The sequence below is a fragment of the Nipponia nippon genome, unplaced genomic scaffold (genome assembly GCF_047370975.1).
Source record: "Nipponia nippon isolate SJK-2023a ecotype South Korea unplaced genomic scaffold, ASM4737097v1 scaffold_1, whole genome shotgun sequence".
NCBI lineage: Eukaryota > Metazoa > Chordata > Aves > Pelecaniformes > Threskiornithidae > Nipponia > Nipponia nippon.
This window is the reverse complement of record NW_028262290.1, coordinates 47247353-47319441: the sequence shown is the minus strand read 5'-3', so window position 1 is coordinate 47319441 and position 72089 is coordinate 47247353. Positions and strand designations below refer to the sequence as shown.

General features: G+C 36.2%; 2 long non-coding RNA genes and 1 other non-coding gene across 3 annotated transcripts; 1 reads left to right on the top strand and 2 right to left on the bottom strand.

Moving 5' to 3' along the window:
- Positions 1-23315: 23315 nt before the first annotated feature.
- TRNAG-CCC (transfer RNA glycine (anticodon CCC)) lies at positions 23316-23386 on the bottom strand. Its single transcript has one exon. It is a non-coding gene; the product is annotated as a tRNA-Gly (tRNA).
- Positions 23387-28550: 5164 nt separating this feature from the next.
- Positions 28551-60187, bottom strand: LOC148057364 (uncharacterized). Its single transcript, XR_015699563.1, has 8 exons — positions 60084-60187; positions 46082-46209; positions 44068-44308; positions 42257-42457; positions 39088-39308; positions 36944-37086; positions 29403-29571; positions 28551-29091 (listed from the first exon to the last, which is right to left on the bottom strand). It is a non-coding gene; the product is annotated as an uncharacterized LOC148057364 (long non-coding RNA).
- Positions 60117-60777, top strand: LOC148057363 (uncharacterized). The gene is made up of 2 exons (XR_015699574.1): positions 60117-60255; positions 60511-60777. It is a non-coding gene; the product is annotated as an uncharacterized LOC148057363 (long non-coding RNA).
- The last annotated feature ends 11312 nt before the right edge of the window (positions 60778-72089 follow it).

The following is a 72089-nucleotide window of genomic DNA, read 5'->3' as shown; positions in this document are numbered from 1 at the left end:
TGAACTCGATGTGAGGAGGCAGAGAAAGAGAGACCTTTCTGATGTAATATAAACATTTAGGACATATTCTATTTTTCATTTTCAAATTATTTTTTTTTAATTTCAAGTGGATCAGTGTGGTTTGGGATTTTATAGATTTGAATAAATGCTTTTATCTGTATTTTCCATAAAAATAATGATAATGACATAAAAATGACTAGGTAATAACAAGGTAAATATTCAAAGGGTGACAGTGTGTGCCTCCTTTGCAGCTGTAGGCCTAGAGAGAGAGTTGTCATCACCAAGACCAGCAATGTGTTCCAGTAAAAACTAAAACAGGCTCTCAAGCATGCAGCATAGTATTTGTACTTATATTTAACCACCAAAATCTTGGCGTAATCTCATAACTCCAACATTAATTTAATAACATAATACTGTTAAAAGCTCTGTACTTCATGCAATATCCAGAACTCAATGTGTAAAGGAGATGGGAGAAGAGAGGAGACAGGATGAAACAGGACACATCATTAGCAAAAACAAATCTTGATATCCTAGAGAAGGAGATAAGAAAGGTACCTCACCAAATTATCCTTACAGTTATTTTTGAAGTTAAGGTGATGATGAGCAAGTCAACATACTGGCAAGTATTTTTGACCTCAGAATTAATTTAACACAACAAAGGAGCCAAATAGGGTACTTTGAAAGGACTAGTATCACTGTAAAAAGTAATAAAGTAGCAATCTCTATTTTTTAAAAAAAACATGTTCTTATTGTTGCTATTTCCCTCTCTTTCATACCCTAATCAGTACAGATTTTGTGAAAACAAACAAAAACATTAATTAACACATTGGAAATAGAAAGTAAAAGTGAATACTAAAGAGAATGTAATTGAGTAGCTTACTTTATCTAAACTATTCTAAGCTAACTGAGAAAAGTATATGATGGGCATAAAAGTAAAGAATGCAAGAGCAAAAGTGAATATTTTAATTATTTTTAACACAGCTACAATTGCAAAAATCTTCATTTCGGAATGTCTCCCCAAAGGAGAAGCATTTTAATGTCATCATTTTCATGTAAAACCAAAGAAAATTATACATGAAGAATTAGGCAATTATCCATTTTCTTAGGAAAGAAAGTTTAAATATTAAAATAATACAGAAAAGAACTTAGAGAATTGTACTTGCATCTGATTTCTCTGAAGATTTTGTGGTTATTACCACAGTGTATTTTATACTTCTATTTCAGATAGCTCTGATTCCTCAGTTACATCTACATAAACTCGGGGTCCCATCTGCCTGGTATCAACCACAGCATTTAAGATCCAGATGAGGGTCCTGTTATGGAGTAGCTCCTGACAGTTCGGAAACAGCTTTATCCAAAAGACCTAAGTTTGACTGCTGCACTATCAAGAAGATTGCATACACTGAGTTCTATTCTTGTATTTAAGTCATTAAAAAGGAATGGAAACTTATCGATGCCAATCTTAGTCAAAATTATCTAAGATTTATTTGTTACTGAGCACTTGGTGAAAAGGAGAAAAAGATTTTCAGGTTAGCAGAAGTGATGTCTTGTCTTTTCTTTCCCAGAGGTATCCATAAATGAAAGCAAAAGAAAACGGGGAAGAGAAAGTATACAGTAGTCCTAAGCATTAATGAAAAATCAAAAGTGCAAAGTGAATTAACAATTTTATAATTTTCCTAGAATTTCTTCTTTATTCACAGAAATAAAGAAGTCTACTACAGAAAAATAGTCATTTATTTCATTGGAAACCCTTGCATATAGACAAGAAGATACTACTTATTTCAAAGTTTTGATAAAACTGGTATCCTTTTTAGACCTAAAAAGAGCCAGAACTAACCAAATAATTGTTTCACTTTTCACATAAAGAAATCCAGCTCTGATAATACTCACTTCCGAATGTTTCAGGTTTTTCTTTCTAATCTGTAGTAACTCTCCATATGTTTTTTTATTCCTGCTTTAACCTTTTCTCATATTCTGCTAGCTCATCTTGGAGATGATTAAATACCATCTGAACATTTTGCTGCTTAAACATCACACCATTTAAATTTTTCCTTTGAAAGAAAAAAAATATTCAGTGAAGTAATCAAGATATTTTGCTATACTGTTTTTTAGTCTTTACTTACAGGTTTAATGTTTAATTTTATAACAGATAAAATAGACAGAGTCTTCTCACAAATAATGATACCCTTTAAACAAACAGAGAGCTATATGACGGAGCTTATCATGAATGTTTAGACCACTTAAAGACATTCTGCTTATCAATCCATATCCAATGAGTCTATTGAGATACATAACTTTCACAATTTTAAAAAACAGCTTGCATTTTTAAAACAACTTTCTAGAGAACGGACTGGTTCACTCCCACATACAAAGTATCTGCTCGAATAATGAGATTCTGAGACACAGAATGAGCCCATGACCAGTGCCATATTTGGTAATTAGTCCAATAAATTGGGTATTTATTGGGACTGGAAGTGGAAGCTTCACACCATTTATGTAATATTTCATTTCTGTCTCTGTCCATACCTAGTATGGTTTCTTTAACCTGTACATCTGAAATATGTAAAGTTAAGCAATTTTCAGAGGTTTTCGCTTTGTGCTAACATTCTGTTCTCTCAGAGTCTGTATTTCTGTTACTTTTAGACAGAAGCATATTAAAAAAACAAACAAACAAAAAAAAAACCTGGTTGTCTGCAAGATAACCTAAACTAGAGCCTTGTAGGTAATGTAACAATTGTCTGCATAATGAAGACTGTATCACAATGTGCACACAGAAAAAAGGAAACTCAAGAGACAAGTTTAAGCTTACTTTTTCTAATTTTAAGGCTTTGTTGTGTAAACTCAATGTTATTGTAACAATAAAATAGGTTGTTTTTTTTTTTTATCTGAAACAAATCAAACAGTCTGAGAAAGGGAAAAATCTGTCAGGTAAAGATTACGCTGACCACTCAGGAGCCATTTACACTGTCAAGCTAGGAACAGCTGGGACCAATAATAAGCTGTTATCCTTCTTATTGGTTAGCTGATACTTGACAGAACAGATGTATTTAGGAGTTTTGGAATTTAGTTCTAAATTCTGGAGGTCACAAGATCCTCCTCACAGTCTCTTCTGAGACTCTCTGCAGAACAACAATCCCCTTTGCAGAAAATTAGAGCATCTAAGGCTTCCTCTAAATCAATGTCTACAAAAACCCCTCTAAAGAGGGGCTAAGGGATCCATCAAAAATTACCTAGAGTTTCTTTTCACTGAAACACCCTTCCAGCCTTCCTAACCTCCAGTACACCCCCTTAACTTGCTTCCTGCCCTTATTTCCTTCTCACTGGAGGTAGGCACACCATATGGGATCCGATGCATGTAAATGGTAGGGGCTCCAATACAACTAAGGATGTTCCTCACACAAACTTTAAGTTCACAGGATTTGTTCATCATCCTTCTAATTTAATTAGCACCAAACTCCACTGAGATTAAAAAAATTGAGTGAATGTATTTCATATTCATTCTTAACTTCAGATATGAAGAAATGTCTTTATCTCTTCCAAGACTGCATGAACAATTTTGCAATAGTCGTTAGTATAAGACGGTTTCTGGATGGGATACCTGTGGCATGTAATTTTCCCTTGGTTAGCAGGTTAGGCTAAATTTTGCAGTAGACTTCAGTTTTGTAGTCAATTTTATTGTGGAAAAAGTATTTCAAATTGCTGTTATTTTGATAACATTGTGTCAATGTTTCTATTTCATTCTAGTAGCTATTATTTAGTCTTTTTATTGCATTAATTGTAAGCAATAATAAGTTAAGAAGGTGTTATTCAGAGAATGATGCTAGGAAGTACCTATAAAAGGACAATAGTGAAGACTGAAAGCAGAAGTAGGGACTCTTTTGCCTCAAGTTTCTCCACCAGATCAGGCTAGAATTAGCCTGATGACATGCCAAAAAAAAAAAAAAAATGGAAATAATAGCCAAGAGTAAAAGTAAAAACATATAATCCTTTATTCCCAGTTTTTCTAGGAAGTCAGGCAGGTATCAGCACTCTTACGAAAAGAAGATCAGTTCAAATGGGTAAGTACATTTAATATTGAACTATATGCATAACACAAAATATAACAGGAAATGGCTAGAGCACACTTTCTTAAGATAGGCTGACGAAATGCCATGTGATATGTCAGATTATTGGAAACATTAATAGAACAAGGTAGATTAGCCTGAAAGAATTTTTTTTTTCTGAATATTGTCACCATTAATCTTCACTAATGAGAAGCAGCAAGCAATTAAAAACCACCAACCCCAAACTCTTCTTCTCCTTTGCCCTTCAACCAGAGAGAGTCTGAATGCTCTGACAACCAGAAGGCATAAGCATGCTGTCAGTTTTCAGCAAGTCACATGATGGAGAAATTCCCCTGTGCTGTACCTTCTGTGTTCAGAGAATGACAAAAAGGAAGGAGAATATACTCGCCATTGGGATGCATACTTTGGAAGTCAGAAGGGTTTTTCTGGAAGGTTTTTTGACTTTACAGTTCTTTATACTAGATGGGATCTCTAAGTGCATGTTCTCAAGAAAAATGAAAAGTTTTCATTACTATCTATTTTAGGTCTAGAAGTTGGAGAATTTGCAAGAAAATTCCTCTCTGAAAGAGAGATGGACTTCTTAGCTATACAGAAGCAATGAACTGCTGGAATGAACTTTCAGTGGCATTTTGTGCTGATATTATCCCTTTCTTCTCTGAGTCTGAATATAACATGTCACCGATATGAAACTACTGACTAGTGGCTAAAGAGCTGTGGAAAACAAGAAGAGATTTTCAGTCATGGAAAGATGCCTTCTGTTCTTGAAGTTCAGTAAGTTCCACTGCACATTGGGTCCCTCTGAATCATTCTGTTTGAATTAAGAGTTGGAAAAAAACATGTCCAGTCGCACAAACTCAGCTAAAAAATTTACATAGAAAAATATTTTTTTTTCCCCGTCAAGAATTTCATGGAATAATCTCTCAAAGATCTTTCAACACCGACAGTACATAAGTGAATGAGATCACAGAAAGGGAGCTGTAGTATAATGATGCAAGGATCCCTTTTTGACTATTTAGTCATCCTGTACAATTCAACAATCCAAGCTGCTTTCTCTTTGACGTTGCACAGCAGGTTCACCTTTATCCTTGAAGAGTAAGCCTGCTGTGCAGTCAGCATATATGGCCCTCCAAGGCTTGCATGGCCTAGAAGGCAGCCTGAATTAACAGTTGGATAGAGCCCTTTGAAACTATTTTCAGGACCCATCAGTCACAGTAAGTGTCGGTCCACATTTCTTAAACTGGAGAAAACACAGAGTGTGTGGAATCCTCCATTAATTAAGGATGCAACTGACCATGAATATTATCAGATTTCCGAAAGTAATTCTGATCCCCGAAATTCAATTTGGTAGGCAGACAATTTATCATTAATAACTTCTGCAGATGCATTAAAACTACAAGAAGTGATCAGACAAAAATACTCTCAAATTATTGATGAAAAGTGCATTACATTTCCTAGAAATAATACTGTAAAATAAAAAACCTAATCTTAGTAATAGTAATAAAGTGGAATTACTAAATTACTTTAGCAAAAGTAATAAACTATCTCTTAAAATTCATGTAATAGGTAGGTCTTACCACAAATCAGTGAAAGATTTTTCTGCATTTTCCATCTGTATTTGCTACATGTTCCATAATTAATTTAGTTCTTTAAGTTAATTTTTTAAATTTTCTGTAGTGTGAGAGTTTTTCCTGGGAATTAAAACATACATAGCATGTAAACTAGGCAGTGCTAAATTTCCAAATGCGGCATTTTAAGCACATGATTATGGGTAACAATTCATGACATTGTGTACCCGAAGAAACAGAACTTCTTTCAGAGGGGGCAGTTGAAGCACTTAGTGCAACTGGCATAACTGCATCTCTGTAAAAGCACAGCTTTGCACACCCAGTTACAGTTGTCCAACTTGTTGAATAATTCTTCTATTATATATCCATAAATTTTATTATGGCACCTGTATTTCTGCAGTTGCTCATGTTGTATATGGATATATACATGTTTGTAGGCCACAGTCTTCATAAAATATGTGTTGCCTTTTATTTTTGCTCTCATAAATAAAAGTTTTGCAAATCAGCACTGGCTTGCACAGCAAAAACTTTATTAATGACAGTGAAAAGTAACAATTTTCACATCTGACCCAAGTCTGGGCCTATTTGTTTCAGTGTATGCAGAGACAATGTCTTAACTGGAAGCTTTTATTGCTGGACCATCAAAGTACTTACAAAATGTAATGCTGTTTTAGGCAGATACCTAAAACGCTTCACTTTCAGGAAAAAACAGTATTTTTCCTGTACTCCAGAGAGTGGAGGATTAAAGCACAGAGAACAAGACTCCTGAACTCCTGCCTACTTTCCTCAGCTACAAGTACACAACTCAAAGAGATGCTGACATTAAGTTACTGAAGACCTTTAAATTAAAAACAGTGTTTTCACTAAACTTCCTATTCTACAGAAGAGAGACTAAATTGCAGTATCTTTTTCATTCCAAAAGTGACTGACGGTCACAGGACCCAAAAAATGTAAAGATTCATGACACAAGCAAACTCTGCTTTCAAGAGCAACAGTATCTGGTAAACAAAGCTGCAGCTTCCCCACAATGAATAAGGTAAACATAAAGCACTGTAGCAGTTCAATAGTAATAAACAGGTGGGAGTCTTCTATTTGGGTGATACTTCTAAAGTGGTCTTGCTGCATTAGATTTTGTAACCCATACTAATGGGCTGTAAGCAGCTATGTAAATGGGTTAAATTAGAAGGGAGGAAAATACCTTTTGATTATTCTTATATATACACAAATACATATATACACATATACACATATAATTTAAGTGCACACATGTATAAATACCAAATTTCAAGACTTCACCATTCAGTAGGCAAAGAATGCATCATAGTATTTAAATAAAGATCAGTATTTTTAAAATTTCTTCTTTAGATATTGCCCCATTTTTCTGAAGCAGTAGCCTGATGCATAATCTAATAATCTTTTTCCTTATGAAAGAAGTGCTTCTTAGAGGTATACCTAAAAGGTAGCTGTAAAAAAATGAGGAATCAAAGCTTTTGTAACAGATGTTAGCACAGATATGAAGGTACGCAAGGTACCACAAGAAAATGACATTTTTAAGGCCTCTGAACTTTGTAAAAGTGTGATATGTCTCTCTATAGATTAGATGGAAATTTCAGGTTTCTTGAAGGAACATAGAGCAATTAGAAATAAATTAAGATATGGTAATTAATGCAAATCCCTATGCAACTGAACCGCCCATAGAGATTCTCAAGCCTCTGAGGAAAAATCACATTAGTTTTGGGCTCAGTACCAGGAGAACTTGGAGCAGTGTGATAGCCTGTGATATACAGGATGTCTGTATGATCTGTCCTGGCCTAAAACTTTACAAATAATGAAATCTGAGATGATTAAGATATCAGGACCAAATATAAATATGTACACAAAGAAGCCATGACATTTTTTGGCCAAAGAGTATGAGCTTATTCATTTTCATGTATGAGCTGTGTTAGAACAAAACTGCCAATGAAGAAGAGTTTTGTCTCTTTGACTTCCTGCATGTTTTTCAGGACTTTTTAACCAAGAAGGCAGATAAAACCTGAAAATGTTGGCTTCCAAGCATATGGAATACTAGCCACTCAGTCAGTGCAATCTGGTACCTATTATAGAAGACAGAGAATTTGCAATCAGGTTTTAGGACAAACAAGCAAAAATGATAAGATACTCTACATTCTGCGATCCAAGTATCGATAGACTGAATATCTGCTCCTTATGGCTTGCTGCAGTGGTTAACAGTCCGGTATCCTGCCTAAGCTGAATGAGTCCCTTGGCACTTGGTCATTCAGCTGTTCAATACATGAACAGTATTCTTCTTCATTCTTCTTAGCTGCTGAACAAGACTACTAGTTCATATACTTTTATCTAAGCATCTAGCTTTTAGACATTTAAATGTCAGCAGACCAAACTAAGTCACTTCAGATTCAATGGTGAGATGCAGAAGCCTCCAGGGTGTGATTCATCTTGTCCTAAAATAGGTAAACTATGAAGAATTGGGTGAATTGCTTGATCAATTGGAAGTTGGAGACTATATTACTCCTGTACTAAGAATACTATGGAATCATAGCCATTTCTTCCGTAGTATCATTTAAGCTACACACTGGACAAGCTTTAAACAAGCCAATGTCTTAAATCATGGGAGAGCACTAAAATCTCTGAATATAGTTTTCAATAACTTTTCCTTAAAAACAATATAATATGATTAACAGAATCACATAGTGTGACCCTGCACAGCTCAAAATATGAGTGACTGTTAAAAATAAGACAGACCCTTTTATAAAGCCCCCCTTTTACAAAACTTCAATTGCTATGACCATGGAACTGTATCAGGCTCTATGAACAGAACATTTAAGGTATACAAGTATTGTTACCAGTTCAGAGCTCTACAGATCTCATAAAATAGGCTCTGTACATTATTTTGTTCCACTTGCCCAGAACACTCCTCTAATATTCCTCCAGAACACCAGTTCAAATATTGCTCAAGTAACTAATGGATGCAGTTATTTACAGTTACTAGGAAAGTCAGCATTAAAAATAATAATAAAAAAGTATAGGAAATAAATGCACTGAAACACATTGTAGAATTACTGATTATCTGTATGCTGACTCATCAGTCATTTCCACACGTTCTAAGATCTATTGGTAAACCTGCAGTTTGGTAGCGCACAATCTTTAACAGAAAGGGATGCATAAGCTCCATCTTCCCTGCCAAATTTAGATACCTGTGTGAATCAATGAATTTCCCAATGCTTAATTTAAGATTCTGTCATATATAGGAAGTCTCAGAGTTTTTCAATAGAAATTACCGGATTCATGAAAGCTACTCCGAACAACATGAAAGCTTTTCTTTTTTTTTCTTTTTTTAATCCATATGACTCATCTTTCTGTAATATCTAACTTAAGTTTATACAATATGAAAGAATAATAAAAATGAACAGAATCTTATAAAGAAAATGCTTGTTTCTTCTAATGCTTATAACCATGTTTATATAAAGCATTGTGTTCAGTAATGAAATTCAATAATTCCCTTTGGTGGATTATACAGTTTAGTAACTGATACAGCAGATATAAGCCATCATTTACAAAAAGATGCCATCTGCTGAGCAAACATGAGATCAGCAGGCACTTCCTATTATACTAGAACCTTTTTCATCTTTTATTGATTTTCTCCATTGCATTTCTAAAGCCCCTCAAGCAATCTGAGCCAGTGTAGCAAATGAAGAAAGCAAAGGACTTCTCAATGACCCCAATATCAATTCTGCTTTGTACTTTACGCTGTCTCAAGGCTATGGACCTCATAGGTTAGTTCAAGCAAGAGACAGAAAATAGTACATACACTGTATGTATGTATATAGTTTCAAGGCAACTCTGTAGAAATGACAGCCTAACCTTTGAGATTAAACATACTTCAAAAGAGCCATACAAGCATGAAATTATTCACTTGTATATCATTTAATTGTTGCTGCATGATACTTCTTTTTTGTTACAGTTCTTGTTCAGTTTGCTTCTGCTTTTTATTTAGATCTTGTACTCTCTGATCCAAATAGGAGAGCTTCTAGAGACTTTATGCATTAACAGACGTGTTAGTATTCAAAAATTATTGTCCTACATTCTATAGAAATCAGAAAATATATTAGTCATTAAATACTTTAACAGTTACAGTTCTTTTAAGCTTATTTTTGTTTTCTCTTCCATACCCATTTTTCCCTCATGTAGGTTTATATGCTCTATGCTTTGACTGAAAAAAATGCACATTTAAAATAGAAAATATCTCTGCTACTTCATATAGTGTTTATCATCTTACAGCAAAATATCACTGCTTACTCTGCTCTCCATACTTCTCTGCTTTCTTTCTGCCAAGAAAGTTACAAATAAAGTTCTGAAATCAAAATATATATTTGCAATAGCTTCCATAAAATTTGTATAAAGGGCAAAATACATGTTTATTACTTATTATCACTAACTCATGAAAGATACAGCTAAGGACAGCTAACAAGAGGAGGAAGAAGAAAGAAAATAAAATATTGGGATATCTCATTTTTTCTATTTTTCATTAATCCATTCTATTATTAATTAGCACCTCAAGAAAAACAGGAATTCTTGTCTATTGTATTAATTTCATTTGCATCATTAGTGTGAGCACCAAATATTAAATGACAGAAATTATTATTAATACATGTAATAAGGAAAATCTTACATTACTAAATATGCTTATATAAATTGTATAATAGCTATATTATTCAAAGATTTAAATTCCATTTAGACTATATAACAAAGAGTATGAAAATAGGTATTAATAGTTTCATTCGGAAACAATAATTTAAACCTTTAATCAATGAGAAAGTTCTTCCTTGAAATTACCAATATCTTTCACATATCATTCACATACAAATCTGCTTGTGCAAACTCTGTTTCCAAGCTTTTAAAACAGAAGCAAATCCACAGCTATAGACCATGATGTATAACTCACACCACACCTCTCTAGGTTTCCAGGAAACTAATGATGTGATCTTTGTCACATTGTTTCTACTTAGTTTTAGTTGGGGAAGGGCTAACAACATTAGTCACTGCCATTAATGCCTTGTTTTGAAAATACTATTAGCTATTAGAGGAATTTTTTTAAAAAAATTTTTCAATTTGACTTATTAAGCCTGCATAAAAAATAAACTATCACATAATTCATTATCTGAACTCAACCTATTCAATATCCTCCATCTCTCCTCCAAAAATGATGAAGTATTGCTACATGCAGACTATGTCAAGAACCCTTCGAACAGAGTAACACTAAAAAACTGGAGAAGACAATCTCCTGTGACAAGCTATTTACTAGTAGCTGGATAGCTGAACTATAAACCTACAGACTGATTCTGCAACAAAAAACTTCTCGCTGACGCAGCAGAAATTCTTGTATCTGGGCTTCGAGCAAAAATAAAAAATCCTGTATCTAAACTGAACAGGCTCAAAAGATGTTGCTCTTACTTGATTGTAAGAATGTTCCGTATCAAGCATATGGCTTATCGAAAACTCCTGTCCTTAGTTCTGGACATAAACCATCAATAGCTAGTTTTGTTTCCTATTGATTTGGAAACAAAAATGAAGGCATTTTGCTTTTTTTTTTTTTTTTTCTGGCAGTAAGGACAGTGAAAATGCCCTCCTCTTTCAGACACTTAAGAAATAATTACTTCTTTCACACTGATTGCTGTATTTTCAATTCAGGTCCCTGAGACCTTACTTACTTACTTCCTTTGCCAAAGAATGGGAAGCTTCAAATACCTTCCCTAGATTGTGAAACTGCTCATTACAGTGAACAACGTATGCCCACCTACTCATATAGTGTGGGGCTGCTCACATTTGGAAGGACTTGTTTGCAAGGATTTGCACATATTTCATGGTGGCATATAGAACAAAGGCTTTGAGTAGCAGGCAAAGCTTCATTTAAGCATAAGGATAGAAGGATAGCCCTCAATTTCAGTGTTGCTGATTTGTACAATTACCAGTGTGAAAGCTAAGCTCTGTTTCACTCATGATAGAAGACTGAAAACAATTGAAATTTTTCCCATGTTTCCAGTTGTTTTCAGAGCCATTTTCCAAAAGAAGAAAAGGAATAGCACCTGCTCAGAAAAAAACATACAGAAAGGATAAAGTAAAGGTACGGAAATGCTCTTAATTTAAAAAAAAAAAATGTGAATAAATTACATTCCAAACAATTGTGCAAAAGAAAGACTGAATAGTTTTGTTTGAGGGCTTTGATTCAATATACTGTACAGACATTACATCTTGTACTAAACTAGGGTTCAGATTTTTAATATTTCCATACCATTTCAGAACAATAAGGTCTGTTTCCACAGATGTTTGTTGAGGTGGCAGGGGGACATACAACTATCAGCATCGCTTAAGGAAATGATCATCTACCTAGCTAAGGTCTCATGTTTGTAGGACTATTAGTGAACTGATCTACTTACTATCAGGTATTTTTGAAAAGCATTCGTCATTGTAATACCTTGTTTCAAACAGTATTTTATTCAGATAACATTGTCCACTTTGCACTCTGCTCTCTATTACCACTGTTATAGCACTCCATATAAGCAAAGTTTTCAAAGATCTAAAAGATCACCAGATCTAAAAGAGAAAAGTCTGATAATGAAAGAAATGTTTCTCAGTCGTACAAGTTTAGTTAGCATTCCTGTTACTCTTTTGAGCAGGTCTGGACAAAAGGTTATTTCTCTGAAAATTTTCCCAAGCTTTTAACCTCAGGGAAGGTTAACACCACTAGTATGCCCTGCAAATATGGGGAACAGGCTACTAGGTCATCACTGGAGGAAAATGGCTCCTTGGCCAACCAAAACATGTCATACTGTAACAGTAGGAATGCTCGATCAGAAGCAAAAGAAATGCTTGGAAGAGAAGAGTGTACTTAATTAAGTCAATTCAAGTAGGTTGAGGACCTGTTTTTCATACAGAAATCTTCTGTTTCTTTTTCTTATTATACAAAACAGACCTGTCATGAGAAGAAGGAAAAACATTTTTATCAGTATCACCCATAAAGTAGTGAAGTGAAGAAGGTCTCCAGAATGCCATGGCTGGGGGCTTATACACTAGTTGCTCTCTTCAGCTTGTAAGCAAGCAAAGAAGTACGAAGGAAATAAGCAAGTACTAAACAGTCTTCCCTTTTGTAAGAGAACAGACCACAGAAGTTAAAAGAGATAAAAAGATTTTTCTAATACAGAAAGCAAGAAACGTTAAAAATAAGGATGGAATTACGTTTTGTTTTGTTATGTTGTATCACAGCACAACTGCACAGCTACAAAATCCAACTCTTCTGAGCTATGGACTTCTGTTTCCTCTTATTTTTTTCTAATAATGACAAAAAAATGTGCTAGTGAGTGGTCCAGAATCTACTGCTTTACCTTATAGTTGCCTTTAAATGTATCTTTATTTCTTTTATATTTTGTTGCTAGAACAGCTACTTGTTTCTCAATCTCTTCTATCCTCTTTATATCTTCCTCTCTTTTCTTGAGTTTCTCTTTTTGGTTTTCCTCTAGCTCATCATATACTGCTTTAATCCTGGCCTGTTTATTAAAATATATATAGAATTAGCTTCCAGTATTTGAAAAGCAGAAGTAGAACATGAAAAATCCAAATCTGAAAGAACATTTATACTCTTAAGTAAACACCATGAATAGACCAAATGTTAACAAATACATCATAAGGTGATTTAAAAAGTCTTCAAAATGAAGGAAAAATTGGCCATTAAGTCAGCATATGTCAGAAGTCTTTGAATAGGAAAAGCTGAATAGCCAGCAGAATTGGCAAACACAAATACAGCAGAGGAATCTATTAGGAAATGTAAAAAAGACATCGAAGCAGACAATAAATTTACAGTACTATTTAAGCAAATAGTAGAAAAGAATTCCATAAAAGAGGAATGAAAATTCTGTATATTAATTTCAAGAGTGAAAATCTTTTCTGATGGGAAACAATCACCATAGGCATGTTCCTAGATTTAAAAAAAAGGTGTGAAAAAAGAGAAGGAAGACATTGCAGAGTGAAAAGGAACAAAATCTTTGCAAAATAAATGAGCATCCCTCAAGGCTGGGAAATACAAGATCCAGCATGCATGCACTCCAAACTTCTCCCCTCTGCCCAAAGAAATAAAAAAAGAGAAAGACAGAGAAATATTATGTACCAGCAGCTGTGTTCTTCAGAATGGGAAGGTCTTACATAAACTTACAATTTCTAATATCCCAATAATTATTTATCTGTGTAGCAAAGAGTGAATACACAACATCTGATATTGAGAGATATATACACACACATACACATAAGTCTACACATATTTAAATTGGAACACAGATGGCAACATTTTGAATTCCTTTAGGCTGTAGAAGTAGAGTGATGCAAGTCAAGAAAATTATGGGAAAGAGGGCAAGAAATGACCATGCATGTGACTTACTCTTTTCAAAGTGTTATGCTAGGTGGTAAATAACTCCTTTTTCTAGTTTTAAATCATAGTCTACATAGTTATCCTTACCAGGAGTGTTTCAAGTAGTAAATGCAGCATAATTTCTGAATTCCTATAGAATGGCACAATATTAGGTGAAGTTATGGATAATCACAGAATCTCAGAATAGTTGGCGTTGGACCTCTGGAGATCATCTAGTCCACCCCCCCTGCTAAAGCACGTTCACCTAGAGCAGGTTGCACAGGATCACATCCAGATGGGTTTTGAATATCTCCAGAGAAGGAGACTCTACAACCTCTCTGGGCAGCCTGTTCCAGAGCTCTATCACCCTCAAAGTAAAGAATTTTTCCTCATATTCAGATGGAGCTTCCATCTGACGTTCGTGCCTGTTGCCCCTTATCCTGTCGCTGGGCACCACTGAAAAGAGCCTGGCCCCATCCTCTTGACACCTGCCCTTAAGATATTTGTAAGTGTTGATAAGATCCCCTCTCACTCTCATCTTCTCCAGGCTAAACAGACCCAGCTCTCTCAGCCTTTCCTCATAAGAGAGATGGTCCATTTCCCTAATCATCTTTGTAGCCCTCCACTGGGCTCTTTCCAGTAGTTCCTTGTCTTTCTTGAACTGGGGAGCCCAGAACTGGACATAGGACTCCAGACATGGCCTCACCAGGGCAGAGTAGAGGGGCAGGATAATCTCCCTTGACCTGCTGGCCACACTCTTCCTAATGCACCCCAGGATACCATTGGCCGTCTTGGCTGCAAGGGCACATTGCTGGCTCCTAGTTAACTTGTTGTCCACCAGGGCTCCCAGGTCCTTCTCCACAGAGCTGTTTTCCAGCAGTTCAACCCCTAACCTGTACTGGTGCATGGGGTTATTCCTCCCTAGGTGCAGGACCCTACACTTGCCCTTTGTTGAACTTCATTAGGTTCCTCTCTGTCCAACTCTCTAGCCTGTCCTGGTCTCACTGAATGGCAGCACAGCCTTCTGGTGTATCAGCCACTCCTCCCAGTTCTGTATCCTCAGCAAACTTGCTGAGGGTACACTCCATCTGCTTTGACAGCCATTGGTTAATTACAGCTTTTGCGCTTTCAACCTCCTTTGACATCATCATTAAGTTTTGTCCTATTAGTAAGAAAAAAACTCTTGGAAGCAAGGATATGAAGGTTGTCTAACCCAGAGAAATGAGGCTTTGGAAGAAAAATAGAAAAAATAAGTTTAGTTGAAACAGAACTTTAAAACCACATTAACAGAAGTACAAGATGCATCTCAGTAACCTCTTTATCCTGAAAAAAACATGAACTACAATGAAAAAAGCAGTTCTGAGCACAACATTTACTTCCCATTAGGAAAGCATTCTTTTGTTTCTGTCTGTAAAAGGAAAGAAGTGGGCTGAAGTTGCCACTGAGGATCTTTAACAAGAATCAAGAGAAAGAAAGGAGATTTCAAGTTTCAATGAATAACCAAAAAGGATCAATGCTGAACACCAAAAAGGGAGGGAGATGTTTGGAAGTACCAAATCAAGCCTGTCATGCTGTGACAGTCAGGCCCAGAAACGTTCCCTTCAGCTGTCTCTGAAGCAAAGACTGAGAATCAGAGGGAAGTTGTGCATCAACCACAATTGCATGTGATGGAGATGTTATGCACCTCCTGGCTTAGAAGAGGAACATTCAACACTTTCTGCTAATGTCTGGGACAAACAGGAACTGCAAGATCTCTCTTAAGGCTTGCCTTTCTAGAAATGGGAGACATAGATACTAGATTCTGCTAGCGATCTCTTGCACAGTTCACAGTCACAGAATGGAAGAGAACAAGCTTCGTAACAAAAGCAAAATGGAGATCGTGAACGTCCAGAAGCAAATAAAAAAGATTCAGACTTCTTTCTCTCTCTCTCTCAAAAAAAAAAAAAAGGAACAAAAATCTCAGGAGGACTTCTGGTCATCACGGTAAATCCAACATTCATTTCTAAAGAAAAATAACCTCTAATATCTCTCCTATCTGACACCATTGCCAAAGATGCCAAAGGGAGTTTCTGCTGAAGGACTTGCAGTAAAAGACTGCATTGCCTCCATCCATTTCTGGCTATGTTCTTTCTATCCCACATGATACTGGATCAGAATCCAACATCGGAACACTCACAGCATGTGAGAATTCATCTCGGGATGAACAGGAAGGAGCAATGGAGCCAAACAGTCCTGTATCTCATAATGGTGAGAGTGGGAGTGTTAGCAGAAATATGTTTCCCAGAGGTATTACATGTCTCCATAGGAAAGAAGAGATGAATCTCAATGGCACTCACTTCCCAACCATGAAAGGGCTCTCAGGATGGGTTATACACTGGTGTGCTAATGATGCATTGCAGGAGATCTCTTCCAGTTATTAGAGGGTTCTTGGATGAGAAGTCATTAATTGTACTGTTTATCTGGTATGAAGTTTTACCTAAGAAAAAGGTAACACTTCTTGCAAGGGACCTGGTTCAGCCAGTAGTGGCTCAAGGTTGGCACTGCCATTATCACTGTATCCCTTCTCCTCACAGGATGTGCCCAGCAATAACAACTGGAAATCTATTACTTGCCTTTGTCTTGCAGGCAGGCACCACTAACAGCAAGGCCAGTACCAACAACCAGTTAAGCAGTTGCTGATTTTGCCAGGTCTTCTGTATGATAAAGGTCTCTGTGTTACTGGACTGAAACTCTGAAGGAAACATTGACTGATTTTCTGGCATCATAGCGAATGAAGGAGTGATCTCTGGGAAGCTGCTGCTCAGACAGAAGCCAGAGCTTGGTTCTGACAACCCCACTTTAAGGCCTCCTATCTCTTGCTGGTGACACTGAATGTAGAGATTAAGAACTTCTCCAGAAAACAGTCCTGGAGCTCCCACTCAGTGTCTTGCTTGAGGCCTTAAGACCTGGTAGTTGTTACAACAGTTTGAATATCACCATTATCCATGCTCTTGCAGAAGACAGCTGATGGAATCCATGTACCAAAGGATGGATATAGATGGAAAACCCCTTTTGGTGATGCCTAACTTGTGATTTCAGTCAATATCAGAAGAAACATCAACACTTCAGAATATATCAACATAAATCAACATATATTCAGAAAATATCAACGTTATCAGAAGAAACTGAAGAAATATCAACACATGCCTGAGGATGGTTGAAAAGCATCACTGAAGTCCAGAAGAAAAGAGCTACATTTGACAATCAAAAAAGGGACACCAAAGTGGGTTGTGTGATTTTAGCAGTTCACACCAGGAGAAAATAAATGGTGTTAGGGCCACCCTATTTTACATATGCATGCATCAGTATAAGGTATGGTAAGGCTCTGATTGCACTTTCTACAGAAACTGAAGTAAGAAAGATATACAAATTCAAATGACAATGTCACTGCATATACAGATTATTACTAAAGGTTTTTTATCTTCTAAAGCAAACTGGAAATTATTGTGAATAACTGGGATACAACTGAAGTGTTTCATGTTTTCATGTGTATTTGAATTTTCCTAGTCGTTCACCCGCAGGCATCATTACTTAGCAAAACCCATTAGCCTTCTATGTGAGTTGGTCACAAGGTACTCAAAGTTAATTCATGGTAGAAAGTCAAAAGAAGGTAGAAGAATAATTTATATTTGAAGTAAAATGGTTGCTGTCATGTTTACCTGCGTCACTTTCCAAATCCCTTTTTGATCTTGAATTTCTTTTTTAAGATTCCACCCTGAATTCTTAGGGAAAAAAAAAAAGCCATATACAGCGTATAAGAAAACAAGTTAATGGACAACAGCAATTAAAATTTAACTCTAACATCACAGTATGGATGAGCATAGCTTTTAAATTTTTTCTCAAGTATCATAAAACTATATTAAAAAAGGAAATTACAACAGAGTCTCAGGAACAAGAGGTAAATAAATATAGACCATACTATAAGAAAAGCAACCCTATTTTCTAGATTTAATGTAATTTATTTTTGGTAGCTTAAAATAATTAAATACACAAAGAAGCTGAGATGGCTTACCTAAATGGATATTGAACATCAAATGTTCAAAATTTTAAAATCTCAGTGCCTTCTGTATTTTATATGATGAGACTTCTTTTGTAATTTCTAGTAAAAATCTGAACATGTTTTAGCCCTTTCTTATATGACTATCCTACTAATATCACTTCTAGGATAACAGTTATATAGCACATTATTATAGTTTGCACCTTGAAAATCTCTACTTTAATGTATGTCAGATTAGCAGAGCATCATAACTATACCTGATTACAGTCTAAGTCAAACCCTAATTAGGGCTTTCTGTTTCCTTTTTAAGTGAATTTAGGCAGTGGAAAACTGATTATTTAAGCAAAACTAGGCACAACATGGCCAATAGTAAAGTAAGAAATGGACCAAATCAATTCTATTATTGAAACATATTTATTCAAGATGTTTTATTCACATCCATATCTGCACTTTGGAAGTGCATATGCTATCAGCACTTGCACAGAGAGGTCCTTACATAAGGAAGTCATAAACATCTCCCAGATGCCACATACATGAGAAAATACAAAAACAGGTGCCAAACATCCCCATGTATTCTCAATCTCAAAGATCAGTAGGAAATTCAAGGAAATAGAAGTGACGGAGATCAGTGTTCATGTGGAAAACACATCCGGTAATCCGGTAAAAAAAGTAAAAGCTTTTTTCCCGATGAAAGTTTACACATTTGCTCCAAGGACAACTCCAAGCAACAACTCATGCCCATGGCCCTGCCCTCCTCCTCACACCTCCTTGCCCACATCTGCATATAGTCTATTTGAATCCAAATCTCTGAGTCTATTAGACAAACTGAGGCATCTAGACTACTCTCCAAAATGCAGCAACATTCTGAATCATAGAATCACAGAATACCAGGTTGGAAGGGACCTCAAGGATCATCTGGTCCAACCTTTCTAGGCAAGAATTTGCACAGTCTAGACGAGATGGCCCAGCACCATGTCCAGCTGAGTCTTAAACGTGTTCAGCATAGCAGAGTCAACCACTTCCCTGGGGAGATTATTCCAATGATTGACTGTTCTCATTGTGAAAAATTTTCCTCTCATGTCCAATCGGAATCTCCCTGGGAGTAACTTGTACCCATTAACCCTTGTCCTCACATGTGACTCCTTCTAAAAAGGGAGTCTCCGTCTTCTTTGTAGCTCCCCTTTAAGTACTGGTACATGGTGACGAGATCACCTCTAAGCCTCCTTTTCTCAAGGCTGAACAAGCCCAGTTCTCTCAGCCTATCCTCGTACGGCAGGCTTCCCAGACCCTTCATCATCTTGATGGCCCTTCTCTGGACCCCCTCCAGCCTGTCCATACCTTTTTTGTATAACAGGGACCAGAACTGTACACAGTATTCCAGGGGTGGCCTGACAAGCACTGAGTAGAGTGGGATAATGACTTCTTTATCTCTGCTGGTCATGCCCTTTTTGATGCAACTCAGCCTCCTATTGGCCTTCTTGGCCACAGCAGCACACTGTTCACTCATATTGAGCTTCCCGTCCACCAGGACCCTGAGGTCCCTTTCCACAGAGCTTGTCTCTAGCCAGGTGGATCCCAGTCTGTGCTGCACTCCTGGATTATGTTTTCCCAGGTGCAAGACCTTACACTTGTCCTTGTTAAACTTCATAAGGTTCTTGTTAGCCCGCTCTTCCAGCCTATCCAGATATTCCTGCAGGGTGGCTCTCCCTTCCAGAGTGTCTACTTCCTCACTCAGTTGGGTGTCATCTGCAAACTTCATCAGGCTACACTTGATCCCATTATCCAGATCACTTATGAAGATATTGAATAGTGTTGGGCCCAATATCAATCCCTGGGGGACCCCACTTGTGATGGGTTGCCAGTTTGAAAAAGAGCCATTTACCACCATCCTTTGAGTGCAGCCCATCAGCCAATTCCTCACCCACAGACCACTTGTCTAGACCACAACGCATCAGTTTCTCCAGGAGGAGTGCATGGGGAACCGTATCGAAAGCCTTGGAGAAGTCCAGGTAGACAATGTCCACCACTTGCCCCATGTCAACCGAGCAGGTCACTTTATCATAGAAGGCCACCAGATTTGTCAGGCATGATCTGCCCTTGGTGAAGCCGTGTTGGCTTTTCCCAATCACGTGCTTCATTTGACTCGTGGTGGCCCCCAGGAGGATCCGTTCCGTAACTTTGCCGGGGATTGAAGTAAGACCCATGGGCCTATAATCACCTGGATCCTCCCTTGAGCCCTTCTTATAGATAGGGGTAACATTCGATTTCCTCAAGTCCTCTGGGACATCCCCTGATCTCCACGACTTCTCAAACATGAATGACTAATGATAATACTTGGTGATTGCATGAATATATTTTTCACTCTATTCAGTAGGCCAAGGATACAATTTAACTAGTGGTTACAGACAGACACTTTTTTCAGACACACCTGGGGGTAATTGCTATTACAGAATATCAGCAGAGACCTGGCAGTCAACTATAAATTGCACCTTCATTTATATGATCATATTCAAAATTCACTATTCAACTGTTGCTTAGATAGAGAGTTATCTTAGCTTCTGTGCACTGCATTCACACTGACTTGTAAATAGCTCTTGTAACTGGTCACCTTCCCTGTGTATGCCTTCATGTGTATATTTATGCTTTAAATTATTACAAACAGAATGCTTTTGCTAATTTATGGTAACTAAGACTAAATATAGCAATGTTAACTTAAAGCTGTTGACAGAATGGTCATTCTGCCAGTAGTAGGAATGGAGGTATTCATTAACGAGGTCATTGAAGCAACTTGAGTGGTGCTGGAAAGCAATCTTATGACTGAAGGCAGGACCACTAGTAATAGCTTCATGTAGAAGTTAAGTTGCACCAACAAGTAAACCAGAATACCTACAGAATTAAATGCCATCTCTAACCACAAATGTATAGCTTTGAGATACATTTCTGACTGACTACGTGCCCAGGATGTTAACACTATGACTTGAGAAGAGAGCTTAAGGAACAACAAAATCCAAAAAGTAACACCATAGCCAAACTGGAAAATGAATTTTTTATAAAAACCAGAGGACTTTATTAAAAACTTTATGAGGAACAGCCAAAAGAGCAAAATACTTGCAAGTCAGATGGAGATTACTTACAGATATCATATTGGAGGCTCAAAGCACATGCAAGCCAACTTTTGACAGACACTTTGGAAATATCAAAAAGAAAATCAACACCACTAAACAGAAGGGAAGCTATTAGCAGCAAGACATAAGAGTTGAAATTATGTCTAAAAAAAGGAAAACAGAAAAGATCTTGAACTTTGCCTATTTAAATCTAAAAATACCATCAGGCAAGCTAAATAGGAGGTTTTGGAAAAACTTGCAAGGAACATAAAACAAGTCCATTTTCAAACACATCTGATAGGAAGCCTGCTAGAGACAACGTAAGGCCAACAGATGACCAGAAGGACTTAAAGACAGACTTACTGTGAAGCACTCGGAAAACAGAATATGATAGGAGAAAAAAAAAAGCTCAAATTCCCAAACAAATAAAACCTTCAAAGCCCTAAGAAGCAAACTTGTAATATTAATTATTGTGAAAAAAAGAATTAGCTGGCACACAGAAAATTTGATGCACAGGAGAGGACTCAGCATGACTGGGAAGCAGTGCCTCAAAATTCATCAGTTTTCTGAAGGATTTAAGAAGTATGTGGAGAAGAGATATCTGGGTGATACAGTCTACTTGGACTCTTAAATGGTATTTGATAAAGCATTATATGATTGACTCCTTAATTAATTTCCCATGAGTTAAGGATAAAAGTCCCCACATGAATATATAATGCATTTAAAGACAGAAGACCTACAGTAGAAATAAATTACAAGTTTTCACAGTGGCAGTTGCAGTTACAGTTACTGCAAGTATCGATCCTGTTGTTTCCAATTTATTCAGAAACAATATGGAAAATGGGGGGTTTTGTGGGATGACTTAGTAAAACCAGCTGGATTTCTTATTTACTGAGGATAAAATTCAACTAAGGTTAATATATGTTTGTACATTAGGACAAAGTCTTCACTTTATATAATTCTGGACTCTCAGCTGGCTAGTAATCCAACAGGAAAAAGATCGTGAAGAATATAATGCTTCACTGCATTTAAAAGAATAAATGTAATGTTGAGAACTATTACAAAAGGAATAGCGAATAAAACAGAAGTCGTCGTTATACCACTATGTATGCCCAAGATGCATCTGCGTATTGAATACTCTATGGTCTTTTCCTGTAATAACAGAACTGGAAAACAGAACTGGAAAACAGAACTGGATGACAGACATGGGAGAGCTTCCCTTCATTAAAGAAGTTAATGCATTAGGAGTCTTCAGCTTGAAAAAGGGGAAGAATATGACAAAAGCCTATGAAGTCATGTGTGACATGTAGGAAGCGAATATGGAATGACTGACCAATACATCTTTGAAAGTAAGAATAAGGGCATTATATGAAGACAGTATTTAATTTACCTTACAAAACCCAAAGATTTCTAACTGCACAAGGACTAAACTTCATGGATTTTTCTCACACACACACACACACACACACACACTCTGCACATTCCAGTTTCAGTGCATGTGAATTGCTGGTTCCTAAATATACAGTCTTACAGTCAGCAGTATCTTCTATATAGTCCTTGAAAAACCTGTGAGACAGTGCAAGTCCACAGCAACTTAATCTCCCTTCCCAAAATTCAAGTGACAGAGAAGCACAAAGCAAGAGAACAGAAAACATTGCTTATATGCATCTTGATGAACTGTACCTAACATATACCATGTATTACAATTGTCCTTTCTCTATTAAGAGATTGTCCATAGCTAGACTCAACTTACTGTGATTCCCAAGCAGTTGACCAATCTGATGGAGGGAGGACCTCAGTCCCAATAGAACTGAAACTGCAATAGGATCTTTCCAAAATGCAAAACATGACCTGAAGGCTTCAGCAGTGCCACACACCAGTAAGATGCTGTGTTTAGAGCCATGACCGACTGATTTACATAAGTTCACATACAAGCATTTTTCAAAGATATTGAAGGAGGTATAATAGCCCTACCAAAAATGCTGACCTCTACCTGAAACACATAGAACTACTTTCACCACCTGACACTGTCAGTGATGTAGCCACAGATTTTTGGTCTAACTCAGGGTAATCTGACTATTCAAAATATATGAACCTTGGAGCTGCTGTACAGCCTGGAAAGTAATTTACTTCTGCACCAGCCGGGAATCGAACCCGGGTCGCAAGAATGGGAATCTTGCATGATACCACTACACCACTGGTGCTTCCCTGTTGTTGTTCCCTAGCAATAGTCACCCTGGGCTGCCCCGGTGTACAAAGTGCAGCCGAGTCAGTTATTGATTTAGACAGTCTTTAAATATGAAGGATTCCTTGCCCCTTTTTCACCTGATGAGGCAAAAGAATCTTGCATAGATCTAAAAGGTCTTGTTCCCTGTGAATTAAAACACTGGAGATGATGAAGATCTACTACAAGTATGTCAGGAAAAATATAGCCGAGAGTACACATGGGAATGGCCCAAATCTTCCCTAGATGATAATGATCAAAGATGATAACAAGAAGGAGCAACAGAGATTTTTTGGCTGAAGGGAGGCAATATGAAAGCAGACATACTCTGGTACTTCCAAGTCTAAGATGATTTAGTTAGGAGCCATCTCATTAAACAGTAAACTCTTTAGACTTTCACAGGTCTGCCCATCACATACACTGATTACACTTTCCTGCACACCAGTGAGGTTAGCAATGAGATAGATAGAGACCAACAATACCAATGTGAGTAGTAAGCAGGGCTGTGATGTAACCACAACTTAGGAGAGTTGTAACTGTAAGCGGGTTACCAGTCACAGACAGACCGATGCAGGAGGTCAGGAAACTAATGCTACGCAGAATCAGTGGCAAAGGAGGAATTTGTGAAGGTACAGCATGTGATGCCTTGAGACCAAAGATCAAATACTTAGATGGGATCAGAAGTAATTACAATACTCCACCCAGCAAAGAGAGATTCAAGGATATTCTGACTACCAGATGAAACTTCAGTTGTAAATCCGTCCCTGAACAAATCATTTCCATACACTGTTGGTAATGGTTTCTGGTTAGTTATGACAGAGTTACTGAATCCTATAGTCTCTGATAATACTGATTTGAACTATTCAGACCACAACCACATAATTTTCAAAACAGAAAGTTTTTCTACAGATGGTCTTGTGACCTGATTCTGGAACAGGTCTCATTAATTATTGCATCAGAGATAGATGACTTAATTTTGCACATTCCACATGTAGAAGACTTACAAATCACATTCTTCATGACACATGAAGTTCTCCTAATTAAGCACTTTTAATATTTCCATATGCCCCATAACATCCTCATATGAACAATACTTACAGTAGACTACGTAGGAAAAAGAATTATCTACCAGAAACAAATTACCTGAAGAAAGTAACACATATTCTAAAATACTGACAGAAGGTCACTGGGCAACTAACTACTCACTTTACCTAGGGAAGTTTTGAAACAGTCAGCACTGGAAACCCTAAAAAAATCTGCATCTGATTGTTTCTTAAAATGAGTATAAGTATAGCTAATCTCCTTTTTAGGAACGTAGTGACTAAATGGCTTCACGAATTCCTTCCAAAATGTCTATGATTATAAAAACACTTAAATATCAAAATACCAAAGCCAAAAGAGCAATCCATCTGAACAGTGCAGAGTAAGCAGATCTGCACTGAAGTTGGAAAGAAATGAAAGGAACCAAACAATGACTGCTCTACTCTGATTTCCTATACCTTTCACATGGAGCAAAACTGTTTTGGTGCATACAAGGCTACCCATGACTCTGGAGGTCAAAACACTTTAAGCACGGATGCAAGAGGAACATAAACATTCCAAGCAGAAAAGCAATTGGACTGAAAGAACTATGGTTTGTTGGTGCCTGTGTTCCATACTCCACTCTATGTACAGGTGTTGAAAATGTTATCACAGCTTCTGCAGCTTACTCAGCAACTCTGTCCCCATTTGAGAAGCGTGGTAAGTTTTTGATTTTTCTTTCCCTAAGCTTTCATATATTCAGTAACTGTGCATAGCATGTGGGACCTGAGATTTTCTGATCTAACAGTATCTGTAAGATATACTCAGCCATTACATATCAGGTCAAATGCACTGTTTTTCCTCAGCTTCTTTCATCCAAGATGCTTAACATGCTATGAAGGAAAGGCAACACAGATGGGAGGTGAATGTTGATATGGACACCAAATCCCAAAGTATTCCAGTACTTGGAACTTTTTTCCCCACCCAAATACTTGTTTGCATAAACTTTGTATTTTAGATCTTTCTAAGCTCAACCACAAGTTACCTGGAGATAGGTCTTGGAATACTTTGCGAAAAAATTACTTCAGGATCATTTGCCAAAGGCAACACTATTTCCGGATGCCTCTGCACAGCATTCAGTATCAGTGTGTGTGCAGATGCCCTCATCAATGCCATGAATATACTTTGAAGTACACTTCTGATTACAAAAAGCAGGCCCGCTTTGTATGGAATTTTTGGAGTCTAGTAAGGAATGTTTTCATGCTGACATGATGTCTGTATTCAACCCAGTCAATGATTTCTACAAAACACATAAGAATCTAATTATTTTCAAGAACTTTTCTTTTCAGTTGACTTTGCTGAAACCAGACAATAAAACCAAAAGTTACTGGGGGGGATAAAGAAGATAACCTGTCAGATACATAAAAACAGCATATACCTAGTGTCCAAAGGAAGAAGGAACTAAAAATTGATTTTATTTGTTGTTATATTATAAATGAACTGAAAATATTATGTACAATATAGTTTAAAGTATAGCTTAAAGTATAGTTTAAAGTATAGCTTAAAGTATAGTTTAAAGTATAGCTATTTGGAATCAATAAACTGAGGAGCTACAAAAGATGTATGCATAATATCTTAGGAGAATTCAAGGAAAATAGAGAAAAACAGTATTTCAGATTCAGTTTGACCAGTTTGGGTCAGCCGCCCTGGCTGTGCCCCCTCCCACCTTCTTGTGCACCTGGCAGAGCACGGGAAGCTGAAAAGTCCTTGACTAGTGTAAGCACTGCTTAGCAACAACTTAAATATCAGTGTGTTCTCAACATCATTCTCATACTAAATCCAAAACACAGCACTATACCAGCTACTAGGAAGAAAATTAACTCTATCCTAGCCAAAACCAGGACAAATATGTAAAATAATCTATGAAATATAGTTCAGGAGAAGTGTGAGAAAGATAAAGAAATTTGTTACATCTACAGGGGAAAAAAACAAAAAAACCCCCAAAAAAAACCCAAAACAAACAAACAAACAAGAACAACAACAAAAAAACCCCCACAGGTTAAGTATGAGCAAAATGTCCCAGTTTTTAAATTGCTAAGACATCGGAAAAACACAGAATCATAGAATCATAGGATCGTTAAGGTTGGAAAAGACCCTTAAGATCATCGAGTCCAACCATTAACCTAGCACTGCCAAGTCCACCACTAAACCATGTCCTCGAGCACCACATCTACCCTTCTTTTAAATACCTCCAGGGATGGAGACTCAACCACTTCCCTGGGCAGCCTGGTCCAATGCACGACTACCCTTTCGGTGAAGAAGTTTTTCCTAATATCCAACCTAAACCTCCCCTGGCGCAGCTTGAGGCAGTTTCCTCTCGTCCTGTCCCTTGTTACTAGGGAGAAGAGACCAGGTAGTTGTAGAGAGCGATAAGGTCACCCCCAGCCTCCTCTTCTCCCTACTAAACAACCCCAGCTCCCTCAGCCGCTCCTCATAAGACTTGTGCTCTAGACCCTTCACCAACTTCACTGTCCTTCTTTGGACACGCTCCAGCACCTCGATGTCTTTCTTGTAGTGAGGGGCCCAAAACTGAACACAGTACTCGAGGTGCAGCCTCACCAGTGCCGAGTACAGGGGCACTATCACCTCCCTGGTCCTGCTGGCCACACTATTCCTGATACAAGACATGATTCAGAATCCTTTTTCCTTCTTTCAGTGTTTTTATAGCAAACATTTTGACAGGAATGAGCTGAAATACTGCCACACTGTGCAGGTAATTAATGAAGACAAAAGAACAAAGGAGGAATAGTTAAGTATGAGATTAATTTTATAAGAAGGGCTTCTTCTAATCTTTGAAGAGCAAAGCCCACGCAGATACATAACATGGATTTAATGAATACAGATACCTTTTGTAATGCAAATCTGGGTAACATGGAAAAAAGAAAACTCAGAGTTGTCCTTACAGTGTCAAAAGTTGTAACACTCCCAATAAGTCATATATAAAATTTTAAAACCAGCATGAATTAAAACAAGGAAAAAAATGCAGAAAAATATTAGTTCACATCACTAGTTCTGCCTTCAAACTTGTTGATGTACATGACAATTGTCATATTACAATTTGGGTCCAGTTCAAACCCCACTGAAGTCACTGAAAACAACCTCAATATTTTCCCAATTCCCAAAATAACTCCATTGTCCCATAACATTTCTATGATGATCACAAGCATCACTTTGAGCTTTCTGAAAAACCACTATTATTTGTAAAGATTTATTAGGTTTTTTGTAAAGATTTGTAAAGATTTATTCAGTCACGTTTTTGAAGGAAATTGACAATAACAGAACAACTTTATGCTAAACCTAACTCTGGCTCACCTTTAGCGTAAACTAATCAAACCAAAGGTGGTCACCCAATGGAGCAGTTCCATGTTCCACCTTATCCCTGTTGTGCATTTCTCTCTTTCCCTTGTGTTGGCCATAACACCCAAGTAGTACCTACTGAAGTATATCATCAGGTCAGGGAAACCCAGCTGGCTCTATTTGAAATAGTAGTTTTTTAGTTATCAGTTAGTAGCAATTGCTGGTGCCAATAACAGGAAGAAAACTGTAATACGCAGTTGGACACAAATGGCCAGAACATGCTCGTTAGTTGCTGTCTAATATGACTGTATCTTTACTTTTGGGGGGGGTGTGCTTTGTTTTTTTTGTAAAGTTCTGGGCATGCTTGGTAGATTCAGCTTCTCAGAAATATTCCACCTAGATTCTGGATTCCACTGGATCCTTAGCAGGACCTGGCTATCCAGATGCACAAACCACAACAGTACTGGGCATGGACAAGAGAATGAATTTCATACTTTATTTACACATACATACATACACATATATACACATACATATAAAAAATAACAAGTTCTGTTGTGGGCATCTAAATCCTGTTTCAGGCATTTTCTACTGGTTCCACATATGGAGCTGTCAGTTAATTGAAAACTGCTCGTCAGGCAGTGTGAGGAACTCCAGTTCAGATTTTAAACTGCCAAGTACAACAATATCTCAAAATGAATGCTAGATAAATATAGCAGAAAACAGGGGAATTTTAAGTAAAATAGGATATCACTCTGCATGCTGTAAGAGTGCATCATGTGCCACCTCAGGTCAAAAAATATACTAATTCAAGAGGACGCTTATGCTGTCCCACTAAAGGCACACTTTCTTCTGGATGATTTAAGAAGATAATATTAAGCAGATATGCATCCAACAACTAAAAATATCCAGGTCACTTAAAGGAATGCAAGATGATTATGATATTTTTAACAAATAAAGCTGAAAAATACTACAACAGAAGGATTAACGTGAGGGTTCTATAGAATCTACCACTTTTTATTTTTAATCATTATTTGTATTTTTACTTTTACAGAGGACCTTAACTCTTAAATGCACAAAATATTCAGGCGTTCATGTACTTTTCAATAAAAGATACTCATTTACTCGCTTGTTTATAAATATTCAAGACTCACTTTGCTGTTCCAACATTTTGCATCTTCCTGGATTTCTGCTTTTTGCTTCACTAACTCCTCAAGGTGTTTTTCATCCTTTATAATCTTCTTCTCTGTTTCTTTTAACTTCATACAGTATTCGGTCCAAATAAATTCAGAATGCTTTAACTCATTCCTAATAGAAATACACACAAAGTGAATCCATCTATTTGGAAATATTCCAAGGTAGTCCCTCTTCATAAAGGAAAATGTAAAGCAGATCTGAATTAGTAAAGATTTATTTTGATTCTTTACTATGTTTCTTGAACAGGTATGCATGAGAGAATTTCAAAATATCTACACTGGCAGGTTCATGCCATTTCAGCCAGATATCAAAACGACTCATGCTAGCCGTTCACTTGCACTTAAACAGCCTGCCAACATTACAACTTCTAATTGGACCTCTGAACAGGTATCGGTGTAGTTAAGCACAAGACTGTTTCATACCTCACATGTTAATTAAACAAAATAGGAGTCCACTTCTTTCTCTGCTAGTGGCTAAATCTAGTTCAGAGCCATCTTCACTTAATCAATCCACTACACTGTCATCTTGTGGACAAATGTCATTTGTGAAGAAAATTTTTTACTGACATCGATTCCTCATGTAAAAAGAAACCTGCAGACAGTAGACAAGGTCAAAGGAGGGGATAAGGACTTTCACTCTGAATAGCAGATTTATCAGCATTATGAGAAGGAAAACTGGCCATAATTACAGAAAGAGATAATAATAACTACAACAATCGTTAGGAAAACACTCCCATGAGACACTGTTAGGCCTCATTATAGACTGTGCACAGGACTTTTGTTACAGCCGTGTATGAGAATGCATCTGGTAAAAGGCAGAAGAAATAGAGGGACACCAAGTTAAAATTTTACAACAACTGCTGGTGCTTGTCCATTATTTTTATTATTGTTTCAGCAGGCAGAAGAGAGCAGTTTTCCCCATGCTCCCAAGAGGACTACCTTGGTCAATAACATATTCCAAAGCATGCCTTAAACGGCAAAATAAATCCACCGCAGCAGAACTAAGACCAACAGTAGTTGAATTTTAGAGACATCTACTGCATTACAACCCAAATAAAACCTGAACGGGTTTTGCATACTTAAACACAGTAAAACAACAGAAAACAATAATGAAGAGACTTCATCACTAATTCAAGAGCCATTCCTACAAGATTATTTGATAGACACTCTTCCACGATTTCCATCTAGTGATGGAAAAAAGACTTATTTGCAAAGTCACATTCCAAATGTCAGAGAACATATATAACATGAGCGTGAAACATAACGCTTCAAACACCTCTACTTTCTTAGGTCCCACCACCGATGAAAGAAACATATAAATGATACTTAAATTATTCTAATGACATACACGTAACAGGCATAGACTGTAATTTTATTCTCTTATTACCTATCAGCTACAACTTTCTGAGTACAATCTCATGGAAAAATACAGTACTACCAGCCACAGCGAATATGTGTAAAAATAACAGACTGTGCTGTGTGATGTACCCCAGCCTCGGTATTTTGAGTTTCATGCAATCTTCATCATTTTCTCACTGCTGGCACTGAACATAAAGAAAAGAGTATCAACTGCAGAACAATCTTTCAAGTTTGTGCCATCACAAATCTGTCTTTCTCACACCTATCAATACCACATGTTATTCTAGTCATCCTCAGATGGTAGCTGAAGGGTCGACTTCCTCTGTAATGTAAGTATGAATGTAATTACCAGTCTAGCAAATGGCTGCGGAAAAAAAAAAGATACAGTAGGCAAAAAAAATTAATTTCTTCACTGAGGGATAGAAAAAAGTCTTCTACTCCACTTTTTCCCGTAAATGCTGATATTCCTAAAAATACTTGCATCATTAGCATTTTTAGTTTAATTTACATTCACACAAACAAAAAAGGTTGCAAGGTGCACAACAGTCTACGTCACTGTCACGTGGTATGAATAGGACATCACTTAACAAGGTGAAAGAGAAAACATACACGGTATATTTCTATCAGTATAGATGATGAATTTCCGGTATTAATTACCTATTGCCATTATCATGGGGACTTTACTTACATTATGACTTGTTTCAGAAGAACAAAGAGTTCTGTAAAGCAATTTTAATGCACCTCAGAACAAAGGCTTGTTACAGGAAAACACCACACTTTCTTTCTTGCACATGAAACAAACTCAAGAGCCTTGATTTCCACCAAGACTACAAAAACAAAACAGGAAAATTGCCCACACTGCCCTACAGCTGCTAAGCAAGCCGACAGCTGTGACACAGTGACAGAATTCTAAAGGGAACTGAACAAAATCCTGCATAAAAGACTATTAAAAAGTGAAGTAGTCAGATGGTGAGATGAAAAATTCTAATACTAGTGAAAAAATGCAGAAGTAAGATTAAATGATCAATTTTCATTGAAAGGTCAACAGCACAGTATCTCAAAATCCCATATCTATTGCTTTGATATATTTAGAAATGATCTGAAAGGGCAAGGAGAAGTGAAATTAAAAGTCTGCATATAATGTGATTACAATAGGCAAGGACAAAAAGAACTAAGAAACTAAGAAAAATTTCAAGACAAACTAAGTAACTGGAGAACACAACAGCATGTACCATTTAGTGTCCAAACTCAAAAGAAGTACAAGATCAGAGAGATTAAGCAATCAGTACATCTTAAAATTCTAAATTAACTGTATGAAATCGAGAGAGACATGTGCGTATTTCCATAAACACTCAGAAAGTCTACTCAACATTTAGCACAGTTAAAGAAGCTAAGAAGGTGTTAGGTTAAGAAATAGGATGACAAACATTAGAATAAAAAATTAGAGTAAGACATCCCTGTTAAAGTCATTGACATGGCTTAATTTGGAATACCATTTCCATTACCTTTCAGCCCATTTCAGAAAAGTGTATCACAGAAGTGAAAAGGACTCAGAGGACACCCTGGAAAGGTCATAAAATACACAAGTCTTTTGAAAGCACATGGAAAATAATGGAATTTGCTTTAGAAAACAGGAGGAAGGAACAAGGTAAAAATCCAAAGTCACAGAGGATATAGGCTAGTGAAGAAGGATCACAACACACAGCAATATTTATCATCACATACATCTTAAGGCTTAGACTCCCAAACTACAGCAATTTGCCTACAAGAAGAGAGTAACAAATCGCTGCTGATCACACTTTGTAAATATGAATTGATAATGAATAAGATTTAATAGTAGGTATATGCTGGAATAGTTAAAAAAAAAAAAAAAAAAAGAAAAGTTAAATCATATACTTTTAACGTTATTTATTCTGGTATTACACAATAAAATCACCTCCAGCAAGGGATCAGTATAACCGTTGCTAACAATTCTCTCCAGCAGCTAGTAATTCAGACAAGTTGACAGAACACTAAATAGGCCAGTGAAACACTAAACTGATTTGTAGAATATCTGAATACATAGTAATAAATCACACTACATTTTTTGGTAGTACTTCTTACTCAGGACCTGATCTTTCCCATAATCAAAATCAACAAGAAGTTTGCAATGAACTTTATCAGTTACAGCATCAGGGTCCATGCTGTTTAATTTCTCTCAGCTGGAACCCACGGAGGAGCTAATGAGCATTTGATCAGATCATCTCTATATACATATTTAAGCTATATTTAAAATTCTGAACATTGTGAAGACGTTGTGAAGCTTGCATTCACAGGCTCATATCTGTCAAAACTAAGTGTTATCTTCTACTCTTCACACACCTCTTCCTTTGTTTAGACACACGTAGTGACTTTAATTGCAGAATCACACGGTAATTTCCAGAAGTCACTCCAGCTTTGACAAGTGTTGTTATTACTGAATTCTGGTCTCAGGTTTTGTATAATAAGATACTTGGGGTTTAGCTATATTTCTGCCTAAAATTTTTATTTTCATATACTAATATTCTTTCCAGATTGCAAACTAGGCTCTGAAATGAAAAAGCTTTAGTTAACTAAACACAAACATGTTGACTGTGAATCTTTTTAATCTTGCAGGTAATGAAATGTAATTACCATAAATACCTCTAACATAGTGTCAAAATTATCCTGAACCCAAGAAAAACAAGACCAAGAAATTAACTGTAAAGGTTAGAATCAAAAAAGGAAAAAGTCAGACATGCTGACAAAAGAAACAAGTCAGACAGAGACACTTATTTCTCTAGCATTGCTAAACTATCCATCTTAGAGAAAAATATATTGGTTTATCCTACACTGACTCATCCTTACTGAGACATAGACAGTTTGAATCTTATTACAAGTCCATGAAGAACTTTAGGAGTGCAAGACTGAACTTCTCGAGCAGCAACATCGTTTGAGTAAATTCATGTTACCCAGGATGCCTCCTGCTTCCATATTAAAGTATAAACGTATTCCAAGAAGAGCTATGATCTTTCTTTAATTCTGCAGTTTAGTGCCAATGGCAAAGAGATCGACAGTGATATGGTATCTTAAAGAAACAGGATTATTGTATCTAAATAACCTTCCTTTCTTCAAGAATGTGTCAGTAAGGTTTCTGCTCTAGGTGACTGGCAAGCACAGATCTCCCTGGATAGCAGACATCAAAAGCACCAGTCACATCAGCCAAAGTAATGATTTCCTGAGGTTGATATCTACCCTAAAATACACTGTAAGAGTGTTCTGTTTTGCAAAAGTCAGTGTTACTTTGTACTGCAGACTTAACAACTTGTAAGATTCTGAGGCAAGCAGTAAGTACTCCTTCTGTGGGACTGGAAAAGGTGTTTCAAGTTCCTGAGCACTAATCAGTTTTTGAAATACAGTTGCTGAGATGTTATAATCTAAAGAAACTGGAAATGATACAACTAACGCCCATTATTTTAATCAGGTGCAGCTCTTTACCATGGCCTACTGAGCACCATAAATGGTAAGCAAAACAACCACACTTATCAATTCCAATTATTTCTTGAACAAAGAAATGAAAATCTAAACCCAACAGAAAACAGCTACAGCAGCTATGACCTCTTCTTTATGTCTCTCTGAGAGTGGGTCCCTTCACAGAGGGGACCAAAATACCTTACTCCCAAATTCTACTGTGTGCCTTGTTTTATTCTATCATATATTACTAAAACAGTTTACATACAGGTTAAAAAGTATAACAATTCTTCCTATTTGGTACATCAAATAAAAAGGTCACTTGCAGTACCCTAAGCTCTCACAGCTACTCAGTTATTTGAGGATTTGGTGTTGGCAGACAAGCCTACAAAAGATATTTCACTGTCAGAATGCGGTAATTACAATGGGCTTGTGTATAAGTATACTGGGTTTGGCTGGGATAGAGTTAATTTTCTTCATAGTAGCTTGTATGGTGCTATGTTTCGAATTTGTGCTGAAAACAGTGTGATAACACAGGGATGTTTTCGTAATTGCTGAGCAGTGCTTACAGAGTGTCAAGGCCTTTTCTGCTTCTCAGACTGCCCCAACAATGAGCAGGCTGGGGGTGCACAAGAAGTTTGGAGGGGACACAGCTGGGACAGCTGACCCCAACGGACCAAAGGGATATTCTGCCCCGTATGACGTCTGCTCAGCATATAAAGCTGCAGGGAGGAAGGAGGAAGGGTATCGTCCGTTCGGAGTGATGGCATTTGTCTTCTCAAGCAATCATGACGTGATGGAGCCCTGCTGTCCTGGAGATGGCTGAACACCTGCCTGCCGATGGGAAGCAGTGAATGAATTCCTTGGTTTGCTTTGCTTGCGCATGCAGCTTTTGCTTTACCTATTAAACTGTCCTTAACCCACGAGTTTTCGCACTTTTACCCTTCTGATTCTCCACCCCATCCTGCTTGGGCGGAGTGAGAGAGTGGCTGTGTGGGGCTCAGCTGCCTATTAGGGTTAAACCGCAACAATAAGCTATTCATAACTACTTACTTTTTGTCTTTCTAAAAAGTCTGGCAGGGTGCTGCTGGCCTGTAAACATGCAAAATCTGTTTATTTCTGCTAGTAACAATTTCTAGAGTTTGATGTTTTCTTGACAAAGACGGGCTGACATGTGGCATAAGATTCTTAGATACGTACAGATGAGAACCATCTTTGGCAAACAGGCTTTCACTGAGCATTATTGAATAACAGCTTTTACAAATACTGCATCTGTGCTGGTGTGAAGAGTAGCTCTTGTAATTCACAGTCATATTTGGAAGCATAGGGAAAGACTGTCACAGCATTCCAGAATCACCCAGTTGTCTAGCAGACACAGATGGCCCATCTCTTTGAGGGACCTAACGCTACTGCCAGGAACTTTGTGAAGTCTAAATTCCACTGTTGTTCCAATAAACATAATCCTCCTCTAAAAATGATCAGGGAGTATTTTGTGTTCACAGTACTTCCCAGGAGCTGAATGGATCAGCGTATGGCAATAGACATCCTGCAGTAAGAGAACTGCAGTGTCTTAATTTTGAAGAGACAGAATGATTGTAGAAGAGGTACAGCACTAACTTGAGATGGTACATGCATCTTTAGATAACACCCTTTTAAAGCCCTCATTTCTGTAAAAATTAAGAAATTCCGTAACTAGAAACTTCTCGTCAGCTCTGTAGTTGCTCCTTTACTGCTTGTAGGTAAATTAATGAGGTCAACTCTATAGTGAATTCTCATGAGAATGATCCTTGAAAAGAAACAGGGAATGGGAATTAGATGGGACAGTCCCTGGCAATGGTTTTGCTGGATGGGAAATTAACACCTACTGAAATGAGGTTAACAAGGACATGAGTTTGCATGTACATCTCAACCATTTGCATTAGTCTTGCTGCCTTGAAAGAAGCATCAGTGAGCAGGACAGGTTTACAGCCACTACTGTACATCAGGCACTTTCTAACGTCAACTCTCTGGAATACCAAAACAGTGCATGCTGTCCCAACTCAGGCAGTACACAGCACAACTTGAATTATGGAACAGGCATATAAATTCCTAGCGAATCTAGGCAGTTCTGAATGAATAGGATGGACCAAATTTGATGACTTACTACAAAGTGTATATACGCCATAACTGCCATGCACAGTTTTTGAAAACACCTGACACTTGAAGAACAGTTGCTGTCACATGGCTGTGGTACGGAAACATCTGTTACTGCCAGTAAGGTTATCTCAAAAATTTACTGATGTATTTCAATTATGCCTGTAGGCTTTCCTCATCTCAAGTGAACAAGAGCCACTGCGTCACTTGCTACTTCGCCAAATAAAACCTGGCAACTAGCCATAGGCATATGCAGCAAAATTGAGTGCAACCTCCTACCAAACATGAAAGTACTTGGTATTCTTGTTCTTCGGCATAGTTATTCTTGGTGCTGACTCTTTGTGTCTATGTTCATCGACAGAAAGCAGACATTACTTGTCAGTCACTGGCCATTAGTGGTCTTCTACTATTACTATAGCTTTACCTGATAATTCAGGTGTAATAGCCTGACAAGAGGTTACAGTGAGGAAACTGCAACGTAAGTCATTGCCATACAGAAGCTACCTTGCAATCCAATAAAGTTATAGTAATTTTGTTTGTTTGCTAAAAAGAGAAAGACAAGGTATTTTGCTAAGTTCAAAAGTATGTGTTGGTGGCTAGAATTGTTCTGGTTAATATGCAAGTTCAAAATTAAGTTATAATTATAACGTAACTATGGTACTATAAGTGCTGATGTTCAATGCAAGTAATTTGTGTGGTCTGTAAGAATGATAGCAAAAAGTTCCATCAAAGGGATTAAAAATTCCTAAGTAAGTAAAATAAGGTAAAAATGGCATGCTTTAGTAGTCAGTTCATGGAACTTTCCATTTGGGTATACTTCTGGACATCATCCCTTCCTTATACAAGCTAAGACAAACAAGGCAAACACTTATTTTATTTATAATTCTATTAATTTTAATTTTGCAAAAGTCAGAATTTAAAATTATTTCTAAAAGCAAGTTTTCTATAGTTTGATTGTCACGATTAAAACAGGACATTATAATACCATATTGAATAGCTCTTACTTGTATTGACTCAATAGCATCTCAGCATATTTAATTTTCTCATACATAGATTTTATCTTCTTTTCAGATTCTTCATCAGTTCTTTTCACTGTTTTTTAGATTTCCATGAGTTCACAACGAACATCACTATATATTTTTGATGTCTAAGAAAAGAAAAGAATTTTTCTGAAAGATGTTATATGAAAATCATACATAATGTTTAAAATAAAAAGTAATTTCAAGATTTGTCTCATTCTTTGCAGTTTAAAAACTGAAGTTTAAAGTTGAAGTAGTACTTTGTGATGTCATATAACTTAACAACAAATTCTGCATGGTCTGCAATAGATACAATCCTAGCGAAAGACAATATAATGTGTGTTGTAAAATTGCATAACACAAAGAAATGTTAGCAAGCAGGGTTTCATGCTGTTACAAAACTTTGAAGTTATTGTGAAAAGGTGGCTACTTCCATGGGAAGATAGTGACCTCTGGAGCAGAAAGAAAGAAATAATGTTGAAAGAAGCCACTGAGGTTTCACTCAGTAACCTAACAGAATCATTAGCTAAACACCTCCTACGGGATGTGCAAGACCAGCAGTCACCTATGTAAAAGAGGGGCCTGAGACAATGCAGACAATGAACACAATTTTCAATGGTATAAATAGTATTGGGACACTCAGTTCCTAACAACTTTCAAATAGAGATATGCATGTCTACTGCCTCTGCTTTTTAAAATATTACAAATATAAACAAATAACACAATATAAAATCTTTACTATAATCTAGCACTTCACTGCTCAAACTAGTTCTCTGGATATTAAAAGCTAGAGATTGAAAATTAAATAATTGTTTTAATTGCAAAGAAAACAAAGTATCAGCTGCTTTTTTAAGGCCACGGGAGGAATAAACAAACCTGAATAATGAACAGCACATAAATTAGAGCACAATAAAAGTCATAAATATTTTATTTGATAATTAGAAATTTTGTTGAAATGAAATATATAAATGTTACAGTAACACCAAATCAATCTTCTTTTGATGTGTAGTGTCACTTTTTGGAAAGAAAGAAAAAAAAACTCTGAAAAAAGTATTTATTTAAAATAGTCTTTAGGGAAAAAAATATTTTAACTCTACTTCCTGAGCTGTATTTTAGCACACCTCAATATTTTAACTGCATACAGTATATTCTAAGACATTAATAAGAAAAAAGGATACAAAATAGAAAACAAAATAACCAACTTGATTTTAATTAGCCAGTATTTTGAACATATTTCATAACACTGACAGAACTGTGAGCTGTTTCATAGGTCAGAACTAATTCATGATAATTCTCATATTATTTGTGTAATAGGCAATTAACTCTTTTTAATTTTAGAAGTATTTTGACATGACATGAAGTTCAAAATAAAACAAATTAAAATAAACAATATTTATTAAGAATCACCTACAAGCAAAAGACCATCTTTAGGCTGTAAGTACCTTGAAAAAGATATTAATCTCTGAATTTGTATTTAAAAGTTACTATAGAAAATATACAGAAAACATAATAATTAGCACTAATATCTGTACTTGAAGTAGCACAGTATCCCTCCCTTTTTAGACATCAATTTTAAGCTACCTACAACTTTACTACACTTTGATTATTCAACCTGACATTATCCACATTAGGCATTTATTGTCAACAAATAATCAATTATTGTCAATATTATCACCAATAAATGCTATCAACAAATAAATTAGGAAAAATGTGCATCATAACTTAAAAATAGTTAAATCTTACAAACGTTTTTTTGACAGCTTCTAACATCTCTGTATTCTGGAACAAATGCTGATGTCTGTGAAAAAACTCAGAAGAATCTATGCAAATATCAGATATGTGCCTTCTACCTTTCCTGTGAAAAATCCCACATGAAATCAACTTACAAAGTTAGAATTACATTCCATATATGCTTAAGAGACACTCTATTAAAGGCCAACAGCATTATCTTCCCCGGATTCTGTCTGCACTGAGTGCCTGTATGTAGCGGTATGGGCACAAAATTCTCAGCCTTTGGGTACAAAATTTAAAACAGACTTTGGTACTTCCAAAAGACTGCCGTTCACTAGAAGGGCATGCATCTATGTAGTGGAAAGGTTCTAAAAGAATCTTTGTTTGTTTGCATTTACCTTTTCATAAGCCAGTAACACATCCTTCACAGCTTCACCCTCTAGATTCAGCTTTTCTTCCAGCAGAGGGCTGTGTTTCTTCATGAAGTCTATATCCTCCTGAATCTTTCTGTTGACTGTTTCTGTCTTAAGTATTTGGTTTTGTACCTGTTGTAGCTGACGGGTTTTACAATCAAAATGCTATTGTAGGTCCAACGTATCTTGAACACACATTTTATATTCTGTTAAAAAGATAATTAGCATAACAAAATGTGAGTATCATCTGAGTGACACCATGAATAGTGAGATTAGGAAGTATGTTGTCATAATACTGAGAGTTGCAAAATTTTGCTGTAAACTACTTTGAAGGCCAAAAGAGGATATTGGTTACAAAAGACATCACCAAATATTGCATTAGCAGTGGAACTATTTTTAAACTCAAACTTAATAATCCTAGTACGTAATTCAAGTAAATCTTCAAAGTGAGGGGTGGTTTTGTCTTTACGAAGGAAATTAAAACATCTAGCCTTAAGGCATATCTAGAGGAGGCTATTATAACACAAGAACAGCTCCACCGAGCTTCCCAGTCTCCAGCAACAGATGTATGGGAATGCAGAGGAAGCACAGGGCAAGTATATATCCCACATCCTCTTAATATGCCGGCTATTTTCAGTTCAGGGCCACTTCCTGAACTAAAGGTGGCTTCAAGAAAGCTAAAGATAGAAACTCAAAGCCAACAAACAAAACATATTCATGTTGCCGCACAGAAGTATGTCAGTCAGTTCAGTTTGCTGCATTTACTTTTCTGACTTTGGCATAAATTTCCTATGGGTCTTTACAAGAAAACATGTGACTAGACCACTGGTTGCTGGATGACAAGATATATTTTATTCTGCTCAGAAAAAAAAAGCTTATTAGAGATGGTGTCCTGCAGCAGCCGATGTTCTATATGGAAAAATTATTGGTATGAAACTAGGTAAAGTAAAGTAAGATTATCAGATAAGAAAAAAAAACAGAAAATGCCTCAAGAGCAGTAAACTTTGCCATAAATTTGAGAGAGAGAAGCATATTTTACTGAGAAAAAAGGCTCTCTAGCTCTGACAAGTAGCTGTGGAATATTCAGTGCAATCCCTTAACAGTCGATGTATTTTGCTGTGTTAACAAGACATAAATCATAAACTTACAAAATTATTATTTCATTGCTACTAAAAGTTAGAGACATTATATGAATAAGTGGCTTTTCTACATCATACAAAGTGATACCTAACATTAAGATGAATAAAATGTGTTTTACGTTGGATTTTTGTTATATTTCAGAGAAGGTATTTTCTTAAGATAGGTTGTGTCACTGCAATTACCTGAGCGTGCTGCAGGACATAGATGCAGCAGGAGCTAGCAATAATGGAAATCAAGGGAAGTCTGAAGAAATAACAGGATAGAGTGTCTACTCTGAATGGATCATGCAAACTCTTTATTAAGAATCTCCTGGGTTTGTAATACTTAGAGTAGGGATAATTAGAACATCCCTGAGGGTCTTTTCCCTTTATCCTCAATTCCATTTTAGCATAATTTTTGTCTTATAGATAATACTATGAAAAGTTATAATCCTGAAAATTACAAATTTACTCCAAGGACACGTCATCATACTAACATAGCCCACTGATAAATCAAGAGAGAAGAGTTGGTTAATTTTCACAGCCAAACTTCATGCTGGTTTACTTTGCTTTTTTTTTTTTTTTAAATACTGTTATCGTTGCATATATTAACAGAATTGAAAATGTGCTAATTATATTCCACTATTCCAAACTTTTGATATTTATAGAGAATGCTAAACAGTAAAGTAAAAGCAACAGGAATGCATAGCAACACGCCAAAATGATTTACAGCTGCATCACTGTAGGTAAGTACATCAAAAAGTAAAAAGTAACATCTCTGCAGCTCAAATCCTGAACTACTGTGCTGAAGAATGAAGATAATATTATCAAACTTTTCTTGCAGTTCTTTGCTTCTATAAAATTGACCTTTCTATTGCCACAGGATTTTTTCCTGAAAGGAGTTTCTAAACTGTCAATGAATTTTAATGCTGATTCTTTATTCAATTTCCTCCTCTGTTTTCAGGGCATCATAAATTGACCTTCAGAGGCAATTGCTTTTAAGGAAAGCAATCTCTGCATACTAGTCACACCTTAACACAGGTTTCTAGTTTCCAAGTCAAGAGTTAGCCATTGGCTAAAACAAACAAACAAACAAACAAACAAACAAACAAACAAACAAACAAACATATATTGTTCTCATATATTGTTAGGGATGTGCACTATTTGACATTTTGCCTTCCCTGGGGGGGAGGGGGAGAAGGGGAAGAGAGGGAGGAAAAAAAGCATTCGGGACTAAACAACTCCTGGCTTGCCTCCATTATACACTGATTTTCACTCAGTGTTTACTCATCAGTAAACACAGTTATGGAAGACTCTTGCACTGTCACCACACTCTGGATTGCAAGGTATTTGCCGAAGATCTCAGGATGATGGGCACCAGAATATGCACTAGAGTACCAACTGTGATTTTACATTCGGGAACCTACTGTTACAAAATTATGCAACTTTTCTATAAGTCTAACTTCAGACAGTACCTGCTTCTGACGATGAGTCAGAAGACAAACAGCAACAGCTGCTAAGTAGCTGCTTTTCTTTTTTCTTTTTGCTTTAATTCTATTGTGTAGATGCCAGTTCATCACAAAAGGTAATAGTAAACATCCTTAGAATCTGGGATTTCAAGACCTATCAATGGTTACATCAAAAACTCCTACTAAGTAAGTAAGTACTTTATTCAAGTTTATCACGTTTTAATTTTTCTCAAAACATTTTTTTTTATTTGTGGTTAAATCTATGGTTTAAATCAAAAGCATTATTTTATAATTCTGTTTCAGCTTCTCATTCCTTGCCCAAACTGAGTATTTATTATCATCTTAAGAGAGTGTCTTGTCTACTCTTAGGCTATTTCTCAAACAATGCTGAACGTTCCACAGTACTTTCCATATTTTTTCCAGATATATATTCAAACATACCAAATTCAGAAGAGTAAATATTGTACTCTCATTACAGTAAACACAACTATAGTAATATCATAATTCTTATTCTTAGTAATGAACTGACTGAAAAATAACAAATATTCTTAGTTTCAATACCAATACCTTTTTGAACAGCTGCGGGGAGCTGCTGAAGCCTCCAAAGTGACATACAATCAATTTTCATGCCAGGCTTTTTCCTTCGCTCTTTCTCCAACTCCAAAGCTTTTTCTGCTTCCTCACGATCAGCCTCCAGCCGCTTAATGAGCTCAGTAACTTCCAGTAGCAAAGTTTCTGTTTCTTGCTTCAAGGTTAATGTCTTGCCATCTTTAAAAATACATTAAAAAATATTTTTTATGAAAGCTTAATCATATGCTCTTTATTCGAGCTTTATTGTCAACACAAAGTTGGCCTGTTCACATGTATCACAGTAAGCACAACTGGTTACATGGCTGTCTTTGAAAATACATTATAATTATTTCTTATGAAGGCTTAAACATACACTCTTTATTGCAGCTTCTTTCTGAGTATAAAGCTAGCCTCTTCACATCTATCAAGGCAAGCACAACTGGTTACAAACGAAGCTTTCACATTCAATAGCATTTTCCTCCAGCTTATTTCCAATGCAGAGTGCAACAAAAATGTGTGAATATAGATGGTACGAAATTTTCATCTTTGCCTTGTTGCTGGGGTAAGTAATCATCCAAACAATAGTACAAGTTCCTAATCATCTCAATTTTTTAAAGAATATTTATTTAATTTTCCTAAGTATCAATGACTTCATTAATGTCATTGGAGTTTTAAGAATATTCAGTGTAACATCTCAACAGCACTGTTTTACTCGTGATACACACGAATCATCAACATTTCATTCTGTGAAATTTGGCTATCAAAAATGCTATTTCCATTTTGACTCCACAGTCAATAATTCCCTAAATTATTTTGATTAAAAACTGCAAGCGTTGAAAAGAAGGACAACTACTTAAAATCTGGAGTGAAATTTTGGCTTCGCTGTCATCAACAGAAATTTTATCACACAATTTACTGCAGATAAGATTGCCTCAGGCTAGTAGTACTTAAAAGGTTGCACATTGGCTTAAAAAAAATTGCACGCAATCTCTTCAATATTTAAAACAATTCAAAAATACATAATAAAGATAATTAATACATAATAAAGATGCAAACTGTAAAAAACAGAACTCTACGTTGGGAATACGTTATGAATACCCTGTAACAGTGATGCAGTTATTTGTTTTACAGAAACTAAATGAAAAAAACACCCTAGAATTTCCAACAACGAACATAACTAGTTCGCCTGCTTCAAATCCTAGATGGGTTAAAATACAGTATGAATCTAAATACAGAAATGTAAATTAGCTTCTTGCAAACAGGATGATTTAATAGTACTTAATGTAACATTTAAAATGTATGTGTCTTTCAGTTTGACAGATGATACAGATTTCAAAGGATACTCACATCATTTATATAAGACATAGAGCAGGCAACAAGCAACTATTATTACAAATGCAAAGCATATATTATATGAGGATAAGTAACTTTTACCTCTCAGACTGAGTATTAAGAAATATCTTTACCTTCACAAGATACATCAGCTTCTTTAAGATCCAACTTAGTGGATAATGATAACCAGATATCTTCAATAGATTCAGCACTGACCTGTTTTGTTATCTTATAGGTAAAAACCAGTCACTAAAAAATTTTAGACCGAATTCAAATTAGCATTGTTAAGTAAACATTACTTTCACTAAGTCAAAATTTCCTTTCTTGAATCTTACACATTTAAATGCTGACTAGTTAAATGGAATAATTGTTAAAAAACACTGCAAGTCATACAGAAGAATTATTAATCGCACAATTCCCATATAAGTGTTTTTCTGATTTTTCTTTACAGAAATACAAGAAACAGATTTCTTTACATCTTGTACTTAGACAGATCTTCAATTTTTGTCCTCATACCCAAGGATGTGCCAAAGAGAAACTGTTGCAGAAAAGCCGTTACTCTTTCCAAGTTCTGAATATGCAGGAGCAATATATGCTACACTTCCCAGACTCTTCTAAGTGGCAGAAGCATTTAGTGCTGTAGCTGTGCAGACATAGATACATTGCCACTGCAGGTCAGATGCAGTTTCAGTTTCACCAGTTTAAGGGAAGTCATCACTTGAGGGTCAAGAATGAAGAAAAAAGATCTTTTAGAGATATGAAGGAAAAACAATCAAGGCACAAGGCTAAAAACTGTGTATCTCCAAACGGTTCGTAATAAACCCCAGCTTTTGTACGTACTTGTTACGTATTACTCAATTTTGTAGAATGTTTTTTAAGAATCTCTTAATATTGTTAATTCTATTTTCCATTTTCTATTTACCACATTCACAAACCATTCCCAAACTGTTTCCAAGCACCGTTCAGGAACTGGAAAGGGTCAGGGACCATTCCTCAAAAGCAGGGTGTATAACGTCTATCCTGTTTTGGAGGGACAGAATTTAACAGTATGGATATTAGGTTTTCCATGTCAATTGGACACATTGCTGGTAATATTTAACTTACTAGCAGAGGTGTAAATAAATTCATACATAGACAAGTAAAACCCAGACTCCCTATATTTGTAGTAGAGTAATTTCAGTATATATGCCTAATTTTGATTTTTAAGAGCATTAATGAAATACTCATACTATAGCAACCCCACCCTTTCTCCTCTTAACTCATAGTTATAATGGTGTCACCATCTAGAGGCCTCAGACTATTTTGAATCTCTGTATACTAAGTGACACGAACTTAGAAGAGATGTGGAAAATACGCACAAGATTACACAAACAATTTAAGCTAACATTAAAATAAATAAACATCTGGACATGTCAATGCTTATCCATCTAATTCATATACATGGATGACAAAATTATAACATTAAAATAATTTCACTATTCTCACATTATTTTAAAGGTGAATGAGGCAATATAATATTTCCTATCAAATTAATGTCTATACTGTAAATCAAGATGTAACAGTAGTTCCTGCACCTTGGATTCTTCTAGTATCTATGCTGCAGTTGCAGAAATCTCCTGCAGAGTATTCAACAGCATTTGTGGAATACTAATCTAAGATAGTTTTCCTGATATGCTGCTATGACGACATTATTGTCAGTATTGGAGATAAATTATTTAAATATAACTTGTCTGTGCAAGCAGCGATCAGATCATCTTACTGCAGTGTAGGCATATGCAAAATTTATTAAATTTTGAAAACACTTCTCCAGCAAAAGTGAATTATTCAAATTATACTAATCGTATTCTCAAATAATTTAATGGGAAGGTTTCACTATACTTTAAAACTGTATGTATTGCATTCTTTCTTCATCTACCTACCCGTTTTTTTAGCTTCCCTTTATTCTTGTTTCTATTCACACAAAATCTATATAGGCTAGGAAAACATCATGTATTGCTAGAAAAAGAACCATAAAATTTTCAAATTCACGTCTCTCAATATGAGAGTAAAGACATTTTTTAATCAAGGAATTGTTAAGTACTGTTCAGGAAAAAACATTGTTTACTATCGACAGAAAATGGCACACAGCTCAGTTTCACTATCTACTCAAGATTAGCATCAAAAACTATTTTGCAGACAATTGATATCATTGAAGCAACTTTGTGTGCACCTGAATCATCATATATGAATTCACTAATCTTTATAATATATTGATATTACATTATGATATGGTGATATATTGATTTTAACAAGATAGTTTGATTTGCCAAAAGTGTTAAGTAGAAGAAAAACACATCATGACCAGTAAATGAACCTGCTGGGCACTATTTCGGAAAGTACACACAACGTGAAGTTAAATTTTTATAAAAATCAACATAGTAATCCTATTTAAAATTATACTTATTCCTATAAAGATAAAAAGCACTTGGCCATTTTCAGCCACAAATGTACCTGTTGAAAGCATTTCTCAATCTTTAATTCTAACTCTTGAATGTGATGAATAGCTTTGTTAATACAGGGTAATGGAGTATTTACAAAAGCACAGCTATGTTGCCTTGTGGTGATCCACTTGTTCTTATCTGGAGAAAGAGAACAGAGAAGGTTGCTAAACTTTATGTGTGCGTATGTATGAGATTTTCTCATACCTGATTTTCTTCCTTTAATTTGCAACTTGGTAAGCTTTGGTCTTTAAATTTAGTAAGAGAATATAACAGCTACATCTATTGCTATGCATACTTTGTGCACAAAATGTTATTCCTTTTTGAATACAATCTCAAATACACAGAGAGAGATTCAAAAATGTTTGAAGAATATGAAGGAATAATTTGAAAGAGATGAGACATGATAAAGGCGGCTAGGGTCAAAATACAATTTGCTATAACTAATTTTACATAATTAATCCCAAATGAATCAAGTTTGGTGATTTTACACTAGTCCTCAGCAAGGATTTTGTCCAAACAGTAAAACAATATCAGAACCCAAAAAGGCAAAGGTGGCAGCTACTATAGAAATGCCCAGAGCAAAACAGAAAAGGTCACAGGGCCTTAGAGGCAAGCTTAGACTACTCTTATGTATACAATACTTAGTTCCAGCAAATGTTTGCTTCAACCTTATGAAGGGATGAAGTTCCAGAACAGTAGTTCCCATGCTGGGAATTTAAAGCTACATGACATAAATGAACTATTTTACGAAAACATGCGGATTTCACAATTGTGTTTTCTTTAAAGTCTGTTAGCCTTATAACCACATAAATAAATGATACTGTGGCACACTATTGAATGTTAACTATTTAATTAATACACAGAATGGGAATCTGACTGCAGAGGTCACTAATGAAAGGTGTCAGGAATCAGAACAAGACACTGAAACTTAGCAGTAGAGCTATTAAAAAGTCTAAGAAGGTGTCCTACAAACATGAAACATTAACCTAATTATGTTCAGGGGGATACAATGCTTTAATGTGCCTTGGAGATGAATCGAAAATAACAACAGTAATAGGGATTAAACTGTAAAATAGAACCAGATAACCTTCATATACAGTCTGTGGATTTGTTTGTTTGTTTTTTTTAAAAAAAGAATAATCTCTTACTGTCTTAATTAAAGCATCAGCCTAAAACATTAAAAGTCTGTAGGTTACATAAGGCTCTTTTAACTTTAGTTTATCATAAACAGCCTTACTGGAATGGAAAAAATGGTTTGCAAGATTTTGTTTGAAAAGACAGCCCAATAACATGGATATCAAAACCTATTTTGTAGGATCTTGCTCTGCCTGTTCCTATAGCCAGAAACCTTCACAGGATGCCTACACAGCACAATCCCAACAAAGCCTATATAGGCTTTGTATCTTTCTTGTACTCTGAAGCACAACACAGAAGTTTAGATTTTGAGGCTAACATTACTTTAATTTCCCCTAGTTGCTTCTACTGCTATTATTCTTACATTTTACTAAATTAACATTAATGTTGTTGTGAAAATTATGTTTATTTTCTTTATATCACTAATACAACTAACAATACCACAGTTAAAAAAAAAAAAAATCTAAAATTTTTGAATGGCTTTAATAAAAAAGATTACTCTCTTACTGCTTTGGTCTTCCTTGGTAAATGCAAACGTTTATACATGCAAGCCTTCTAATCCCTTTGTAAAAGCAACCTAGAAATACAACTCAGTGAGAAAGCAGAATTATTTACCATTTCCTTAAAATCTAAAAATTAAATTCAAATGACAAGTGAAATAGAGCCGATTTTGTTTTCAGACAGAAAACTGAACTATCATCAGAGGATGGAGTGACACCAGTAAGTCAATGACTGTCACTCAGTCTACAAATGAATCATTTGTATGAAGGTTTTTCAAGCAGCGTGACAGAAGAATCAAGAAAGAGAACTAGTGTTATATAATATTACAAATACAGAATTTAAAATAATTTCTTGTATCTTAAATGTAAGCCCTTCATTACACTATTTGAAAACTGTATAATAGAAGACGTATCTGATGTACCTTGGGATGGCTCAGTACTGTTCTTAGAAGAACAGGAAAATGACTGTGTTTCAAACATTATTGCTGGTAGTACTTTTCAGCCTAATGATTAGAAAAATAATAATAATGCATACACATATATACATACACATATACACATTTTAAAAACTCTTATTTTCATCAGCAAGAAAATATATTCCATCAGTGATATATCTACAGTATTTTTAAAGGTTAGCAAATCCATTTTCACGTTCCCTACTAAGGGAAAAGCAGCAATTAAACAGTTGATGGCAGTACAAATCACACAGTGGATCCTATTTAGGTAATGAAATTACAGTTAAAAAGCAAATGAAAAACAAGACAGCCAAATTTCAACATACGTGGCCTGGCTTTTTAAATTATACGGGTTATTTTGGAGCCTATCATGACAGTGGTAACCAACGCTGACTAGAAAAATGTGAAAAACAAAATAGGTAACCTATGAGATGAATTTTAATTAAGAACCTGTCAGTGGAAGGGAGGTCCGTAAACGTGTAGTCTGAAACACTGTTGTCTCAAATGGACAGAAGACACATATGAGAGGAAAATAATCTACCTATTTGCATATAAACTTGTAACTCAGATTTACTGCAATAAACAAAACCAACATTATTTATTTATAATTTACATAATTCAGAAAAATAATATTGGCTGAAAACTTAGGTAGTTTAGCCTCAGGACATCAAGCTGAGGTAATTTACCAAAATATTTTATCACTCTTAAAATTCATACATTTAACAAATACCTGTATGGCCATACAGAGATCCATGTGGACACCTCCCTCTCCCCACCCGCCCCGAACTTGTGCAATTGGCAAATTAGAAGTCCACCTAAATTATGCTTTCCAACTACTATCAACCTACAAAAACTGACTAGTACAAAAGTAAAAAAAAACCCAACACCTATATTACAGTCTTCATCAATATAAAATATTGGAAACAAATATCGCATAGTCATAGATTTTAGCATTCCATATTCTTCTAAGTAGTACTATTAAAAAATAGAGATACGTTTAGTCCAAATTCTCTGAAATGGAAAATAGTTGCCTGAGAGTCCAACCGGATGGACAGACAGAGAAAATATGCTCTTCACACTCTCCACACCTCAGATTATTGATCCACCAAACTCAAACTCAAGTCTGATACAAAGAGATGTTAGAAGAATGTAAGTGTACCAAGCTTGCCAAAACAAATGCTGAATCCATGGCTATCTTCTGCATGAACTTCCATTCACTGCAATGCAGACAGTATTATTGCTGTTTTACCATAACAAACGAATTGACTTGGAAACTCTGTACAATATCAACAAAACCTTTCAAACTAAAGCTGTGGAAAAGATTTTTTAAAATTAAATAAAGTTCATAATACATATAACGAAGTTTCAAGCTACCACATTTTCAACTATGCAACTCTCCTTAGGAAATGTATGGAAAATGTATTATATGAGCCATTCTTGCATGTCATTTGCACATTAATACCTATTTTTTCCAAGTTTGGTGGCTTTTTCAATTTCCTGAAAAAAATTATTGCCAATGGCAGGACTCAATGTTGTTCAAAGAAATATGCTGATTTGGCAAGCTGGAATTTTTAACTATATCTCTGACAGGATGTCAGCTTCTTGGACTCTGCAAAGCGATATTCTACTCTCCCACAGGCTCATCCTGACAGTCAGACCAGATGGACCATATTAGCTCCAACAAGGAGTACATAAAAGAATCTGAAACTCTTCATAAGTCAAAGAAAGTAAGTATTGACAGAGAGAATAGCTCTAGAGAAAGGAGGAAAGAGGAGAAAAATACTACATACAAAAGGATGAAATCCAGAAAAAAGCTTAAGAAACAGTTTCAATTTGTTGTTGCTTATATAGCCAGTAATATATCCAGAACAGGGTATGAACAGAGCATTATCTGATATGCGAGCATGTGTTAAGAAAAAGGTGAGAGCATCACTTGCCTGGTAAGGAATCATATACGTAACACAAAGATGCATTCCACTGTACATAACAACCCATCAAAAAAAATATATTGGACAAATCGGCAGTTGATGACAAAAGTATTGTTTCAATCTGCAGCTTGGAAAAAAAATTAGTCAGCATGTAGTTCATTTAGTATCTGTTGAAAATCTTAGCCTCAATATATACAAATATTAGAATATTTATGTTCATAGCTGTAGCTATCAAAATATAAATAAAAAAAATTCTTTTGTATTGTCCTATCCAGAAAAAATAAGCCAAATCCAGTGAGTTAGCACTCACAATTTTGTAATATATACCTCTGACCTTCAGCAAGAGTTATTCTGCACAAACTGTTTTACAGAATTCAAACTAACTTTCTCACTCTGACAAAGATAGCCACTATGTTAGTCATATTACTACAGCATACCTTTTAGAAGTCATTGTATGCTACTCCCTAAAGAAGGAGAATAAAAAACATTGTCAATCTTTGATCAGGTATGTGTATACATATAAAAATATATGTACATTGTATGTATTATTAAAGATGACTAAAGCTAAAATAAATTGATACAACATTTTAATTACTTTCTTGGTACTTTACTATAACAGAAATAATTTGTCAGCTGCTAAAAATAAATTTCTAATACCAACATCTCAAATAGAAGGATGAGGAACTAATAAAATTTTTGTTGGAAGCAAAATCCTTGATAAAATTTTTTCAATGAAAGAGATCAGAATCCACGTTAGAATTTCTATCCAAATAACATAAGCTAGTACTACTATTTCTCATCATAAATGCCATTCCCCAGGCAGAGTCTTTGGATATTCATAAATATGCTTCATAAAAAGCTTATTCTATATGAACCTTTTTCTTATCAACTCCCATACTTACCTCTTCACCAAAACTCTAATTCACTATTAAGTAAACTAAGTGCAAACTGAGATTATCTACCTCATAAGCACATCAGATATGGCCAAATCACAGAAGAATTTTGTTTAAAATATTCTCATTGATTCCTGCTTCACTGTGACTATGCCATCTGTGTTGGAATTTTTCCTCCTTCCCCAAAATGCAGTCAGCATAAATAAAAATTATAAACTAATTCATAGTTAAAAGGAGCTAACATTCCATGAACAATCTTCATCTTATTCCCTCATTTCCTGACCTCCAAGTGTTAACTTTCTGCAAATACAGCATTTTACCATTTGGTTTTAGGGTCCTAGAATTTCTTGCACAATTTCTGCCTATCCTCAAGTGATGCAGTGAATCCTTTTAACCACTGAAATGCAGTCCAGGTTTACTTCCGAATACGCAGAAAGGTATTAATGCCCCTGAAATTATTCCCCCAAACTACAATTAGTGCAGATGTTTCACAATAGTACACAGCATTGTTAATATAGCAGTTTGCAGCATTAAAATGTGTTACAGTGATAGTCAGGTCTCACACTTGAAAACAAGGCTTCACATAGAATTTTATAGGCTGCCTAATATAAACCACCAACTCTAATAAAACGATTAGAATTATTATTAAAAGCAACAAAAGACAGGTTCTTTGTTGTATTTTAGTCCTTTCACAGGAACAAGATCCCAAGAACTAGTCCATTATACTAGCCATTTTAGGCTTTAAGAATAGAATTAAGATCAAATAATGTACTCTCACAAACTTCTAATGGTATCCAAAACTAAAAATATTATGGCTGAGATCTTACTACTATCATATAAATACCTGGAATAGTTCTGTTTCAAAATCAATTTGATTTTTTTCCAGTATTCCACTATTCTTGTGGTTCACTCCAGCTAGATAGTCTGCAACGCAGACAGACTTAATCGCTATTCTTTTTCCACAGACTTTAGTGCAAATATGAACTCTAGACAAACAAACAAACAAACAAACCCACAGACAATTAAACAGGATGAAAAACAAGGACACTGGAAATCTGTAATAGGTAGGGAATTAAATCCAGGTATTCTGTGCCATAGTCATGAATGATACACTTTGTCTTTCTCTATATATTCTTGAGTACTACCTTTCTGACACGAATCAGAAAAGAGGAATTATACTTCTACCAAGTAGTATTGAGAAAATAAATACCTTAAGAGCCGCTCACATTCTGCGACATAGGTTCACATAAAACATAACTATCTCTGACTACAGGTGTTACCTAATCTACTATTTCAGTGTCCCTCCTCACACATTCCAAGGCCAGAAACAAAACAATTGGAGAATTACTATTCTCTTCCTTATTCCTGGGAGGTCAAAGAGACCTGACAGTAGTAGGAACAATGTTCCTGCTCAAGCAAAAAACTAATTCAATTCAATTCTTAGAAATGAGCACCCGAAATTCTATTACCACAAGAATCATCCAAATATGTTTTAAAGATGATTACCACCAATGTTCATGCTACTAAGCATGTTAGTTATTTGATCTGTCCCCTTACCCATAATTAAAATATCATGTACTACAGCACAATATTTTTGCAAAGATTATTAAATCTTAAACCTACCATCTTCCACTCTGTTGTATATGTCTAAATGAAATACAGTGAATATTGGTTACCATAGTAACCACAGAACTGAAGAAATTTAGTTTTGGCATAATTGCTGCATATGTTCGTACAAATCACATCTCTTATTCTGAGCATTAGAAATGAAGACACTTTTGAACTCCATTTTTTAAAAATAGAGTAATGAAGAAACAAAAAATTAGATCAAGCATTTATAGACATAACACAACATATTCTTGTTGTTTAATTTACTCATTCACTTTTCTTTTATAATTAGAGTGTATTTTCTTGCATTCTATTAAACAATTTAGTTAAATACTGTTTAAGTTATCTTTTTACTTATTGATAATTAAGCCAGTTCTGGTTTTGTTAAATTAAATTCAAAATACTATTTTAGAATAATAAATACATTATTAGTCAAACATCCAGAAGTGGCTAAAGAAACTTCAGCAAAAATAAACACCTCCAACAGCCTCTGACACACTTATTTGTTTTTTTACTTGCAACGAGGTTCACATTGAATAAGGATAAATTTATTTGTTTCTTTAGTTTCAAGAAACAGCAGAAAAGGAAAAAGCGCTCTAGGCTTGCTGACACTCAGTCTTACAACAGCATAATTTTCTCAGCAGCATTAAAAAACACGCATTCAGCAGGAACAAATTAACTCAATTCAACCAGCCTGTGAATTAGCTACAAACTCCTCTCCACTTCCTTATCAGCTCCCAGGATGAATCTTAAATGTCTCAAAAAAACCCCCAACCCCAAAACAAACTCACAACCCCACAGGTCAGATAAACAGTAGGACAGTCGGATTTCTCTGTTTTTACTTCGACACTAGAATGCTTTCATCCTTTCCCTTCTCTAGCTTTGTTTGTTTAATAATTTAGTTCTGATTTGGTTGTTTCAGAGCTCCTTTATACTTATCAAGTTCATTATCATCAGTACCTCTCATTTGAATATTCAGAAATACAAACAAAGAGAATTTCAGAAAAAGTTTGGTAATACAGAACAGACAGACAAATAAATCGTAGTTAAAAACAACACAGAGAGATCATCTCTACTTGAAAGCTTTAAGTCTTGGAAAGTTAAAAGTCTTCTCCTGAGCTGTCACCTACATTGCACAAAAATCTGTAATCAGCCAATACACTGCAACAAAGAAACGCAAAGTAAAAGTCCAAGAATTTGTTTAGCACATGGTATCATGCTTCTAGCTTGAAATACCAACAATATCATTTTCAGTTTACCTTATCTCTTCAGACCTTCCTGGCATGAATGGGTTAAGTTCTTAATGAACTTGTGGAACTGATCCACCCAATTTTTTAAGGATATAACAGATTCTCCCAAAAAATGGAGATAAAACAGGAATAATGGATGAATGAAAGATCATATTATTATTTGAAATAATCTCTATTTATTAAGTGATGGTCTCACTGATGTTGCAAAGAACAGAGAAAAAAAGCTGAAAACATTTTACAGCCAAAAAAAACCACCCCAGCATGCCCATGACATTAGAATCAGTAAAGTCTGGTTTTCCATGGATTTTTGTGCAATGTTCTCTCACAGAAGCCCAGCTCCCCTCAGTGTCACTGAGCCGGACCAACAGAGCTTCCTTTGGTATTCCTTTCTGGGCATGTGTGTAGGACTGGTTTGGAGCTTGGCTGGCTAACCAAGACAAGAGTCGATTAGTCAGCTGACTGCCACCCTACAGAATATGTAAAGGGATAATTTATAACTCCTTTCTTTCAGATAAGGAAATAATTTGGGTCTTTCTTCCTGTTACTTTGCTGCCAATTTTCATGAAACTTGGAAGAACTTAACATCTTTGAGACTCCTACTCATCTGTCAAATCTGGTTGGAATAGACAAAAGCTACTGGAGGACAGGCACTGGCAGATCACATACAGTGACAGTGTACACTTTGTTTCCTTAGATATACCAAAAAAACCCTCTTTAATTGGAGGCTACCTGAAGTGACTGCCTTCATTTATTTAATAATCTTTCTATCAAACTATATTTTGTAGAGATCTTAAACTTCACTATTTTAGAAGTAACACAGATAAAGGAGAAAGAGAAAAAGATGACATTTTGTGTATGCTAAAAAATAAAGGACAACATAGAAAAAAGAAAAAAAGAAGTGAAAGAACAAAGCATGAGAGTGTTGGCAATGGTAAAGAAAACCAGGTGGGATAGGGCATTCAAGGAATGAAAGGTGCTTGCAAGGCAAAGCTGGAAAACATATATTATGCAGTAGGGAAAGGGAGTTAAAAAAAAAAGATACAAAGATAACAAAGTAAATGAGAGCTAAAGGGGAAAAAAAAAAAAAAAAAAGACTGACAAAGCCTAGCTGCCAAAACTGGAATGGGACAATATAAGTGAAAATGACAGAGGATCTGTAAAAGAAAAAAAGAAATTAAAAGAAATTAAAAAAGAAATTAATTGATTATTTCATTAAGCACTTAGAAAGTTCCATGATCGAACAGAAGGGGTCCAACTAGGTAGAAACTTTATTTTCTCTTTAGTAACAACAGAAGTGTAGTAGAATGTGAAAACAGATTCCATTTGCAAAATAATGCCTCCATATATTGAAAGATCCAAGGCAGTTGCAACTAAATCTAAACCATTTCTGGCAGATGCTTGTCAAATCTGTTTTCAAATCTTTTAGTGACAGTTTCTACCAGATGTCTAAGCAAACTTAAACCAAACTTAACCATCCTTGCCATTAGTTAGCCATCCTAATGTATAATATAATCTCCTTGTCGTATCTATATGAGAAAACAACAGATTGCCTTCATCTTGTAAACAACTTCTTAAACATTTGAGAACTGCTATCTCTTTCCTTCTCTATGCTAAACAGACCAAATTCTTCTAATTTTTTACACACCCCTGCCCAGAGATTATACGTTCCAACTGTTTTTCCACTCTCTTCCTCCAAATTCTCCCCAGTTGGTACAGGTCTTTCCAGGCATATATCCTAAAGTGGTCCCAGCCTTCCAGCTGATGCCTCACCAGTACTAAGAAGAATGCAAGTGTTATGCAATGCATTAATTTTCATATCCTGATACAACCCTTGCTTCTATCACAACAGCATGATACTGGTTTTCATGTTTAGCACTTCAACCTACAGGTCTTTTGCTACCTTACCTAGCATTTTCTCCTTCTCTGTACACATTATTTCTGCTTATGGATAGTACTTTGTATTTGTTCTTACTGATTTATAGCCTATTCTCTGACTCCTCAAGATCATTTCAAATTCCAAATGATCCTGTCCTCCAGAGTGCTTGCAGCTCCTCCCAGCAAGACATCGTGTCCAAACTGAGAAAGAATCATGCAGTCAGCCCTTGCTGTCAGTATTATTCACAGAGCACCTCCATTGTTCTACAGTGCCATGCATAAGACATGGTTTGTGCCTAACATGACAATACTATGCTCTTTCATAGAGAAAAAATGGAGAAATAAACATTTTAAAATGCTGATCCATCTCTATTTGATTTCCCATTTTAAGCTGTATGTATTTTATTACTTTATGCTTCAGAAGGACTTGAAGTTAAATAGTAATTTTAGCCATTATGTATATTATATAAATAGTTCAGTTGCAAAGATTAGAGAAACAAAATGAGTTGAAAATTTGGCAGGATCATACAATCTATTTAAAATAAAAAAGGGAACACAACACACCACTAAATAATAGGAAAAGGCATCTGTGTGTTTTCTAGTTTGAAGAGAAGATCTTGCCAAATTCCAAATTGAGTGCTGAGTAACTATAAACACATTCTTGTTCAGTTGGACTAAGATGTATTTTGTGGCACTGCTCAGATCTTAGCAGTTAATTAACTCTTGATGCAATATAGAAATCTTGTTTAAAAAGAAAATTAATAGAAAAATATTTTTAAATTATACAGTCTCAGATTGCTTTTTTGTAAGGATTCAACGTTAAAGGAAAGACTAATTTATACAATTCAATATAGCTACATTAAGAGTACATTCTTGTACCTGTCCTGCAATATAACCTTAGAAGATGACAGCTTCGAGACAAAGCTCTGCATGACAGGAAAATAAAAACAAAAAAAAGAACAAAAAAAAGACTAAAAAGGTAATAATAACTACAAAATCAACAATATCCCCAAGCTGACTGGAGCTGCTACTCGCTCAAGCTAATTCTTTCTCACCATCTGCCTTCCAAAGTGAGACATACTAAACCATAAAACTTTTTATCTAGGAAATATGACTGTTACCTTTACTCAGTGTTTGTGGTCCATGATTCAGTAATTCAGCTTAAATTTTCAAACAAAGCTAAAAAGACATAGCAAAATGAATAAATAAATAATTTTTAAAAAACTTTATATGAGATTTTATTACATATTTGAGCAAAAAAGAATGGGGAGGGGTTTGCTAGATTTACTCTGTCTCTAAATTTCTGCTTCACCACAGAATTGTTCTCAATACATAATAGTTCACACCATGTACACAGTTCAAAGGTCATATAAACACCCATTTTTTCCTAGAGAGAGAGTTTGTTTTCTTATCCATATGCACAGGCTGGCATAATCCTTATTGTCTTTACTCTCATTAATGGCAGTAATCAACTATGCCAGTACAAAGCCCTTTTAGATGCATGTAGTTAGCCTAATATTAGGAGAATTACTGTAATGCATTATCTACCTCATCACAGTTCATGGCACAAGTTTTGTGTATAGACAAGTCCTTCGAAGTTAAATAGGAAGAGCCTAAGTGATCCAGATTTTCTCAGTATTCACTGTTAAGCTGTTTCTCATTCACATTGTGAAGGCAACTGATACAGAAAACCACAAAAGTTCTGTAAATTATCTAATGTCCAACTTGGAGATACAGAATTCAAAATCAGTTAAAATCATTTTGCCTACATACTACCTAAAGTCAATGGTTTCATGCTGCAATTATTACAAAGATCCTAACAGCATACAAAATCAGGAACCCCACAGAAAGCTGGAATGGATACATAGACTATATTAGGAGATTTTATCACTTTACACATAGTGAACATTTTTAACCATTCGATTTCTATTCCCACTCCAAACTCTCTTTTAACATCAAGTGTAATGCTTCGGTAGCCATCTTGTAAATATCACAGAAAATAATTTTACTGCCATTTAGGTCGATTTTACTAGAACTTCTATGCAATCTTAAAATATGACAGCAAATGTTTTGAGCCACTATTGCAGCATTAACTTTTGATGCTAGTGTGGATAGCAGTCTTCCAAATGATAATTTCATCCAAAACTGCATCAAGTACTGAAAGAGGAATAGGAAATTTCTCTGCCTCATGTACAAATTAAAATAAAAGTTCTAACGTCACCCTTCAAAAGGGGACACTTTCCCTCACTCTGTCTTCATGTCGACCTACCTGTCCTATTATGCAAGGTATCAAACCTGAAACAATCATCTAGAGTGCAGTTACTACTACCATGTCCTCTTTTTATTCAACTCCATCTGAAAACTCTTTAGAAAAAGGCTTACAAAAAGCTACCTGTAAGACAGACCATCATATCTACATCATAATACCAGATCTTAAAGTCAGATATTTTACCAGCATAAAACTCTAATCTTACATAGGCTGTATGCTCTGAAAAGATGAGAGCATTTACAAAAATTTAGAACCCCTCACTAGGGAAGAAGGCTTAAGAGACACATATAGCCATCTTGTAGATTTCTTTATTTAATAGTGGCACTATCTCACTAGAGATAGCCACGCTGCAACTCCATGTGGAATAATCTTAAAGGACTGCAAATCAAACACCTCCAGAACCTTAGTAAATCTCTGTATTCCCAAAAGCGTATTCAAAAAGGATCCATTCTGTTAGCAAACATATTCAAATTTCCAGTCAGGTCAATTTGAAAGAACACGATCAGTCCCAAAATGATCACATACTGGATTTTCATTTAGGATCATGACCAACCCCTCAGCTTCCAGTATACATCTCAGTATGATCAATACAGAAAAACAAGGATTTGCTGCTTGGGGTATATTCTGCTGAAGCACAACAGTCAAGCCTACAGTCCTTTTTAAATTTTTTTTACATATTTCCTCAATATATTCACCTAGGCTCCCATGATCGGACTGTGACCAAAACTTTACAACCCTATGAGCTGTTAGAACAAGTCCACTAAACCTTCTCTGTCATTGATTCTCCCATTCCTTATTAATTATTTTCCCAAAGAAATAACAAGATAGACAGAAATTAGAGGTCAATCATCATCATCATTGTAATAACAGCCACCTCTTCTTTCCATAAGGTTTTCAAAATATCTTCTTCAAAGTCTATTCTACTTTGGCATGGTGCTATTATGGAGTGAAACTAAGAGATTCCATTCTTTAAAAAACAACCCAAGAGCTTTTGGAAGGTAATAAAATTCTGGAATAACTCCCATACCAAGTCCTTCTGTGTTTTCTACCCTTATGCATTTTGCTTTTTAAACTGAGAAAAAAACTAAGATACAGATTTATTACTATACCCTCTGAGGGGAGGAGGGGGAATCTAATTTTTAATCAGAGTCTCCTCTTCAGTAGTGACTCATCACATTCTTGAGCCTGTGCAAAATGTTATGCATTTTGAAATTTGGAAAAGGCAGGCTTAAAACTCTTTTAAGTTATATGTCAGAAAGTTTATTGTATTCTTTGAATAGTTAAGAACTTGGCAATAAGAGGGCAGAGCCTATTTAGGCATAAAAACTGAAAAACTGGATCTCTCAAAGATATTTTAGCTGTTGCATCAAGCATTGGAAGAAGAAAAGGAGATTAATTCTGGAAGCCCCAACACGCCGTCCTAACTGAACCTCTTCCCAGACCACAGATGCCCGACCGCTTCTGCAGCGGGGTCTCTACCCTCCACTCCAGGCTTCGGTCAGACGCCTCCAAAGGTGCAACTGTGCTCCACAAGACAAAGACCGTTACTGTGGCTGATTCTGCCACCACAGCCCAGTCCATGAGGAAGAACCGGACGTGCCGAACACCGCCCTGTGCAAAGTAACACCGCCCTGTACAAGGCAAGGCCGCCCTGGACGCCGGCCGGGAGCCGTTCGCGGCCACAAGCCAAGCCCCGAAGGAGCGATGAGGGCGCGGCGCCCCACACATCCTCCGCGGCAAAGGGGCCCACGGGCACGGGCAGCGCAACCGCGGCCGCCGCCTCCCTCCCACGCCGGCCCGGGGCCGCGCCAGCAGCACCCGCCGAGCCCCTCGCTCGGAGGACGATAAAATACAACTGCAGGGCACCTGTCCCGCACTAGGAGCGCCCGGCATGGAGCCCGGCAGCCCTGCGCCCGCCGCCCGGAGCCCCCCTCAGAGGGAGGCGGCAACGGCCTGGCTCCCTCCCGCCGCCTCCCCTCCTCCGTGCGGAGGCCAGGCGGCACGGAGCCGGGCCGGCCGAGGATCTGTTGCTCCCCCACACACGCCCGCCGCCGGCAACACCGCTGGCTGGCGGCCCCAGCCCCGCCTCCCGGTACTCACGGCTCCGGCTGGGCGCCCGCCACCGCCGGGCGGGAGGAGGGGGGCAGGCAGCAGCCGCCGCCGCCGCCGCGTCCTGCCCGGCGTCCCTTAGACCGTGTCCCTGGTAACGGCGGCAGCGCGCGGCCAGGCCCGAGCGCGCGGGACTAACCGCCGGCGGCGGAGGGGACAGCGGGTGAGAGGCCGGCCGTGCGCCCGCCGCCGCGGCCCTGCCCGGCTCCCACCGCGGGGAAGCGGGAAGGGGAGGCCGAGGGGGGCGGCCGGGGCCCGGGGCGGCGGGCGAGGCGCGGCCGGGAGTTGCCGCCGGCGGGCAGGGGCCGGAGGGCAGGAGCGTTCCGCTCGCCCCAGCCTCGCACCTCTCTCGAGGGAGCTGCATAAGCCGCCGGGGTGCACGGCTGCCCGCACACTCTCCGTCTTTCTTTCCGTGCAGGGAATTCAGTATGTAAAGATGGCCTTCTGTCCCCCAGGGGAACTCGGAACCGGCTCCGTGCCCCACGTCTGCCAGGTCGGCGTTTTCCAGCTTACAGCGCTTGCATGGCCAGTGCTGCGAAATCATCTCGCTTTTACATGTTTCCAGTTAAAACTTTGCTGCTGCGGCTGATTGTGCAATGAAAATTTATAATGGTTGACAGCGCTCCACGTTCCAAAATTTGGGAACTATTGTCTTGAAGAATAAAGCCAATCCTTGCCTGTTTAATTCTTTCCTATGTAAATTATTAGCTACTAACCAGCCGGGTCCAGACCAGTCCCCATGGTTGCTGCCAGTCCTGATAATTAAAATCCACTCCTGGACATTCTTGCACGACGGTATAATGACGTGAAAAGCCATTTCACTCAAATTTAAGTAGAGACTAGGACTCATAGAGGGCTCAAATGGGACTTAATTAAATCTAGGTTTCCCTCACGAGAAGTATAGCTCAGCCTTCTATACTTCTCCCTTATTTTAAGGGTAGGAGGTTAAAATTAAGTTAGAGAAATAGGCAAAGTGTGTCTCGCTCATATTTACTCCTAGATTGCCATTTGTTTTCTCTTTCCCCACCTTGTACCATATCAGGAAAAAAAGTCGGAGAAATTTAGGAGACAATCCAAAAATCACTTTCCCCTGTGTTCTCTGTCCTTCTCATCACTTTTTTGTGTTGTCTTTATGTGTATTCTAGTATGTTCAACTTCAGCCTATATGTTTTTAATGAGGAGAGAAAAAGAGGTGATGAAGCATTTACCTTACCTCCCCTTACTGCCTCAATATAGTCTTAGTGAAGACAAGATGTAAGTAGTTTTTATTTTAGTGAAACTGGGCCAGGTAAAACCAATTTGCCTTTGCCTCAAAGGAGGCTAATGCCATCCTGGGCTGCATTAGGAGGAATGTTGCCAGCGGGTCAAGGGAGGTGATCCTTCCCCTCTACTTAGCACTGGTGAGGCCACACCTGGAGTGCTGACTGGGTCCAGTTCTGGGCTCCCCAGTACAAGAAAGACATGGGCATACTGGAAAGAGGGCCATGAAGATGATGAAGGGACTGGAGCATCTCTCACCTGAGGAAAGGCTGAGGGAGCTGGGACTGTTCAGCCTGGAGAAGAGAAGGCTCAGGGAGGATCTCATCAATGTGTATAAATACTTGAAGAGAGGGTGCAAAGAGGATGGAGCCAGGCTCTTGTCAGTGGTGCCCAGTGGCACGACCAGAGGCAATGGCCACCAAAACACAGGAGATTTCCTCTGAACATCGGGAAATACTTCTTTACTGTGAAGGTGACCGAGCACTGGCACAGGTTGCCCATGGAGGTTGTGGAGTCTCTAACCTTGGAGATATTCAAAAGCTGTTTGGAAACAGTCCTGAGCAAATGGCTCTAGGTTGAGCAGGTTGGACCAGATGACCTCCAGAGGTCCCTTCCAATCTCAACCATTCTGTGATTCTGCAATTCCTGCAATGAGGGGAATTAATAGCATTGGCACTCTGTGGAATTCAAAACTACCCTTATCTCTCTAATGATGTTACATTGAGATAGGTATCTCAAAACAAATACCCTTTTACAGAGAACAAAAAAATACCCTTCAGTACTCAAGAAAGCTGTGGGGCAGCGGTTATGAGGAGAAGCAATAGCATGTTCCTAGATATTTTATAGGTTTTGAAATCACAGTTTTAACCTTGAGATAATTATCTTTACCAAGATTGAAGAAAAGAGATAGGTAAAGGTGATAGATACTGCATTTTTACTTTTCCAGGCTAAATCCAGGGCTTCAGACGCCCAAGCTGTTGCACATATTTCTCATATTTTGATTACTCCTTATTTGGCAATACACAGTTTCTACCTTCTTCTAGGCTTTTCCAAGGAAAAAGGAAACCACTCTTGAAGCAATAAAAGGAGCTCTTTTGAGTCACAAACGTGTGACAAGTTTCACCATTACTCTGTTTGATCTTGTGGAGTAGTTATTGATCTTGGTAACTATTGTGAAACAAAGAACATGTTGTCTAATCTTTCGATTGCTATCATAAGAGTACTGTGGTCATCCTTAGTTGTAGATTTCTTAAACAAATTAATGAAAAAATCATTTAGATAGCTGCCAGCTGATCCATTTGAAAAATTTAGATGGTGTTAGTAAAAACTAGATTTACCCAAAAGTAGAGTGCCTTTGTAGTTAGCTGCATAATTTATTCATAAATGGGAATAAATCTTCAAGAGTGTATTAATATATTCATTAATCTCACAGAAAGCATTGCCTGGTGCCTTTTTTTTTTTCTTAGAATAGCATGAAGATTGTTCTTACAGTTAAACGCTTTTAAAGTTAGGATTTAAAAGTTGCTCAAAAGAAGCAGGACTAAGTACATAATGTTTTACTCATGTATAAGTATATTAAGAAACATTTTTAAGTTTTACAATTATGGAATTATAGGCATATATAAGATGGGCAAAAAACCACAGAGATCATTAACTGCTATTTAGTGTGATACCAACTAAGTATTGCCAGTGAACATCTCTTTACACCTCTTATAACCTTTTACCCTCATTAAAGACTAATTAGGACCTTAACAGAACAAGAAAAATCCTGAAGATGCACTGTATGTCACTGTTTTGTGAATTTTTCACAGATATATCTTATAATCCAGAGAATGTAACATGACACAATAGAGAATATTGCAAAAAGGCACCATACTCTAAAATATGGATTATTTTACTCTCCTGTAGGCTTCTTCCACGGTCCAAAACTGCTAACTTTTTTTCCTTTGTTATTGTCAGTAAAACATACGCTAGATCAATCCATGAAGAAAGGGCAGATGGTCTGCACGCCGTGTTTTGCAGAATAGGAAAATTGGAAAATGTGGGACCAATTGTTCCATTTCTTCCAGCCTACACCAGGGCATACAGAAGCTGTAAGAAGCTAAGCTCTTAGCACTGAATGCTGAATTGTAGTACTGAAATTCAGGGTCCACTTCTTTAATCTTCCCTTCTGCAATGTAAGTGAGAAATTTGTACATGAATGACAAAAAAAATTACAAAAGCAAACACAGCATTATGTATCTTCTCCACTAATGGAGAAGATGAAAGAACAAATATTGGAGAGATGTTAAGCCACATCAGAAGAGGCGCCAGGCCAGCATCCATAGCAGTATTTCTACCGTAGCTGGTAACTAGGAACTTAACCCAATGCTTTAATTTAGAATGAGGTGCCTAAAATCATCTACAACTCAAAACCTCAGCACCCGAGTTTACACTGAACAGCCTCTCTTCTCCTGTGCTACCTCTCTGGGCTGCATCTCAAGAAATGGAATGGAGTTGCCCAGTCTGATTTGTGTAACTGGCTGAAACTGCCTTGAACCAAAATGTTGGTAATATAAAACAGCTTTTATTCCCATCTTTTTTCCTTCCTTTTCATACTTCATCACTAATAAATTATTAGATGTCCAAGTTGTATCTTTAATTACGTATGTGCGAAGTGTAACTGACTATAGCTTAACACAAATTTTGGCAATGCGTAAGCAGCAAGATTGTCCTACTCACCCTGCAATGCTAATAGGAATATATAAAGCTGACTCCCCCCTCCCAATCTCTTGTTATATGCATTACAAATCTTTCAGCAGATTCAAGGAGAAAATGTACTTGTTTAGCAGCGCACCATTTTCATCAAATACATTTTCAGAACAAAACCAGACCCTGAGGTTGCCTTTTAAAGAGGTTTTACATTTTCAGCCTTTATGCAAAATTTTAATAATACAGTATTGTCTTATGTGGGAAAATAGAATCTATGTCCCAGATTCACTTCATAATGTCTGCTTTCTACAAATCAAGTAGTGCAAAATTAATTGTATGTAGCACAATGATTTGCCCGTTCTGCAATTTTGAGAAACTCCTAGTGTGATGGAGGAAAGTTTAAGTTCTTCCTGTATCACACTTATAGCCCATTGTGTAATATGTAGGTTGGGAGAAAACGGAGTGTGCTGCAGGATATACTACTGCTGCCCCATCCCCAGATTTTGCAATTACATTTCAGGGCACAGTATGAATAACACCCCACAGCAGCTGTATCATTGGAAAGAGCACTTAACAGCAAGAGTGTTTTATAAAAATTTGTGGAAGGACACAAAAGAGAAATTTTTTGAAGGGTTTTTTTTTTATTGGATCTTACAGACTATTCTATGAAATGTATTTGTCAGTTTCATAATGGTGTGCTGTAATTATTCAAATTACATTAATAACTGAAAAAGACTAGTCAAATGCAATCAAAATAAGCCTCTTCAGATCATTACTCTAGCAGTGGAGAAGAGCTTCATATGAAAACTAGAGGGAGAGGATTTTCCAGCGAGTTATAAATCTCACATTTTTTATTATGGTCTCAAAAATGCTCTATTTAGCCCTGCTTAAGCAGGGGCGTTGGATGAAATGACCTCCAGAGGTCTCTTCCAACCTCAACTATTCTGGAATTCTGTGTGAAATGCTGAAGTATTTGAGTCAGATTTGGTGAGGCATAATTTTAATCCCTCATGGGATTGAAAATGTGAGTTAGAGCTCCTCAAGGTAGAAAGAAACACTAGATAAGGGTTTCTTGCATCTGGGTCGGCTGCTTCATTACTGGGTTACTGAATAGAAGCAGCTTGGTGTATGTGGATGTCTATATGCTTTTCTTTTCTTTCAACTGCCTGAAAATAAAAATTGTGTTACAGAACAAACAGTATGTTTAATTTAGCATAAAACTTTTTTTTCCTAGTGTGAAAAGCCACAAATTTGGTTCTTTATGACTCATTCCCACCACATACATTTTTCACTTTGGTTGAGAATGCAAATATTCAATTATTCATGCAACTGTCTTTAGAACAGACTGCAGCTATGACAATGCTGGAAAGCCAAATATTATGCTTAGGAATGGTGTCTTGGCTGCCTAAACTAATACCCTTGCACATGACAGTTAACATGGCCTCTCGTAAAACTGTAACATTTCATGTGCTGAAATGCTGGTTCTGTGACTAACAGAAGCTTTTTTACAGGGTTAGCTTGTCTATGTATGTAAATGCCATCTCTGTTGCATTCTCTAACTGTAACAGGAATTCTGCATGATACTTGTATACCTCTTCCTATCTAACCAATTTTTGTTGATTCCTGTAAGTCTAAAAGAAACTGTCACTAAAGGAATAGAGTTTCTCACTTGACTTGAGTTAGTTTGTATTGAACAACTCATAAAGATCATATCTGGTATCAAAATACATGGTACAGGGAGACAGACATTGTCTTCCAACCATTATGAGGTGGGAGATGCAAATTCTTGTGACAGAGTTGTTAATAACTCAGAAGCTGCTGCCGTGAATTTAAGTAGAAAAGTTCCCCACTCAGATCAGAGCAGGAAAACAAGATGAGGCATGTGAAGATAATGCACACAAACACATGCTACATGCATAATATACACCAAGTAATTTAAAATAGACAGTAGCAACCAAGGCATTAATAATAGATACGGAAATGCATCACTGTGTAGAAGGACATAATACTGTTTGTAAAATTATGGTTGACTTTATATTCATTTAAAGGTAAGTTATGGATTGGAAAATTCTGAACCTAAGACTTAAAAATGACATAAAAATCAATTTTAGGAAAATAAGCAAAACCAAAACATTGATTTAAACCAGCTGAGGACTTGGATCTTTGTTTCTTCCCAAGAAATACATCTGTATATAAGAAACATTAAAATATGGATCTGTGTTTCTACATAATCCAGAAATATGTGCATTAATACATGATTGTCAGCACTCCTAACTAGAAATTACCCATTAGCAAAGCCACTACCAGTTGCTATTCCATTGATTCAGTGTCATTATTTCCCTTATTAAATTCTTACTTTGCAACAATGTGGTATCATGAATCTTTATCCAAAAAGGCATACAAAGCCCACCGAGGACAAAGACAAACCTTCCACAAGCTTTAGTTGAGACTAATGTGTGAATTAATGTATACACACCTCCACACATGAAAAGAACACATATCCTTCAAAAAAATTTTTAACCTAGAGGACTTTATTATAATTAATGCAGAAAAACATACGTATTCTTTCCAGGTTTTTTCCCTAAGATTTTTTCCTTTTCCTTACCTAAGCACTCCTATGAGATGATACTGAACCAGGACAGGCTCCTGAATGTATCTTAGATTGCCACTATATTTATACACAATATAATAACAACAGCAGCAGAAAGCAGTGGTGTAAACTTGAGATGCTTTTTCAATTTTTTTTTTATAGAATTTACAATAAACTTAACAATGAAAAAAACAGCCAATGCAAATACCTTCCAAAGTGTACTCCTGGCAACAAAAAGTGTTTAATAACTTGGAAGCTGTCTAAAAGCTGAAGTCTTGCCAATAATTTCATCTTCTCTCACACATATGGCAAGCGATAGTATTTTTAATTATTTATTATATAGGTTAAATGAAACTTCAGGAAAATACTTGAAGATAGATAAAAAGAATAATTATTTTCATAACATTCTTCAGTTTTTTCAGACTGCAACTGATAGACTCAAATACACATCTCCCCTGTCTGAATTGTCATTTGAAACTTGTGTCACAGAAGGTCTAAAGTCTTAAAATTGCATAGTTTTGATTGGCTTTCAAGAAGAAAGCAGATTAAACATCTTACACTTTAGTGACTTGTGAGAAAGCAATTGTGTTTTCTAACTATCAGCATGTTTCCCAGATAATGCAAAGACTTAAATCATGCGTACTGACAATAGCCCAGGTACTCACAGCAGTGATGCTCTTACGCCCTTAATTATACTTTATAGTTTGAACTCTTATTAAAATTGCCCTCATAAGAAAAGTTTGTAGGAATCCAATAATGAAAGAGATTTTTTTCTGAATTTCAGAAATCTCTGCAATGAATGTAATGAATTTTTAATCTAGTGAACATTTCATATAAGTCTAAAAAGCGTGTCATCTGATAATGTTTCTTTTAGTTGGAGAAAGCAGCATTCTTATTTCACATCATTATCGCCATGGATATTACTGAACAATAAAATTATCTTTTTCTATTTGCAGTATATTTTCATGGAACAGTATCTGGTGAGAGTGCAAAACTAAATAATATATATGTAACAGATTTTGAGAAAGCATTCTAAAGGTTTTCATTACATTGGGGAGAAACAGAGTCAGAATTTTCTTTGATTTATTTTGACTGTTATGCTCATGAATGCTTACTATCTAAATTGCCTAGAAGTAGATGTAATAAAAGACCAAAAGGAAAAAATGGATTCCCTATTCATATTGGTCTGTGCAAGCATGTAAACTATTACCTTTCTATCTTACTTTTAATACTTGCTAAACAGTAAGAAGTAAGAACAGATGTTTATTTTAAAGGTGAAAATGAAGCCATGTGAACGTGTCAAGAAAGAGCTTATTACATTTTAAAGAAATGTTTCATTTATTTACAGTAATTAAAAATGCACTTAGTAGTTTGCACTTAGTAGTTTGGATCTACCACTGCTGTAGCTTTTAGTATCCCCATATTTCAAACAGAATTCCTTTTCGAGATAAAAAGGTTCCATAGCATGATCCTCATAGGACCTTTCATTTAAAAAATACTGCAGCAGACACAGATTAAATAAAAGCTGTTATAGATTGAGTAAAATAGAACTAACTGATACCATATTGGGAGTTTTCAGAAAGTGCTAACATTACTTGGACCTTGACAGTGGAAATATTTTTCCAGAAGTGCTGTAGTGGTCTAGCTAGAATTTTAATTCCATTAAGATTCACTATTTTATCATCTGGATTTTTACCTACTTTGTTGGGGCACAAGTGAGAATCCAGAGGCATCCTGAAGATTCAGTCTACAAGAAGCAAGGCAGAGTCTTGGGAAGAGGTGCTTGGCTGATGAAGGAGTTATCTGAAATGAAATGTGAAAGTAGGTGCAGCTGGAATCTGAAATTTTTATTTCAAATAAAATGTAAATTAGTGGGGGGGAAATGTCATTCTAAATCAGAATCTACAAATACAGTGTTCATATTTCCAGCAACATAGTATTTAAAAATATGTATCAAATTGAAACCTTTTCCTTTATTAAATTATTTCCTGTTGATGATGTAGTCCTCCTGTGCTTTGACACCAAAATGATATTTTCAAAACCCAAAAATATTCAGTTCCAAATTTATCTCTTCATTTCTTTGAATAGCTCTTCTGTAATGACTTCACAGTCTACAAAAACAAAATCTACACAAAGTAATGCTCTGTTGGTTATGTGAGCATTCAGAAAGAAATACATTACCTATCACATCTTCATTTGTGGGTCTCACAATTTATTAGTTCCGCGGTTTGTTTCTAAAAAAGGCTAGTGTTCCCATAATAACACTGTCCCTGGTAATTTTTAGAGCTGTTATATATATGGAAATAATCTAAAACATTCATTGGTACAGGAAGTTTATATATTTATATATTTGATGCATGGAGTGCAGATATATTTCTGTATTGCCTATATTTCTGTTACATTTCAATAATGAACATCCTCCCAAATCAGAGAGTGTCTTCTATGGCTTTCTACAAGAAAAAGTTCTAACCAGAGAGAAAAAGAAATAGAAACAATTCCTACCACATAAAAATTATGTTAAATAATTACAACAAAATCAGTCAAAATTCCCTATTCTGCCACTCTGTGTTGAACAACAGTTCTACTCACAAATGGTATGTAATTATGACAGTAGTCTACCTCTGATTCATTTATATATGTTTCCTCTGGGCTGAGTTTTTGACAACAACCAGGTAACTGTGACAAGATACTTTTTAGCAATAGTCAAGGTTTTTAAATGTTCTAATATTATAGGGATATCCTTGTTAATCACTGAAAGTAATCCAGTGTTCATTTATGATGAAAGAAAATGAGTAGCACACAAAACCAATTAAAAATGCCAATCTTTATCTGCATCTGATCTGCATTTTTATGGTACCATTATGAAACAGTAATTTCGTAATTAATACTTCATTTTCATGAGGAATAAGTTTAAATAAATTATCAATGGTGTCCTAAAGAAAACTGTCAATTTAAACAAAAGGGAGTCTGTTAATTAAGTTTATTATTCTCAATAAACCCAATAGTGATATTTTAATTATGTTTTCAGTTACTCAGTTCAGAGAACATGATAAATCTGTTACTTTCTAATGAAATTTTTAAAATGAGCTGTTTTCACAAAGTGAATAGCCGTGTCACTTCTGATGGAACTCTGCTTTTAGATGATAATGAATCACAACATGCATATAGGTTTATAAAATGTTACATGTGCTGACAAGCATTAGTTGTGCTTTTTTCTTGTTAATATTGCTGCCCTCACAAATTCTAAGGCTTATGGAATGATAGTCATGAGCTATGTACTACGGAAGCATGAATTTCAACAAGATGTGTAAAATCAACATTTCCAGGTTATATAGTGGGGGCTGGAAAAAATCCTGACCTCATGAAGTCAATGGCAAAATTCCCACCGATTTTCTCCCCTTGAGTCTAATTCCCCATTTTTAAAGTTGCATTAACATCAGTTGGAAGTTCTCTGTGTTGTTCTTTGAAATATTTTCTCTCTTTCGACATGAATGAACTTTTTAAAGATTAAAACACTTGTAAAATACAATCATAATAAGAATTATTAAAAACACTAAAGAGGAAATAAATTTATACCTTTCTGTAGTTCTTTTAACTGAGAAAATTAAAATCTGAGAAAATTATTATAAGTAAGACTATATGTTTGTGTAAAGCTTGGCTAAGCTACTGAAGTATTTCCGTATATGTACAATGCTGCCTACCACCCACTTCCTGAAATAAAGTACTTCATATATGTATCATCTGAATTCTTGAGAGGCTTAAACAGATTTAGATAATGATTCAGTACAAATTATCATTCATGGTCTCATGGACTAAGAATACAGGGTAGAATTGCAGAATTCCTTCATTAGTAACCAAATGTCTACTGTAAAGGTCTCATGGAGAAAGTGAGCTCCCAACAGCTGTGTTATATTTTTAATGTATTTGTCTGGAACAAATTGTCTGTCTTTAAATATATTCAGTCTGTACAATATACATGAATTACAACAACATTGTCAAGATGTATTGGAGGAGGACAAATCAGAAATGTAGGGAATAGACACATCCCCAATATGGTCATAATTATTCCATAAATTACTAGAAGGCATGTCAACAGCACTATGAATAGTATTGACTTTCATTCCTAAGTTACAAAAATGTAATACAGTATCTGAATTATTTATTTGGAAGAAGAACATATCAGTTTCCAAATAAAATGTCAGGGAACTATTTGAAGTATAAATATCATAGGTGCATAAATGCAAACTGTTCTGCATCTCAGCCTTTTTACATTTTTAATCAACAAATTATGGAACACACTGAGACTGTTAAAATATGGAAGAAATATGCCATGTGGATTCTTAAACTCCGGAAAGCTATTGAAATATGGTCTTTAGGAAAAAAGGTCAAAACCTATAAGTTCCAGATGGAATAATATTCTGAAAGCTGAAATCCCCAACTGTAGCAGATAGAACACTACTGCCAGTGTTCAAAGAATACTGAGAATTTGAATTTTAAAAGAATAACAATATCGAAAAAAATGGAACAATGGCAGCTGAAGGAGTCAATACATCACATTTTACTTGTAATTATTTTTGGGCCTCCCTTTTTGATCACAAAAAATTACTTAGTTGGCGAGTGTCCTCTTACCTTTTCCCTCTCACTGCTGATGAAAAAAACCCACCTCTTTGCATAGTAAAAGTGCATATATTTATTTGAGGACAAATCAAACAGCATGAACAGTGTTGTGTACCTCTCCCTGGAATCACATAAAAATAATGTAGACCTATTCATTACCTCTAGACTTTGAAATCAGCTTGTGTGGTCTTAATATTGGAAAGCAGAGGCATAGGAGTTATATAAGTAAGGCAAGCCATGTTGGCTCCACAGTTTCTGGTAATGGAAGTATGACTAATTCTATGGCTGAATTTCTCTTCAGTATCCCATATTTTAACCAGTAAAGAGTAAATTTTTGAAGAGTAATTTTCTTCAAGTTAAACCTGACCAACTTCACCTGAATTTAAACCTTTAGACTATATTTAACAATGTTTGGTTTAGTGGTTTTCAGTCACAAAATTGTGACAGCTGAGAAGATCTGAGTTTAAGGGGCCCTTTGAAACTGAACAGAGGTATGACAATTTACCTCACCATTCTCAGAGTCTTGAACTCCTCAGAAAATGGGATTATGAGAAAAGAAAAAATCCAGTCATACAATTAATATTTCTTATTTATAAATAAAGAGAGGAAGAGAATTCTCCTTAGAAAGGAAATACAGCCACTAGTACAATAGTTTATGCTTATGTTTGCATCTGTGCTGAAAACTCCTTTGTATGTGTTCTGGTTTTGGCTGGAGTAGAGTTAATTTTCTTCATAGTAGCTGGTAAGGGGCTATGTTTTGGATTTGTGCTGAAAACTGTGTTGATAACACAGGGATGTTTTAGTTATTGCTGAGCAGTGCTTACACAGAGTCAAGGCCT